This window comes from Panthera pardus, unplaced genomic scaffold (genome assembly GCF_024362965.1).
Source record: "Panthera pardus isolate Hobbes unplaced genomic scaffold, ASM2436296v1 HiC_scaffold_14, whole genome shotgun sequence".
Lineage (NCBI taxonomy): Eukaryota > Metazoa > Chordata > Mammalia > Carnivora > Felidae > Panthera > Panthera pardus.
Genome location: NW_026526699.1, coordinates 1,318,841 through 1,388,624, shown reverse-complemented (window position 1 = coordinate 1,388,624; position 69,784 = coordinate 1,318,841). Strand labels below are relative to the sequence as shown.

At 59.8% G+C, this 69,784-nt stretch overlaps 2 long non-coding RNA genes across 5 annotated transcripts; both read left to right on the top strand.

Moving 5' to 3' along the window:
* Positions 1-42,546: 42,546 nt before the first annotated feature.
* Positions 42,547-46,263, top strand: LOC109260093 (uncharacterized). Of its 2 annotated transcripts, XR_008422027.1 has the most exons (4): positions 42,547-43,101; positions 44,076-44,278; positions 45,344-45,383; positions 46,091-46,263. It is a non-coding gene; the product is annotated as an uncharacterized LOC109260093 (long non-coding RNA). The 2 variants fall into 2 exon arrangements; XR_008422026.1 differs by lacking the exon at positions 46,091-46,263 and having other exon boundaries at positions 45,344-45,511.
* A 1,945-nt stretch (positions 46,264-48,208) lies between these two features.
* LOC109260087 (uncharacterized) lies at positions 48,209-60,594 on the top strand. Of its 3 annotated transcripts, none has more exons than XR_002076854.2 (6): positions 48,209-48,682; positions 48,965-49,149; positions 50,450-50,641; positions 51,181-51,340; positions 51,784-52,095; positions 59,903-60,594. It is a non-coding gene; the product is annotated as an uncharacterized LOC109260087 (long non-coding RNA). The 3 variants fall into 3 exon arrangements; XR_002076853.2 differs by having other exon boundaries at positions 48,211-48,682; positions 51,248-51,340; XR_002076855.2 differs by lacking the exon at positions 51,181-51,340 and having other exon boundaries at positions 48,214-48,682.
* The last annotated feature ends 9,190 nt before the right edge of the window (positions 60,595-69,784 follow it).

Below are 69,784 nucleotides of genomic sequence, written 5' to 3'. Positions count from 1 at the left end.
GTTCATGAGTTCAAGCCCTACGTCGGGCTCCGTGCTGACAGCTTGGAGACCGCTTGGGATTCTCTGTCTCCCTCTCTCTCTGTCCCTCCCCTACTCTCTCTCTCTCCCTCAAAATAAATAAATAAACTTAAAAAAAGTAAATGGTCTTTTCACAGATACTTGACCATAAATAAGCACATACAAGAACATAATGAACGCGGTACACATACATATGCACAGTATACATGCACGTGAACACACATGTGCTTACATCCCCAGATGGTAGCACACATAAGTGTTTTCTATCATATGACTTTCCTTTCTTAGGTGAACAAATATCTCAGGGATTCTTCCGCGTCGTTACGGCCGCCGCACCCTCGCCGGGGAGAGACTGCAGGGTCCCCATCGCGCAGATGGCCCACAATGCAGGTGGTTCCTTATCAACAAACGTTTATTTCAGCCTTTTGTTACAACAAATAAGCCTACAATGAATAGCCTTGCACAGACGTCCTTGTGCACATTACAGCAGTATTTTTAATGCATGCTTGGGATGCTCTGAGAATATTGCCCAATAATTTACTTAATGGATCCCTATTTTTAAACATTTAGATTGTCTCCAATTTTTCCACCATTATAAACAACACTGCTATGATCATAAATCTTGGCACATACCTCTGATTACTTCCCTGGGATGAATTTCTAGAAGAAAGTGCTGGGTAAATACATTTCAGCTTTAAAGCTGCTTCAAGCCCGTTTTGCAAGGGCTGAGTCAGGGCCACCCTGCCTGGTAGTGCAGGTTGCACACTGCTCAAGATGCCCAGGAGGGGGCTGGAGGGGGCTGAGGAGGAGCCCATGGTCCACTGGCCAGGTGTCTAGGTGTCCCCTGGCGCAGGTGGCTTTTTCTAGTCCTCACGAAAGTGCTGTAGGTGCCAGCAGGGCCCGGGCTGGTTGTCAGAGGCAGAGTCTGAGGTCACAAGAGCCCCGGTGAGCCTTCAGGTACATGTCTGACCTACTCTCCCCTCTACAATGCCAACGGTCAATTAACCCGGAGTCTTCTCTTTTCTGAACCCCTGACCAAGCAGCCTTCTCCAGACACCAATTCTTGAAGGACCTAGACTTTTCTTTCCTCTGAACCTTAGTGCTTCTCACACCATGATGCGTGAGGGGACCAAGGGGGTGGGGGCCACGGGAGCTTAAGAGATCCTGCCCACAGAAAGGAAGTTGTTGGCCATGGCCCAGAGGGATGCCTGCCCCGTGAGGCCACCTTCTGAGTTTAAACTGAAGCTAAAAAGCTGAAAGCCTGCATTTGAACTTTAAATGCCCCAGTTTTGCAGACAAATTAAAGCACACCTATGTCCCCAGGCCACCAGTCTGCTGTGGGTACCTTCAGTGTTCTAAATGTAGCTGAACCAGCAGAATCATTTTGAAGCGATGAGGCCTGGCAGGGAAACACCTTGGAGTCCAGGGGAAGCCCGAGCGTGTGCCCCTTCCCTGGGCGGCCCCTGCAGGGAGAAGGGCGTCTTTACAGGAATGCACCTCCGGGCGGAACGCCGGGCTCTTAGAGGAAGCCCCTCCTCCCTCCCCAACTTCCAGCATTGGCAGAGCTGAGCCTCTACACCGTTAGGCTGACCTGTGAGGACACTCTCCTGTCCCTCTCTCCGCTGGAAGGACCTGCCAGGAGGAGCCATGGTCACAGCCCCCCAGACACTCACAGTGTGGAGACCTAGCCCCCTTGGGAAGCCGGACTCCGAACCCCAGTTCTGACTCTCCGGAACCTCGGGGTTTCTGGAGGTCCCTTGGGATGGAGAGGTCTCTTGGGGAACCATCATCCTGTAGGGCTGGCAGGGGTCACCTGTACGGGGGCAGAGCTGGACGTCTGAGACCCTTGGGAGGGCACCGGGTCAGTGGACACTGGCTGCAGGGAAGGCTTGGAGGAAATGCAGTTCTGTCCCCTTCGAGGTGCTGGACTTGGGGCCACGGGTCGGCAGCTGCAGCCCTGGGGGCCCTCTTTGGGCCGCTGGTCAGGGAGTTAATCAGCACACACGTGATGGCCTGCAAAGATGTGCCCTGAGCCCAGTGGGGCCAGAGAATCAGGCATGTGCTCTGCAGTACGCGGACAATGTGAAGTGCTCCCCCAGCCTTCCGGGCTCGGAGCCGACCTCCAGATTCACACCCGCCAGGACCCCCCGAGTGCAAATAAACAGGTTTCAAGGGGCCCAGAAGCCCTGAAAAGGTTTGCAGACTGGACAGGGAGGGGGCCGGGATTAAGAATTTCCATGAGAGACCTTCCCCATTCATCTTTGACAATATCCACCCGGGGAGACATCACATTTGGACTCTTTATATAAAGAGATTTATTATGAGCATTTGGCTCGTGTGGTTATGGAGGCTGACACGTCCCAAGACCTGCAGCTGGCAAGTGGGAGACCCAGGAGAGCTGAGTCCAAGCCTGGAGGAGGCAGACCGATGTCCCAGCTTGGAGACAGGCTGACAGAACGGATTCTCCCTACTCAACCCTTTTGTGCTATTCGGGCCTTCAACTGATTAGATAAGGCCCACCCACTTTGGGAAAAACAATCTGCTTTACTCAGTTCACCGACTCAGATGCTGATCTCATCCAGAAACACCCTCACAGAAACACCCAGAATCACGTTTAACCAAATATCAGAGCGATCCCTGGCCCAAACTGACACAAAATAACCATAACAGGTAGTACTTTTTTACCAACTGCTAGGGGCTCTTTGGGCTTTTCACACTGTTACCACCGTGACAGCTCAAAGCCACAGGAGTCGGGGGGGGGGGGTCAGTGGACCGTGGCCTTGGGTCCCCCCACAGTACTTGCTCCAGCCTCTCGTTGGGTCCAACGTTGTCACATGGATGCATCCACTGAACTCAGGGCTCCGTGTCGTAGAGCAGACACCCGCCCCTTCCCCTCCCTCCCTCCCCCCTTCTCTCCGCCTTGGTTCCCTGTCTGTGCGGAGGAAGGAAATACTAACGTGCAAGACCCCACCTCCCGGGACCAGAGGGCAGGGGTCCTGCCAGGTGCCCTGAGCCTCCCGAAGACAGTCCTCGTGCTGCCCCCTCTTTCTTGTCTGTCTCTGTCTCTCCACCTCTGTCTCTTTTCCACCCCATCTCTCTCTTCTGCGTCTGTCTCTGTCTCCGTGTCTCTGCCCCTTTCTCTGTCTCTCCCTGTCTCTCTCTGTTTCTGTGTCTGTCTGTCTCTCCGTCTCCCAGTCTCTCTCTCTCTCTGTCTCATACATTTAGTCACCGAGCTGACAGGGTCAAAGGTGATCATTAAAAGCCCATCATCTCACAAGAGGCGCTTCTACCCAAACGGGGCTTTGAAACTGCCCCAGGTCACTGCATTCACTCCCCAGACAAAGGGGCTGAACGCTCTCTGCTGCCCCTGCTGCTGTCTCCACGGTGAGGCGGCTGGGACGCCCCATCTGCCCGGCTCGCGGCTCCCCCGGGGCCTCTCCATCTGGGCCTTTCCACCGGGTTGGGCTGACCCTCCGTCCGGAGCCCCGTCCTGGAACTGCCCAAAGCCCGTCTCCATCCAGCAGGGTCTGCTCTGTTGATCAGCGGCCACCTCGACCTTCTCACGACTGGGAGCCACTGCTGTGGCCCTGTCGTGGCCTCATGGTAAAGCGTAAACGTGAGGACTTGGGAGGATGTGGCAGCCGCCGGGCCAGGCGGGAGGGGGGCCTCTCCACGCAAGCCCGGACCTGGCCCCTGGGGGACAGGACTGCTCCCCGGCCCGGGGGACCAGAGGGTTGGAGGGACAGCGTCCACTGAGACTGCATCCCACCCCATGCTGGGTGTCACCAGGGTGGCGGCCCCAGGACCCGGCTCGCGGGAGCACCCTCCCGGTCCCCTCAGCCCGCTTCATAGGGCGCAGGGACTTTCTCCTCTGTCCCCACCACCCCGCTGGCTGTCCAGGGTCCCACCCTCCTGCCCGGGGTCCATAGGCTCCCGGGCCATGGAACAGGGATGGGCCACGGAACAGGGATGGGCCACAGCGGCTAATTTAGGGGCAAACCCTCAGGACTGGATGGACATGGGTCAGCTGGTGACCAGTGGGGGCCCCGTTCCTGCTGGTGGCAGACAGTCCCAGGGGTGGTGACAGAGGAGAGATCATGCTGCCTGTCACCCTGGGTGACGCAGAGTCACCTGAAGGAGACTGGACATCCTTGGAGCTGACCCCGTCCCCTGGCTCTTTGCAGAGGGAGGTGGGTGACTCCCTCAGGCGAAAGCAGAGCCCCCTGCTGCTGGCCGGCCCGTGTGCCCACGTCCTCCTGGAGGTGGAAATGGGATCATTTATTTTTCCCATCTTTCTATTGTATAACCACAGCCTCTGAGACCTCAGCGGAGGATAAATGCCTTTGTCCTGTTTCTATGGCAACGCCCCCCTCCCCCCGGCCCCCGGGGCCGGGGGGAGGGGGACAGATGGGTGATGGCACAGGTCGGGCAGACTGCCTGGGTGGACCTCTGCGCCCGCTCAGCCTCCTCATGTGTAAATGGGGAGCGGACCCTGCGCCCCGGGTCGGAGTTGGGGCGCGGTGACTGAGCTGGTGGAGCCCCTGTGCAGGGTGAAGCGGTGAGTCCACGAGCGTTCACTGCTTGCACGGGGCTGGGGTGAGGCACGGGGAGCCGGGGGCCTGGTGGAGGGTGCCATCGGTGACATGGCCGTTTAGCAAACAGGTGTGATGAACAGCAAGAAACAGGGGGATGCAGCTTGGCCAGGACGGGCTCCGTCCGGGCTGGAGTGTGGACCCGCGGCCTGGGAGCTGACCGGCCGCTGATGGTGCTGGTGGGGCCTCGGGGTGGCCCAAGCGCCCCGGGTCCATCAGATCTGCTCCCTGCAAGGATCGCTGGGTGATTCTGGGAGACAGCCGGTTCCCGGGGGGGGGTGGGAGGCGCTTCCGGCTCCTGCGGGGACGTGCTCTCTGCATTTGCTGGTGCGTGAGGCCGGCACACTGAGCTCACGGCCCCGCCAGCATTGGGAACGTCCTGCAGACACATCGGGCCTGGCGGACAGGGAGAGGGGCTGCCGGGCAGGGGTGCCCACCTCCGGGTCCCGGGGTAGCAGCTCCCTGGAGCTGGCTGCAAATGCACATTCCAGGCCCACGGGGACTGACATCCTCTGGAGGGTCTCCAGGAGACCCCATTCCTCCTGTGCCCTCGCGCTCTCCCCAGCCCCGTCCCGCATGGTTTCCCGAACCTCGGGTCTGCAGTGCAGCAGAGGAAGCTGTCCCCCCCATGGCCCGGGCATCTTCCGGCACCCAGCTCCCGGCGCCCAGCTCCCGGCTGGGCTCAACCCCGTAGAAAGCCTCTAGAGCTCACCTCCTCCCTGTCCTCAGGCCGAGCGCACTCCTCCCCGTCCTCAGGAGGGACAGAGTCGGCCTCTGTTTCCTCTGTCGTCCTGCCTGTGCAGAAACGGCACGTGCTTGCGGTCTGACTTCGCTCTCAGGTGCGGTGCGTGTGTGTTTCAAGCAAAATCACAGCCATCCGTTCCCGTGCTGCAAATAAACGGGCCGGCTTGGGGAGAGTGGCGAAGGCCGCATTCTCTCTGAGAACGGCCAGCTCTCCCGGCAGCAGCCGCGTCCCCCAAACAGCAGCCCTGAGCTGTCCTGGCCGCGAGAGGACAATGTGCCTTCGCTTCCCGGACAGACCCCGGGGCACGGGCTTGGAGGCCGCCAGGGCCTGAATGTTTGTGTCCCCAAGATTTGTGCTGAAACTCCAGCTCCGGTGAGATGATTTGAGGAGGCAGGGCTTCGGGGGTGGTTAGGGTTAGACGAGGTGCTAAGGGCGGGGCCCTGCGGGGGTCAGAACAGGCCCCCCGAGACCCGGGGGTCTCTGACCCCTGAGAAGGGTCAGAACAGGCCGTGTTCCTCCCTCTGCTCTGCTCCACGTGACGTCACAAGGACAGGTCACCGTCTGCCTCTCAACACAACCCACCCCTGCCGGCCCCCCCATCGCAGAACCGGCCTCCAGAACCCGGAGACACGAATTTCTGTTGTTTGTAGCTCCCAGGCTGCAGGATTCTGTTCGCAGCCCAACGCCGACAGACGGCTGGTCTGTTTGGGCGCTGGGATGAGAAACAGACGGAAAACACACAGAGGCGGGAATTAGGGCAGACACTGTGTGGAGGTTTGTAGCACAGAAAATCTCGGACAGCCGAAATATCCATGTTTTTGATTTTATTAATTTATTTTGAGAGACAGACGGTGGGGGTGGGGGGTGGGGGGGATCCCAAACAGGCTCCACTGTGTCAGCACAGAGCCCAACACGGGGCTCAAACTCATGACTGTGAGATCATGACCTGAGCCAAAATCACGATTTGGACGCTTAACTGACTGAGCCCCCCAGGTGCAGCCGTAGTATTGATTCGTTAGGAAACAGGCAAAATCAATCTCTCATTATTAATCCCAAACATCTGACCGAGCTCAAGTTTCTGAGTCTGTCTTGGGCCCCCCAGCCAAGGGCAGTGACACCCAGCACCTGAGCACTGGAACGTGGGGCAGCCACAGGCAGGGAGGAGCACAGGGCACAGGGAGCACGTACTGGGAAGCAGCTTTGACCTGGTTTCAGCTCCTGTTGAGAAGGACTTAACACACTCTGACATAAACGGTGTTTGTCCTCCTCCCGTCCTCAACTTTGGCACTGACTTTCCTCAGTCTGCGAGCCCCGGCAGGCTGGGTTCTGGAAGCAGAGGTGCAGAGAGGGAGGCGGCCGACAGCCCGATTCAGCCGCGCAGGGGAGAAGCACCCACCGAGGCCGGGGACCACACAGCCCACCCTTCCCGCCCCACTCGTCTCCCCGCCTTCCGGAATCCAGACGGGACAGGACCTCCCCCCAGGCTGGCGAGTCACAGACGCCCTTGTCCTTCCGGGTCTGATGAGCCACTGGCAGCACGGCGTTCGTTTGGGGACCGCCGCTGTGCCGCCCCCTCCCCTCCCTGCCCCCCAGCAGACCCCACAGCCCTGCGCCCGCGTCTGCACAGAGGGCCTGGCCGCACGGGCCTGGGATCCGTGGCCCCGCGGGGCCTGTCACAGGTCAGAGCCACCGGCACAGGCGGGGCCTCACTCTCGTGCCCTCCGTCCCTGTGTGGATGGAGGCCGGCCGTGTGCGGGGCGCACGTGGGAGTGAGCGTGAGCGTGTGCTTACGTGCGGGGTCGGGCGCTTCCGTCGATCCTGCAGGGAGCAGTAATGAAGCCGCACACTCACGTGGCTCTTGCTCACCGGGCGCCGTGCCAGCAGAGGGACAGAAGATGGACACGCGGATGGACAGACGGACAAGCGTGTGCAGTGGAGAAGTGAGTGTGACGCGCGTGATTCGTGCGCTCGGGCGCAGGTGACGCCCAGGACACGGAGGGCACGTCCCAGGAGGGCCCGGGCGGTGGGGACCTCACGCAGCCGCAAACACCGACCACGACAGACCGTGTGTCCAGGACGCAGGCCGGGTGCTCGGGCACGAATAAGCGGGGGTGGGGGACAGGGGCACAGACTGGGGAGCCTGTTCCGTGGGGGGAGGGGCCCCTGCCGACCCGCCAGGCTGAGGTCCGGGCCGTGTGAGTGTCCCGTGCACCTGCCCACGGCCACGGAGGCCGCAGTGACCGCACGGGGGGGGAGGTGGGGGCCGGAGCTCGGGGCCGGGCTCCTTCCCGGTCCCACCGTGACCCGTCCGGGAGCCTCAGGTCCCAGCGTTGGAGGTGGCCTTAGACCCTGACTCTCCAGGCGGTTCTGCTACTGAATCAGCCTGAACTCACTAATGCCTCCTGCTCCCTCCACGGGGACACGTGTGGGGGTTGCTATGGCACCGTCACCACGGCCCCGGCGCCCAGCGGCCGAGCCCGAGGTGGCTCTGGAGGGGAGTCACCGGCCCCACGCCAGCCACCAGCCACGCGGGATGCGGGAGCTGCTGCGTCCCCGATCCCTGTCCAGGGACAGCCAGGCTCCTACCTCCCCCCGGCCGGCCCCCAGGGCAGGGCCCACTCGCTCCCTCCCCCAGGACCGGCCCCGACACTGCTCAAGGTCCTTCCTGGACAGGAGGCCCCGTGTGACTCTCCCCAGGCGGACGATGGGGAAGGGCAGGAGAGGCTGGGTCTGGAAGGTGCTGGAAGCTCGGCTCCCGCCCCAGCTCCCATCTGGTTGGGGAGAATGAGCCGTGCCCCGCAGTCACCCCCTCAGAGCCTTGCTCCCAGAGGACAGGGTGGGGCCGGCTCTCCCTGCACCAGCCCAGGCTGAGTCCCCAGGGCCCCGTGGGAATCCGGGGGTCGGGACCTGCTCCCACCGCTGGGACCCGCGCTCCTGTGGCTGATGAGAAACGGTCTCTGGCCTCAGACCGGCCACGCCTGCTCGGAAAGTCACTGCTCGGGGCAAACACTGAATTTTGCAGAGGCCTGTTTCCTGAGCTCGAATCTTCACTCCTCGGAGCCCGTGCGGTTGTTCAATGAGACCATCGGGCTCGTTTTCCCGGGGCTGCGCTCGAGTGGGACCGAGCCCCCGGCAGCTCAGCCCGCACGCGGCTTCCCACGCACGGAGCCGCCGAAACGAAGCCGCCAAGCGTCTCCCCCGGACCAAGCATGAGCACCCCGGGTCTGGTCGGGGCAGCCCACAAACCAGGGACACCGCCCCGGGCTCTGCTGGCGACCAGGACCGGGCAGAGGGGAAGGTGGAAGCAGAAATCATCCCTTCAATCATTCATTCCTTTGTTCAACTCATATTTGGTGAATCCCTAGCTTGAGCCACACCCCGTTTCACACACTGAAGCACAACCTTGAGTAAAACACACCAAACTCCCATCTCTCCTGGAGGTTATATTCAAGGGATGGGAACTTTACTTAAGAAAACACAGTGTCAGCTGGTGACTGGAGCTCCGGGTCGGAGGAGGAGGGGGAGGCAGGGCTGCCAGGTGCGGTTGGCGAGGTTGTGCACTGCCCAAGTCTGGCAGAACAGTCCCCATCAGTCATCCTAGAGTCCCACCCTCAAAGGGATGGTTTCCCAGCAGATGGCAGTAACATGTCTGAGGAAGGGCCTACCTGTAATTTGCCCAAGGCCACCTCCTGGGCTCACAGCAGTGGGAAGAGGGGGGGTCCCGCCAGGATGACCCAGAGTTGCGACTGTCACTTCCAGGCAGCTCTGCCCCCCTCAGACAGCTCCTAACCAGGGCACCGCACGTCTCGGCCCCCACGCAGACTCAGGATGGGCCATGAACTCGGCTGTTCTTAGCGCAGACAGGAACGTGGGGACAGCAGGTGCTGGGGGTGAGTCACGGGGAAGGTCGGGGACAGTGGAGACCTGGACAGGGCCCGTCCCCCTCAGGGCAGTGACCTTCAGGTTACACCAACACACCTGTGCCAGCCAGGCACACCTGTCAGGGGCTCCTGCAGCCCTGTACCCCGAGTGCTGCCCCTGGTGATGGTCGCATCTCTTCCGTTTCTCCTGAGGCCTCTCCCCGCAGGGACGAGCTCCTCTGTGAATGCGGGGTCCCGGGGAGGCTCCCGGATGCCACGCGTCCCAGTGCCGGCCCCAGGGGCCCCACTCAGACGCACAGGGTGAAGGTCCCTGTGTCTCTGGGTCTGAGGACGGCTGTGACTCCGTGTCCGGCTGTGCGGGCACAGAGCGTCTCTGAGGCTTGCAGTGTTTTCACAAAAACTCCTCCCCAAAATTTATGAGCCTGAGAGCAACACATTCATTTCTGTGACACAGGATGAAATAAGGGGACATTTTTCACGTTTCTGTTTTAATTCGTCGGGCACCACGTGCGTGACTCCAGCCTGTCTGAAGGTTTTAATTCATGAATTTGTTTTCAAATAGCGTGTGATTGGTAGGAGAGTGGGGGAGGGTGCCCTCCCGAGAAAACCGTGGGGACTATTCCCACTTGTGCCTGAGCGGCCCCCAAGACAGAGGGGGGGCAGGGGGGTGCCGTCCTGGGCAGAGAGGCTCCCAGCTTCTCTGCTCACCTGTCACCACAGACCTGGGCTCAGCGCTGCCTTGACTCGAAGGGCTGTCGGGAAGGAGGATGCCCTCGGCCAGGGGAGGGGCAGCCTGGTCAGGGGACTCCTAGGGCCTCCCCCCTCCGACGTCCTGCGGGAACCGTGTCCACAGCCGGCAGGCCTGGGGCCCCTTGGAGGCCTCAGCACAGGAGTAGGTGCTGGAAGTTTCCCGGGATGTCCCCGCCCCATGTTCCAAGAGCCTCCAGTCACCCCCATCCTCAGGCCCCTTCGCCTCCCCGGGGCTCCAATCAGCCCCAAACCGCAGAGCTTTCCCCCAACGACCTACAGGGGCCCCGGCAGAGCCCGCAGAGCAGGCCCTCCGGGAGTGGGCTGACCAGGGATAGGAGCCCAGCTCCCTGGGGCTCTGTCAGGGCTGATGGACGAGTGGGGCGCAAATGCCCCTCACTGCCCGGGACACATGCTCTGCCTTCAGTCACACCGGCTCTGGAGGAATGTGCCGTCCTGGGACCAGGACACGGGTCCAGGCTGTGGAGAGGGAAGATCCCCCAGTGCAGGGCTGCCCTGCCCAGACCTGGATGGGGGCCCCCTGTAGGGGCTCGGTGGGGGGGGGGGGGGCAGGTGAGCAGAGGCCCCGCCCACCTTCCTCTGTGCTGCCCCCACTAAGTGCCACATCTCAGACCTGCAGAGTGCCCGCTGTGCCCTGTGGGTTCTTCGGAGCCCCACCCCCGCCCCTTGTGCACACTGGAAGGTGCTCCAATGCCCCTGCCCCCCCAGCAGTGATGCCCCCCCCCACCTCCGGGCAAAAATCAATAGGCTGGTTACAGATCTCTCCAGCTTGACTCCATCCTGGGCAATGTGTTAAAATGGAGATTCTGCCAGGAACATTAATTTATTTAGGCTTTCTTTCTCCTGCTGAGTCTCTGGTTTTACAAAGCTTTGTCCCGAGCTCAATTTAGTAGAGAAATCTCCACTGGTTGCTGGAGGGAGCAGAGCAGACACGCGGGAGAGAAAGCGAGTTTCAGAGCCTGTGGATTAACCTGTAGGCCTTGGTGGGGGGATAGGCTTCAAGCCCTACGTGAGAGACAGGCACCCCATGAGGCCCCCGGCTGGATGCTACCTACATGTTCTGAGTCTCGGGAACAGGACGCCCTGATTTAGGGACCAGAGTCCCTGGTGGGGCTGGAGGGGCCCTGGGCTCTGCACATTCCCAGCAGGTCCCCTCCCCACCACCACACCAAGGTCAGCTTTGGGTCCTTCAGGAGGCTGATGCCAGTCTGGATAGAAAGGTCCCACCCACACCTGCTTTAAATGTCAACACCCCCCCTCCTGATCCCACCTCTGACCCCACAGCTGTCGGTTTAGTGTCTAACTCCCTCACCAGGCTGTGAACCCCAAGAGTGCAAGGGCTCGTCTATGGAGGTCAATCCTGGGGCCTGCGTCGGGCCGGTCATGTAGCAGGAGCTCAGAAAACCAACGACGACTTTCATAAAAGATGCTGCTCAGAGGCTGGGGAAGCTGGACCCCTCTACCCCACCGGCTCTCGTGCACAGGCATTCGATGTGTTATAATCCCTGCAATTATCTTGTGGCTAATGAGGTGACATTGTGTCAACCTTACCACGAAAAGCGTTAGCTTGTAAAATGGAAATATTTGGAATGTGCCACAATTAACTCGCCTGATTTGTCTTTCTTTGTACTTATTATCACACAGGGAGTCAGCAAACACGCACTTGGGGGGCCCTGGGGACAGTCCCCTGCTCCCTTCTCTGTGGAAAGGGAAGCCCCGGTTCTGAGGCCTGTTTGCATCTGGTGCCCCACTAATTAGGGGACACACAGGATTAATTAAGTAGGTAATCCAGCAACCCCCAGGAAGCCTGTTTTCCCCTGGTCCTTGCTAGGGAGGCAAACCTGGATTCCCCTGGGACTTGGGGACCCGGCCTGACCCTCTACTCACCTGGCTCCTTGGGGCCCCTCTCAGAGCCCTCTCTCGGGCTGAGCTGGTGTAGACAGACCCTCAGGGAGGAGCCAGGAGCCCTGCTGGTCCAGCTGTCCATGCGGTTCACTGACCCCTCACCTCCCCGTCCTGCCTGGGACACCCCCTGCCCCGTGGGCCTGCGGACTCTTTGCACAGCCACCTCTGCCCCCTGCCCGTCACCTGCGAGAAGCTCCAGGACCACAGAGGTTCGGTTCACTCCAGCTGGCCAGGCCCTCAGAGCGGGCTAATGTTGATTCATTAATTTGTCATTCGTTCATGAAACAAGTGAGTATTAAGGGCCAGCTCTGTGTCAAGCATGAGGGATATGGTGGCGACCAAGGCCGACGGCAAGGCGCCTGGGGAGTCAACATCCTGGCGGGGGGCGTGTAGAGACGCAGGCCCTTCAACAGCCGGCAAGCTGACTTGTCCCGCGCCCCCTCCCCTGCCCCCGCACCAGCCACAGCGGCCCTGGGGTCTGGCTTCCCCCCGAGCACTTCCTCCCTGCAGGTGTTAACACTTTCACTGTGCAGATCCCGTGCGGTTTGTCTCCTGGGTGGGCTTCTGGCCCACGCTGACCCCTGAGTGAAGGGGAAAGGTCACAGGGAGCTGGGGGTAAGGCTTCCCAGGGAGGGTACGCAGGGCCAAGGTGGGGGGATCTGCAGGGTCTCAGGTGGCCAGGGCAGAGGAGGGACAGGGAGAGGCGGACAGCAAGGTGGGCTCCTGGGGTCGGCAGGCAGCCAGGAGAAGGAGAGGGAGAGTGCCCAAGACACTCAGGGAAGGGGGCGGGGACCAGGCAGAAGGAAGGGACAGAGGTGGATGGATTCGGGGGTCCTCCTGGGAATGGAGATGACGCGGGGCTGGAAGAGGGTGGGGGGAGGGACAGAGAAGAACCAAGGATGACCCTGATATGTGGGGTCACTGAGGAGGGGACCAGGGAGGTGAGTGCCCAGGAGGCTGGGCCCAGAGGAGGGGCTCATACTAAAGAGTGAGGTGGTGAACGAGTGAATGAACGAGTGAGTGAATGAACAAATGAATGAGTGAATGAATGAATGAACAAATGAATGAGTGAGTGAATGAATGAACCAGTGAGCCGGTGAATGAATGAATGAGTGCGAGGCAGGTGAGCGCTCCAGCTAGGGCCCAGCCCGGCCCCTCCCAGAGCCCTCCCCCAAGGGCAGCAGGCTCCTGTGTCCCCTGTCTGGAGCCCCCACCCTCAATCCCCGCCCCCGCATGCCGGCGCCGGGTAACCCTGGGGACCTGTGTGAGGGTCACTCTGCTCCCCGAGGCCCCTGGGTGGGTGAGCTGGGTTCCAGCCAACAGCCCAGAAGTGAAGGAAGCTCAGAGCCGCCGGCCTCTCCCTGAACAAAGCTGCACAGACGCCGTGGATCCCCGTCCCCGTCGTGCAGAGGGACAGCGCGCCTGGACCACCTGCCGGGGCCTCTGAGCTGTTGCTGCAGAACAAGGGCCATCAGGCCTCGTGGAGCCGCCCTCCTGTCCATGCAGAACCACAGCGCAGCGTCCGGGTCAGGGTGCCGCGGCCTGGGGCTTCAGGAGAACTGTCGGGGTCCTGACCCCAGGACGGGGAACATCGGACGACTTCTCGCCTCAGACGGGGACCCCTCCCCTGCAGGGACCCCCTCCCCCTGTGCCTCAGGGTCTGCTGCCGTCCATCTACCTGCCCCTCACGAGGCCGCTGCACCTGTCGCAGACACGCCTGATGGGTGAGGAGTTCTGACCCTTAGGCCACGCGTCCTTGGAGAAGTCTCAGGTGTGCCAGATACTGCCTGGTGGGAGGGGTGCCCCTGCTCTGTGCCGTGCCGCATCAGGATAAGTCCTGCACCTCTCTGGGCCTCGTTCCCTTGGTCTGTAAAGTGGGCCTGAGGAGGGCTCCAACCCGAAAGTCCCGTTGGGGCGGGGCGTCTGACCAGATGCGGCCCCCAGGGCACGGGCTCCGGCGATGCCGTCTGTCCCCGGCTGTTGCTACCTTTGTCCAACAGTAGAACGCGTCGGCCACAAACTGGTGACCCAGCACGGTGGCTCTGTCCCGCCACAGCTGTGCTTACAGAATGACATCATACACATAGGTGCCGCTTCCCAGGGCTACTTTGGGACTTTTATCTGAGGGCGGTAAGAGTCGCACGAGACACGCAGCGTCCGAGTTCCTTCTGTTGCCTTCCTGCCCCTGTGCCCTCCCGCTCTGACCATTTGCACGGGTGAGCCCAAACCGTCGGGCTGGTGCCCCGGTCAGAGCCCACGCAGGGGTGACCGAGAGCCTCGCCTGGCCTGGAGACGGGAGGAAACGAGGCCGCGAGGTGGATAATTGGAAACCGAAAAGACTCCTCCAAGCACCTGCAGGACTCAGGCCCCGTGGACGCTGGCTGCAGGTGTCTCTCTGGTGGCCCCAAGCTGTGCCACGCTGCCCGCAGGTGCGCCCCTCACCTGCAGGGGGCAGTCACGAGCGGCCCGCGAGGCGCGCAGTCCTCGTCCTCCCCGCGGGGCCGCACCGCCCCCTGTCCTCCACCACAGCTCTGCCCGTCCCTGGACGTGATGCACACCAGGCACTCTCTCTTGATTTCAGTTTGCCTTGTGAATAAACTAAGTCCCCTAGGAAAGACAGCAGAAGTTCATTAGTGCTGTGAACTGTCATTCTCATCAATGCCTCGCATGCCAAGCCTAATTACAGCTTTCCGGGGAGCGACGCATCGACTCACACCCAGCAAGCGAGCATCTGGAGCTCGGGCGGGCGCCAACGCAAAAGTGAGCCGGACGCAGCCCCTCAGCTGAGCCGGCCAGGCCGGGGCGGGGGGGCCGGAAGCTTGACCACAGCCAGGTCAGCACAGGTGCGGCCGGAGGGATGCCCGCCGCATTCCAGAAACGCGTCCTAAGCCCAGACAGAACCCCACGGCGGCACAAGGGCTGCTAGAGGGTGGACCGGTCCCCGTTCACTCCCTCCCTCGTTCATCCGGCCCATGCGTCCAGACTGGAGGGAAGTCCAGAACTATCTCTTAAATGTTTAAATGCTTTACCGGCAGAGACAACTTAAAAAAAGGACAGTCTTTTCTAGAGCATTTCAGTACGCGGACATCCACATGCACAACAGTGACCTCAGCCTCTGCCTCAAACCTGTTACAAAAACTATCTCAGAATGTCCCACAGATCTACATACATAAAATGTAAAACTACAATTTTTAAGTTTATTTATTTATTTTGAGGGAGGAGAAGAGAGAGAGAATGTGCACAAGCAGGGGAGGGGCAGAGAGAGAGGGAGCGACAGAGGAACCCAAGCAGCCTCCGCACCGTTGGCACGGAGCCCGACGTGGGGCCCGAACTCGCGAATCGCGAGATCGTGACCTGAGCTGAAATCAAGACTTGGACGCTTAACTCAGCCGCCCCTAAAAATACAATGTTTTTAAAAAGAAAACATGGGAGAAACATTTGTGACCTTGGTTAGGCCAGGCCACAGGCACAGCCCATGAAAGAAATGTTGGTAAATTCACTTTGTCGACGTTAAAATCCTTCTCTCTGCGAAGAGCAGCCTCGGCCCAGCCGGGGTCTCTGCCGCTCAGATGTCTGGTGAGGGGCTCGTATCCAGAACACATAAATAACTCCTTAAGCCTCACAGCAGCCACACAAAGCACTCAGTCTTTAGAACCGGGGGAAGATTTACACAGACGCTGTACCAGAAAGCGTGGAAGCGACACATGAGCACACGGTGAGGCTCAACGTGATGCACCACTAGGAAAACGCCAACGAAAACCACGCCCGCTAGAATGGCTGAGTTCTCCAAATCTGGTCACACGGGAAGGGACAGGAAGGGACAGAGAGGGTACCGAGTGCAGCTGGGCCGCAGGAACTAGGGAGGCCAACCGGTGCGGCCAGCCCTGCAAACACGTGGCTTCAGACACAGCTGAACACACACAGCAAACGCCCTGGCAGGGCTGCTCCCGGATGCCTCGCAAGAGCAACGGAAGCCTATGTGCACACGCGCGCGCACACGCACACACGCGCGCGCACACACGCACACCCCATGTGTAAATGTCAGCCGCGGCCCTATTTGTCACGCACGAGCTGCAAACAACCCCGGGCGCCCCTCAGCCGGCGAGTGGTGCGCCAACCGCGGCGTCTCCATGGCGACCGTCGGCACACCGGCTGCGTGGGCTGGTGCTCGATGGAGACTCTCAGAGAAGCGCCCGCACCGTGTGCCCCCCCCCCCCCCGCCGCGACGCGAGGTTCCGGAATGCCAGAGAGCGGTCAGCCGGCCCAGGTACCGGGACGCAGAGAAGCACGAAGCTGAGGGGCCATCGGCACGCAGAAGTGTGCACCCAACGCCATGCATTTGTGCAAACCCACAACAATTCACTGTGGAGTGCGTAGATGAAAAGATAATTCCAAAGTGCAATTGCTCTCCAAGCAAGCGGTTGCGTAGGGAGGGGCCCCACAGTGGTGCCCCACGCGCACACACACACGTGCACGCACACTCATCGCTGGAGAACACTGGAAACCCGTGACGTGTCTACCGGTACGGATGGTTAGGTAAATTCTGCAACATCCAGGCCGCGGAATAGACTATTCAGCCGCTAAAGAAGGAGGCTGATCTCTATTCACGGAGAGGAAGTGCTGTCCAATGGTGTGACGACAGGATGCCAGCAAGTGTAACTCATACACTTCCATTTGTATGGAAATGAGAGACAGATCTATGTAGTTCCTTGCCCAGACACAGAACTCTCTGGAAGGATAAGAGGGTGACAGATAACACCGATTGCCTGGGGGGGGGGGGGGGGGGGACCGGGGCACGGAGGGACGGTGGGGAAAGGACATCGCAGTGAGTGCCCTGGAACCGTGGGGTCCGGATCATCTGTTCACGAAGGAACGGACCTTAGAACTGCCGAGGGGCACGTGAGGGTCGAGGTCCTCTGGATGTCCACGTGCGATGGCATAGAAGCAGGACCATCGGGAAAGCGGGCTGGGTCCAGGCTGGGGCAGAGATCGGGGCTGGTCAGCAGATGGCTCTGGAGACTCAGGAGAGGGGCTGACCCGGGAGCTGGACCCAGGGGTTAGAGCCACACGCAGGATACCCGTCGAACTTGAACTTCAGGTGACTGGCAGATGACGTTGAGATTAACTATATGCCCCGATGCTGCATGGGTGTACATATGCAAAAGCTGTTTGTGTTTCTCTCAGATTCAAATTTAACCGGCCATCCCACCTTTTATCTGAGAGGCACTAGGGAGAAGCAGTGAGGTGAGAGGAGTCCCCAGGACGGGGCGATGGAGGAATTCCAGGCAAGTGGCACCAGGGACGGCAATTGAGCCCTCCGGTTAGGGGCTGGAGGCTCCCCCCCACCAAATGCCTGAACCCCCGGACAGGATGGGGGGTGGGGTGCTTCATGGGGTATTTCCCAGCATGCAGGACCTCATCCGGGCACACAGGGCAGGAATACACAGCACAGGGGTCCCCAAGGTTATGTTGATATATTACTAAGCACACAATTATGTAAATACCTGTTATGTATCATGCGTCTATGGATGTATATATGCATGTATCTCATGCATTACATAAAATTAGATCTGCTATGTACTTATTACATAATTTACACTTAAATTTCCCTGCTGTCTTTTTACTCAGATGGCCCATCGCGAGACCTCGAATCTCACTAGGGGCACTGAGGACGGTGATGTCCCGGTTTCATTTTACAAGGTCGATGTGTGCGCTACCCGGGGCATCAGATCCCACAGCCGTGTTCGTATTTTAACTAAAATACTCCACGGATGGGGTGGAGACGAGGTGGATGGGCAGGTCAGTAGTTGGAGACACAGCACGAGGGCCCTGGGGGGAGGGGCTCCCCCAGGTTCAGGCCCCGCCCCTGACAGGCAGCACCCGCAGTGGGGGCTGGGGGCAGCCCATCTCCAGGTCCTTTCTGCTGACACACGAGGGGCGGGGGATGGGCCAGGCCCCCTGCCAGATGCTCCCCGGACACCTCCTCCAGGAACCCCACAGACACCCACAGGGCAGGCGCTGTCCTCGCTCCCCGCCCGCCAGCCTTCCCGGTGGGGAAACCGAGGCCTGGACCTGCCCTGGGCTACACCTGCTGAGCCCGGAGGCCCCTCCCCCACGCGCGGCAGGCAGCAGAGAATGAGCAAGGGCCGCCCAGACCCCCTCTGCTCCGCGCTGTCCAACAGCAGCCCCTGGCACTTCCCGAACCAGATAAATTAACTGAATCTTCCAGAGACTCCGCGAACCTGCATCATCTCCGCTTTCCTCCTAAACTTTAACAGCTTCCATGCAATTAATCACCAGGACGAAGCGCAGCATCAGAAGCCTCTCTGGTCGCCCGCTTCCTCCCCCACCTTGGAGAGCCTCAGCATTTGCCTGTCAGCCCCTAATCACCGCCAGTCTCGCTCATTAGCAAGCGTCCTTGGGCTGTGCCTGTCCTGCTGCTCCCGGTGAGCTCAGCAGTCACTCAGAGGCCAGCCCAGGGTGACCTGGACAGAAGGGACGGGCAGCCCAGGACGTGGCGGGACGGCGACCTTGCGGGTGCGTGAAGGTGAGCTCAGCCCTCCTCCCGGGGCAGGGGTCCTTGCGCCCTTCTCCTGGAATCAGGTCCGTTTGGAACCTGCGGGCTCCCGAGGAGGGAAAGCTTGCGGGCGTCCTGGGGCTGGGGGGTGGCAGCCCCCGTGTCCCCAAGAGGAATGTGGACACCCGGTGTGACGGCTCCACGAGGTCCTGGAGGGCGGCCAAGCCAGGCGGGTCCTTCCTCTTCAGGGAACAGCAGCTGGTTTACCTGGGGGCCCTCGCCCCTACTCTGGCCCTGTGGTCTGGCGGGGCCGACTCTGCCCCCAGCCCCAGGTGAGGGCATGTCACTCTGGCCCTTTCCCCCCAGAACATTCCATCCCATGGCCAGGGGGATGAATTCGGGGGTGGCAGGCGGCTGGATCTGCTGAGAGGACAGAGCGCGTTTCAGTGGAGGTCACACGGAGGAGATGCTGGCCTGGGGGAGGGGGTGGACGTGGGCACAGGAATCCTGAGGGGTCAGGCCCTGCTGCCAGGGCTTGAGCTACTGGATCAAGCTGTGCCTGAAGCTGCCCCATCCCGAGGTTGCCATGACTTTCCCCTTTGTGCCCGGGCCTGTCTGGTTTCGTTCTGCCGGGTCCCTAGCCCACCTGTGTGACATCAGGACCCGCTCCCCATCGGACACCTGGTCCCCCAAATCTCTAGGAGCCTTTAGAGCGTTCCTCGTGACTCACTAAGTCCTGCTGCTCTGAGCCGGCTCCGCCACAGACACCACGCCGGGGCCCGAGGCCACAAACATCCTGCCGCTCCCAGCCACGGCCCCCTCACCACTGGCCACGCCCCGGGGAGGGGCCCCCCAGCCGGTCCTCGGGGCGCCCCGGAGCTCAGGGCCTGCAGGGGTCAGGAGGAGAGGAGGCCCGTCCAGCCTGTGGTGAGGACGGGTCGACAACCGTGCGGAAGGAGGGCAGAGGGGTCGTGGGCCAGGCTCCGTCTCAGGGCTCCTCACACCTGGGGGGACAGGACACAGACAACACTGAGAACGGGCGCGGGTGGGGCTGGGGGAGAAGGCTGGTGCCCACCCCGTGGCCTCAGGGGGTCCGCGTCCAACTCCAGTCTTCAGAGGAGGCGGCCCAGGGCGTCAGGTCTGCAGGGGCCCCGCGTCGCGATGGGGGCTCCCCAGCGGTGTGAGCACCGAGTCCTGCCCTGAGCGCGGCGCACCTGAAACCCGGGCGGTTTGGAGACCACGCGGACCCCGAGGGAGGCGGCAGCCGGCTGGTCCTGTGAGCCCTGTGGGCTCAGAGCGGCGGGAGGGCTCAGTCTGCAGAGAGAACGTGTGCCCCCGTCATCACCGACCCCGGGGGAAGCCGCGGGCACTCTGGGGCGCCCCGTGCCAGGCGCGGTCTCACTGGGCCCCGCGTGCTCGCTCCCTCGTCCCCAGAGCAGCACCGGAGGCTCCTGCTGGGATTCTCGTCCCCATCTCACAGGCGAGGAGACTGAGGCCCAGCGAAGCCGAGTGGCCCCGCTGCCCCCGCCACCTCCCAAGGGGCCGGGCGCCTGGACCAGCACTTTCCAGCTGGGAAGGAATGTGGCTGCCACCTCCTGCCTGGGGGCGCGTGTCACTGTCATCGGCACCCCGCGCACAGCTGGGCCTGTCTCTGACGCGCCTGGATTCTGCTGAGTCTTGTCGTAGGCGCCCTGGTTCGGGGAGCCGGGGGCCCGGCCCTGCCCTTGGGAGGCTCGTGGCCTCCCCCAGGGGACAGAGGAGGTGGGGGCACCGAGGGCGGTTATGATGGGGCGACCTCAGGGAAGGAGGGGCTTGGACTCCCCACACGGCAGCGGGGAGCCACGGAAGGTTGTAGAGGAAGGGCATTGTGCCCCAGGGTGCCAGGGAGACTCCTCGTTGGTGCTGAGGCCTCTGCCATGTCCACATCACAGCTGTGCCCTCCAACCCCCCATGTCCACATCTGTCACCTTTGCCCTGAGTGAGGGGACAGCTGCCACGAGGGCCACAGGGTGGATGGGCCGTGCTGCAAAGAGCGTCATTCAGGCCCGATGCTGGCGGCCAGAGGCTGGAGCTAGAAATAGACCGGCAGTGACCCCACACAGCGCGGGCCATCGACCGCGTTCCCGGGTCACCCTTCCTGCCCCCGTGGGAGGAGATCCCGGGCTGGGGGAGGCTGCTCCCCAACAAGGCCGCCTTGTGTGGCTGTCTGAGGGCCTTTCATAGGAGGCCCAGCTGCAGCCCCTCCCCTCGAGCGCCCCCTGGTCCCTGACCCGGCCCCGCCGGGAGGGGAGCAGACCGCGGTGGCCGGAGGGGGCCCTGGGAACGAGCCAGCCCCGCAGGGACCCCACAGCGGCCCGGCCCCTCCTCCCAGACGCAGACCTGTGGCGGTGACCCGGGGCTTTCCCACTGCACAGTCAGGGGCCTGCTGTGCTGGAGAAGCGTGAGTCGGGGACCGTGGCCGGGGGCTCCCGCTGCTGCTGGCCGTGGCCGTGCCCGTGGGATCAAGTGCTACACGTGCCCCTCCGCCCTGACCTCCCCAGGATGGAGACGGGGGGGGGGGGGGGTTCTGTTCAGGGAGCACCGTGCACAGCAGGTTGACCGCTTGGGGCCTGAGGCGAGCCGCCCCCTCCCAGGAGGGCCCCCTCTAGTGCCCCCCAAGGAGCCCCGTGAGGCAGCAGACCCAGGCCCGGCTGGGATGGGGTCTCAGGTCCCCCTGTGCCCCGAACCCACTGCCGGCTCACCCCGCGCATCAGAGGGCAGAGCTCCACGGACACAGGGTCACTCTGGGGCCACACTCCACACCATCCTGCCCGCCCTCGCCCGACACACCCCGATTCAAACGCATCCGGGCATTGCCCCCGTTCCGGTGGACAGACTGACTGACTGAGTGAGTGACCAGTGACAGGCTGGCCCACGTTTTGGTGGCTCTGAGTACAGCCTGGGGCTTCGCCAAGGATGAGCTAATGGGGGCCACACTGTACATGTGCCCGTGTGTCCCCAGAGCTGCCTGAGGTCGCTATGTTCCTCTCACGGCCTGTCCAGCCTTACTGCCAGCATCAGCAGCTCCCAGTTCCTCGTCCAAGAAGGTCCTGGAACATTCCGCCGAGCCCTCCGCTCTCTGAAATGAACGGGCCGTGTCCTATGGCTGCAAATCCTCCAGTTTGGGGAAAAGCAGGCTCCTGACTGTCGTCGAGATGAGACTTGATGAGCTCCGGGCATCCATGGGGAGCCCCTTCCCAGAGGCAGGGGATCGGAGGTGCCCAGGACGGCGAGCTCTGCAGCTGTCCAGATGTTCGATGGCGGGTTCCTGCAGAGGAACCAGAGACCGTCCCCACCCAGAGGGGCCTGGCTTCTCCGAGGCTTGTGGCAGGTGGCAGGTGTGGAACAACTCAGTGAGAGGAAACAGTCCTTTCAAACAGGATTATGCAGACGGCACAGGGGTGACGGTGTTTCCTGCAGCAGGGGTGTGTTCGTGTATGTGTGTGTGCGTGTGCTCACGTGTGTGCTCGTGTATGCACACGCATGTGTTCATATATCCGTGTGTCTCTGTGGGTGTGCACATGTGTGTCTGTCCACGTGCTCATTTGTATGTGTGTGCAAGTGAGTATCTCTGTGTGCACGTGTGTGCACACGCTTGTGAACGCACGTGCAGGTACATCCCCGGACGCCTGTGCTCGTGTGTGTATGTGTCCTGTGTGTGCACGTGTGCACGTGTGTGTTGTGCGTCTGCTCTGTGCACCCCCTGAGCCAGGAGACAGCAGGCAGAGAGCTGGCTGTGTTGTCTTTCCCGGGGACTCTGGCCCCCAAGCTGAGCTGGCCCCTGGCACTGACCTTGGGGCTTTCACACCCATCCCTCCCGGGCCCGGAACCCTCCCCGTCTCCTCCCCGGGCCTCATGCTGGAGCGGCACAGCAGGCCTGCTCTGAACGGACCCTGAGCAGGGTGGAGGTGGAGGGTCCGCAGCCCATCTGCACTTTCGGGGGCCCAGTCCTGATGCGCTGCCCCCCCCCCAACCTCCGCTATGATGAGGACACAGCCTGGTGAACGCAAGTCCAGCCCCTGCTTGCAGGCACTGAGAGCCTCTTCCTGGGAGGTGTTTGTATGTTCTCCTCAAAACCGTCAGTGTAGACACGGTTCCTCGGGTCGAGCGGGAAGGACACAGAGCCGGTCCTCACTGTCCTCACTGGATCCTGATCGGGGACGGGCTGCGCACAGGGAGGGAGGGGGGACCGCTGCTGCCTTTGGAGCCTGGTGAGCACTTGATGGGGAGCGAGGCCCTGCGGGCGGCAGAGAGGGATCCCGCCTCCCAGCGTCGCACACCCCCTTCTGTTGGGAGAGCGGTCTCCCTCCCGAGGCTGACTAGGCGGGGCCCTCACCTGACGTCAGGTTGGAAGCCTCCAGAAGGCCTGGTGAATAATGCGGATCCCCGGGTCCCAGCCCCGACTCCCAGCGCAGAGAACAGAGTGGGGGAGAGCCAGATGCTTGCATGGAACCGGCTCCCAGGTCGCTCATGGGCCCGGAGCGTGGGGACCCGTGCGCGGGCACGAGCTGGCCATGTGCGTGCCGTTGAAGTGCTCATTCATTCGTTCGTTCACTCACTCACTCGCTCATTCATCAGATCCTTCGTCCAGGACTCACTGGGGACAGAGCGGTGGGTGAGCAGACCCGGGCCCCGTGATCGTGGCGCTCACATTCTGACGGGGGCTGTGCAGGAAGCAGACGACACAGAAGGGTTGCCTGTGTGTGTGTGTGTGTGTGGCGGGGGGCGGGGGGTGACTGAAGGCCGAGGGCCGGGACCAGGGGCGATATGCCAAACGGCAAAGCTCAGGAGGTTTGTGCAGGACCACGTGCGGGAATCTAGTGGCCACCGGAAGTTCCCGAGGCCTCACCAGGAGCACAGCTAAATTGCTTTTCAGGCCGCTGGTCCGTGAAGGCAAGATGCAGAACGGACCCTTTGAAGGCCTTTCCGTCCTGAGAGGCTGCCGCATGGCCAGGAGGCCGTTCTGAACGCCAAATGCTGCTGCATCAGCCAACACGCCATCATTATTAATTATGGATGCTTCTAGAATTAGAATTTCTCCTGCACGGTTGGGCCCATCACATGTACACGGCGGCACAAAGGACCCAGCAAATCGGAGGCAATGGGGGGAAAGGACCCGCCCTGAGGGGCGCACGGGACAAGCACCTGCCGGACGAGCCCACCCTCACCCCGTCCCTGGGACTCCGACAATCTGAGCCCCAGGCCCTCCCCGAAGGATTCCAAAAGAGGAGACCCATGTATTTGTAACCCAGGGGACCCATTCCATCATCAGGACAGGCTCGCTGAGACCCACTGTGTGCCTGCAACTCAGCGGACCCATTCTGTCATCAGGCCACGCTCGCTGAGACCCACTGTGTGCTTGTAACTCAGGGGACCCATTCTGTCATCAGGACAGGCTCACTGAGACCCACTGTGTGCTTGTAACTCAGGGGACCCATTCCGTCATCAGGACATGCTCACTGAGACCTACTGTGTGCTTTAACCCAGGGACCCATTCTGTCATCAGGGCTCATTCGTGAGACCCACTGTGTGCTTGTAACCAGGGGACACATTCCGTTATCAGGATGTGCTCCCTAGACCTACTGTGTGGTTGTAACCAGGGGACCCATTCTGTCCTCAGGACTCACTCACTGAGACCCACTGTGTGCTTGTAACCAGGGGACCCGTTCCATCATCAGGACATGCTCACTGAGACTCACTGTGTGCTTGTAAACTGGGGAGACTTTCCATCATCAGCATGTGCTCCCTAGACCTACTGCGTGCTTGTAGCTAGGCACCCATTCCATCATCAGGACATGCTCACTGAGACTCACTGTGTGCCTGTAACCAGGGGACCCATTCTGTCATCAGGACTCACTTGCTGAGACCCACTGTATGCTTGTAACCAAGGGACACATTGCATTATCAGGATGTGCTCGCTAGACCTACTGTGTGCTTGTAACCCAGGGGACCCATCTGCCATCAGGGCTCACTCACTGAGACCCACTGTGTGCATGTAACCCAGGGGACCCATTTTGTCTTCAGGACACCCTCGCTGAGACCCACTGTGTGCTTGTAACCAGGAGACACATTCCATCATCAGGATATGCTCTCTGAGACCTACTGTGTGCTTTTAGTCCAGGGGACCCATTCTGTCATCAGGACGTGCTTGCTAGACCTACTGTGTGCTTGTTACCCAGGGGACCCATTCCATCATCAGGACACACTCGCTGAGACCCACTGTGTGCGTGTAACCCAGAGGACCCATTATGTCTTCAGGACTTGCTCACTGAGACCTACTGTGTGCATGTAGCCAAGGGGACCCATTATGTCGTCAGGACACACTCGCTGAGACCCACTGTGTGCTTGTAACCCAGGGGACCCGTTCCATCATCAGGACACGCTTGTCGAGACCCACTGTGTGCTTTAACCCAGCGGACCTATTATGTCATCAGGACACACTCAGTGAGACCCACTGTGTGCCTGTAACTCAGGGGACCCATTCCGTCATCAGGACATGCTCGCTGAGACCCACTGTGTGCTTGTAATTCAGGGGACCCATTCTGTCATCAGGACATGCTCACTGAGACCCACTGTGTGCCTGTAACCCAGGGGACCCATTCTGTCATCAGGACACGCTCGCTGAGACCCACTGTATGCTTGTAACCAAGGGACACATTCCATCATCAGGACGTGCTCGCTAGACCTACTGTGTGCTTATAACCCAGGGGACCCATTCCGTCATCAGGGCTCACTCTCTGAGAACCACTGTGTGCGTGTAACCCAGGGGACCCATTCCATCATCAGGACACACTTGTTGAGACCCACTGTGTGTGTGTAACCCAGAGGACCCATTATGTCTTCAGGACTCGCTCACTGAGACCTACTGTGTGCTTGTAGCCAAGGGGACCCATTATGTCGTCAGGACACACTCACTGAGACCCACTGTGTGTTTGTAACCCAGGGGACCCGTTCCATCATCAGGACACGCTTGTCGAGACCCACTGTGTGCTTTAACCCAGCGGACCTATTATGTCATCAGGACACACCCAGTGAGACCCACTGTGTACTTGTAACCCAGGGGACCCATTCTGTCATCAGGACTCGCTCGCTGAGACCCACCCTGTGCCTGTAACCCAGGGGACCCATTCCGTCATCAGGACGTGCTCGCTGAGACCCACTGTGTGCTTGTAACCCAGGGGACCCATTCCATCATCAGGACACACTTGTTGAGACCCACTGTGTGCCTGTAACCCAGGGGACCCATTCTGTCATCAGGACACGCTCACTGAGACCCACTGTGTGCCTATAACTCAGGGGTCCCATTCCGTCATCAGGATGTGCTCGCTGAGACCCACTGTGTGCCGGCACTGTGCCAGGCGGGGAGGACGGCAGTGTGCGGGGCAGGACCGTGTCCTGGAGCAGCCGTGTTCCCGGTGGTCGGGAGCACTGGGGTCTCAGGGACTCCTACACTCTGCCTGTCACAGCAGAACGCATGTGGGCACATCCTCCCGAGTGGGGAAGCCTTGGAGGACGGGGTCGGGGAGGGAGTCTCGAGTTTGCTTCGAGCCCGGTTTGCCGTCACCGGTCCCGAGGCGGGTTCAGCGGCCGCCAGGGCCTTGGATGGGGCCGTGTGTCCTCGGGATGAAATCGCTCAGGATTCCGGTCACGCGCCATGGAGTAACGCGGGGAGATAGCCCCTTCCGCGTCCCGCCACCGGGGGGCTGGCGGTCCCCGGGGGCAGAGCCCACATGGTGCAGATTTGGACCACATGTGTCGTGATCCGCGGGGGAGGAGAAGCGTGGGCGGAGCCTGTTTCGGGGAAGGGCGCCGCCCACCTGCCACTCGGGCCCCGGAGAGTCCGCCAGGGGCTGGACCACCACTTGCCGGCGAGCGGGCTTTCTCCGGAGGGCCGGCTCTGGGGCGGGGGCTGGTGCTGGTGCTGGCGCCAGTGCTGGTGCTGGTGGTGTGCCGTTCACCTCCAGGCCCCCAGCTCCCGGGAGAGGCAGCTGTTCTCTGGCTCCACTCACTTGCCTGCCAGGGACGTGCTTCCTGGGAAAGGCCAGCTTCCGCGAACACCCAGACTGTGAGTGGGTCTGCCCACCTGCTGACGGGGACACGCTGAACGTGCAAGAACACAGTCAGTGTGGCCTCAGGCGCGGAAGGAGGAAACAGAAACACGTCTCTCTCCCTCTTTCTGCAATTGCTTGATTTGAACGCCAGTGCATCTCTTCCCTGAGGACAGCTCGGAGAATAAGTGCTGGAGGAAATTTCGTTTAATTTTGCTTGAATCTTGGGGAATTCTGGTGGCTAGCTTGGAGCTCCACACTAAATTACACGAAGGGGCTTCTTCCGGACCTACTGTCTACACAGAAGTCACAAAGCACTTGCGTCCCCACCCCTGGTGTGAATTAGCTCAGCCTGCAGCTCAGACAGCAGCACCGGCCACGGGATTTCCCTGTGGCTTCTCCCTGGAGACCTGGCGGCCAGCAGCGGGGACACCGCAGTCCGCAGAGCACAGGCCCAGGCCCACGGTGTGCCGGGCAAGCGGAGCAGGCCAGCCGCCGTCCTATCTGAACAGACTCTTCCTGTAGGGGTCCTGGGCTGTTTGTCCCTTAGATGTGAGCCTCACCAGCCCTGCGCGGTCACCGTGGACAGTGACTCAGCGTGGGAGGGAGGCCCAGCAGGGAGAGGGGGAAGGGAGTCCCGGAGGACCCTGGAGCCCCAGGGACGCTGGGCTAAGCCGAAGGGTCCGGTCAGGGGAGGGAGATCCACCAGGGGACAGAGAAGGACGAGGGCACCCGGCTGGGAGGGGACAGGGCAGAGGGCTCCAGGATGCGCAATGTCTAGAGAGGAGAGCTGGTGGACACTGTGAGGTCCCTGGGAAGTCCCTCCTGACGGCACCTGGTCAGTTTCTCAGAGAAGGAAGGCTCCCCCCTCTCGCCAGCGAGGGCTCCGGCTTCCCTGGGAGGATCTGCTGGTTTCTGGCCCCGAGAGCTCCAGACCCCGAATGTGCTGTCCCCTGTTCCCCTGTCTCCTCACCCCCTTTGCTTCATCAGCTTGGGTTAACGCCTATCACCGTCTCCTTGCGTCTTTCTAGCGGGTGTTCAGGACCCGGGCGGTGGGCTCAGCCGGCATCTGGGGCCGGGAGTTCTGACTCCCGGGAGACCTGGGGGTGTAGACCCTCACGGTCCACACCCGGGTATCAGGCGTGAGTGGGAGTGGCTGACGACCAGCTGCTGATGCTCCTCAGCCTCGGGTCTGCATGTGAGTCACCGGGATACTTCCGCAGTGAGTGCTGATCCAGCAGGGCTAGGGGCCGGCCCCAGGCTGTGCGTTCCCGCGAGCCCCCGGCAAGGCTGATGCCGCATCCGTGGACCACACCGGGTACCAAGGACCTGAGGGACGGCACCCAGGCCCACGGAGGACAGACGCGATCAGGCCTGAGGATCAGGCTGCAGGCGGCCGCATGTGCTGGGCAGGGCAGGTGTTTCTAACAGGCCTCACGCAGGTGTCTCCCAGGTGTCCGTGGCTCCCTCACCTGCAGGAGCCGCTGTCCTAGCTTCCTCTCTGCGTGCGTGAGGGCCACGTCGCTGGGCAGAGGACGTGCAGCCCGGTGCCCAGGACCTGTCCCCTCTCCCCGCCCTGTCCTTCCCGGGGGGCCTCAGCCACACCCGCAGCTATGGTCAGCATCCTGATGACCCCGCTGTCATCCGAGCCCCATCATGCATGGATGGGCTAAAGCCAGCAGGAAGCATGCCTGGCAGCCTCTGGCTGGAGGTCAGAGAGGAGTACAGGAGAGTGGGTGGGGAGCCACCCCCGCGGAGTCCAGCTTGTGAATCAGCAGGTCTCGCCACACTGTGACTTTGTGGAGTCCGTCAACATGTTGGGACATTGGCGACCCCGGACCCGCCTTCCCGTGTGGTAATCAGCAGCTGGAGGCCACAGCAGCCGCGCTTGGGAAGCCACATGGTCTCCCGCCCCACAGCCCACGGGAGGACTCCCTGGCACATGTGATACACCCGCCTATGGTACGTGGATACGTGAGCCCCACCCTGGTGTCTCTGTGGTTAGCATGGCGTGGACGAGCCACGGGCCCGAACCTAATGAGAACGTTCTCCCTGAAACAGGTGCGCCTGCTCTCGGCTCCAGCGATAGGAAGGAAAACCTAAAATGATTTGCCAGCAGGAAACTAATAAGAAATGGGGACTGGAGCCCCGGGCAGGAGGCACAGAGACGCGGGGTATGTGCGCTTGCCTGTGTGCAGACAGGACCTCGAGATATAGATATTTAATTTCTGCTTACACCCTAGTCAAAGGCTCCTGTCAGGGGAGTATCAGATCAGCTCCCAAAATGAGCAATTAGAGAAATTGCCTTTTAAGTGAAGAGCCTACGGCAAAGTAATTTAATTTGGGGAAATATAATTCAAGGCTCAGGCAGCAGGCGGGACAGAGTGGGTGGGCTCCCACAGTGGGGGAGGGGAGGGAAGAGGCAGGACCCAGCAGAGACTGGGGCAGGGACCCCGTCTCGGAGGATGGCCCGGGGGCCCCGCCGCACCTCAGGCTCCCCCATCCGGTTCCGGAACACGTGCTCTGGGTTTCCTCCCAGGCCGGCCGGCCACTTGGTGGCCACAGGGCAGGGAACGTGTGGGGCCGTGCGCAGAAATGCGACATGTGGGGCACATCGCGTGGCCGCAGGGTAGCCAGGCGGAGGGGACGGAGGCCTGCAACCCACGGGGGGCCATTCGGGGCAGGAGCGATAGCCACCCCCTGCTGGGCTGACCAGTGAGCACCAGGGGCCTTCACGGGCTCAGCCCGCATCACAGCCCGCGTCCTCGTGGCCAAACACAGGCTGGACTTCACCCCACATGCGCCTGGGCCTAGACTGTAGAGGCCCCCAACAGGGGGGAAGACCCCTCATCAACCCGGGGCCCCCAGGGTGGGCCCAGCCCGGACGATGCAGGGAGCAGTCAGGGTAAACTGAGGAAACAGCCTCTCGCCTATTCTGCCGAGCCCACTCACCTAGACTTGCAGAAAACAGGCTCGTTTCAACCCCAAACGCCGAGAAAACCAGGACACCAAGACCTCTGTTGGCCACAGAGGAAGTGAAGCCAGAATTACTTTCCGTGAGCACAGCTGAGGAGAGGGCGGTGCACTGGCTCCCACGTTTCATACCCTCCGTCCAGTCACAGCCCACCTGCTCCCTGTGCAGCTCCCCGGGGGTCTCCCCGGCCCCCCCAGGGCACGGCCGCCTGGCCAGCCCTCAGCCTGTGTCCTGAGGAAGCCGCCAAGGGACGGGGCCTGTGCTGATCAGGAGCCCGGGCCCTCATCTCCCTGTGCGCCTGCAGGGAGGTCAGCCCCGTTCAGAAGAGACTGGAGCCCTCCCCTCCTCTCCCCTCCCCTCCCCACCCCTGGGCAACACCCCAGGCCCACTCCAGACCTGGGCGCTGGGACGGTGGCCTCTCTCTGCATGGTTGAGGTTGAGGTGCCCTTTGAGATGGACGACGTGGTGGGGGGACACACGGCCCTTGTCCTTCAGGAGCCCAGAAGGCTCAGGGACCAGCTCCGTCACCCAGGCTCACCGGTCACCCCAGTGCGGGAACCTCCAGGCCACAGCTCTCTCCATGAGGACGGCCACCCTGGGGTCAAAGCGGCCGCCAGGAGGGTCACTCCAAGTCCCCACGGCAGGAGAGTGCTGGGGCCACAAGTCCTTCCTCAGACGGATGGTTCAACTCTGCCTCGGCATCTGGGACTCTGACAAGGGTCTTTGGCGAACGCTGTGCCGGGAGAGCAGTGAGTGGTGGGAGCTCGTGGGTAGTGACGCGGGCAGGGCAGAAGCGGCCGGTGAGCGGGTGACCCGGTGGGGGCAGGGGGCCCTGGGGAGGCAGCCCAACACAGAGCAGGGGCAGTGGGGTGGGGGGGCTGCGGCCGGCCCGTGGGAGGCTAGGTGACCCACTCACACTCGCGGGTTCCGTGTTGGATTAGGACAAAGGTTTGTGTCCTGAGAACACTGGTGGTCGACAGGGAAACACTGAGCTGGGGACACGTTTGGAAGAAGCAGGGGTGAGGCAGGTAGGCGTGCGGCTTCAGGTGGGAGGAAGGATGTTCCAGAGGCTGCATGAAGACGTTGATAAAGGCTCAGGCTTGGACAGCAGGGAACGAACCGGGAGACGGCCCTCGGGGAGGGCTGGCGCCCCGAGGTGCTCTGTGTGATGCGGCATGATGTGCCTGTGGCGTCCTGGCGGGGACACAGGAAGCTGCTAGACGGACGAACAGCGCAGGGCTCTGAGCAGGAGGCGCCCTACGTGTGGCAGCTTCGGCCATGGGGTCCGCTGCCCATGCAGAGGGAACGGGGGGGGCCCAGGGTGAGGCCTGAGGACCTTCTGCGTTTAGATGTTGCTTAAAGGAGGAGGAGGGAGAGCTGGCCAGGGGGACACAGAGGAGGGTCCAGAGACATGGGAGAAAACCCAGGCCGGTTTGATGACCAGAGAGTCAAGTGGTGGAGGGTCCGGGAAGGGAAGGGCCAACCCACCCCCACTTCTCTACGCGGTGGCCTCATCACTGTTCTCTGCTGACAGGATTTCTCCAAGATTCCATCTGCAGGCGGGAGACGGCTCTCCCGAACCGCACGCAGCGGCCCTACGGTTTGACGTCTCCTCCACCGAAGAGACAGGTCAGTCTGAGAAAAGAAGCTCTTAGTTCCAGGGCTGAATGCTCAGGGATGGGACTCCTCAGGGCCGGCGCCCTGGGGTGGGGTCATGTCACAGATCTGTGGCACCTGAGACCGTGCAGAGTGACCAGACTTTCTGCCTCCTTCACATCAACCCATTCAGCGACCTGATCCCAGCATGGCTCTTGGGGTGTGGGGTGGGCGGGGCCCTGCAGCCTCGGAAACAGTGGGACCACTCATCTGGTGGGCCCGCGAGGCGCATGGTGGTTTCCGAAGGGGGCCCAACAGGTTCCCGTTGGTGGATAAGACAGAGGTCCCCGTGTTTCCATGCCTCACCCCTGCCCACCAGGCAGGGCGAGTCTTTCCCGGGGCTCTTCGTCATTTGACCACAGCCACTGAGGCCAACAGTGACCGCCTGCTCAGCTCATCCAAAGATTTTAAACACAGAAGTTCCCAGAGTGACACCTTGGCGTGACCCACCGTGGAGCGTGCCCTCAGAGCGTGCCGCACCGGCCAGCACCTGCTCCATACCAAACACGAAGCGGCAGCGAGGAAGCATCTCGATCCATGAGGCAATTTCCAAAACGAGGCTTACAAACACCTCACACACGATATTGCATCGTATCATAAATTATGTATGTCTCCTTAGAAACAACACAGAAATTAGAACGAGACGGCAAACAATGAACATGAAGTATGTGTTTAATTCTATCATAAATAGACTTAAAAGTATTCCCAGGGTTGCTTAAAATGATCACATGGCAGAAGAAATGTCTCTAATCTGTTTTTATTTCCATCTCATTTGTCCACTGGATGGATTCCCTCTGAAATGCAAACAAAACGATTACAGTGGAACCTGTATCATACACAGCTGTAGGGAAATAGCCTCAAATCCCAGTGGTATTTTAATTAGAACGAACGTGTCTCAGAAACGCACTCAGGAAAAATCTACAGCAGGACTGTAATGCCGTTAATGGAGGACCTTCCTGGCGCACTTCTGTTTATCTAATTTAATAATCCAGGCCGGACGTGTCTCGTACATTCTTTCTCCCTTCACAGCTTCCACCCGCTGGATTTCATAATAAAACAGAAGTGTCAGACCATCTGGTCACACGAAGAGGCTATGACAAATTAACCCACAGGGACTCGGCGAAGTGGAAAAAGCAGCCACCCAACATCAACGATCCAACAGCCCTTAGAGAAATCCTGATAATCCCGATAACCCTGGGAGTCCCAGGTGGCACAAATGACCACCAGCCCCTCCTTCTCTAAAGAAAACAAAGCACAAAGGCCTGATGGCGGGCGCTCAGTGTGCCCTCGCGGAGCACGGCCGTCCACCGACGCGATGTGGCCACGTGGGTCGCTCGCCACGGCTAGAGTGTGTGGCCCACGCACCCCAGGAGGAGGAAACAGCTCGGAGAACCAAGTGGGTGAGGAAGAAGGGACACGAGTGGGCGGAAGAGGCTTCCACAACGCCTTGAGGACCATCTCCAACCCCCTGTGACCAACAGATGTCAGCATTTGACCAGCCAGTGTGTGCAAAAGAAGAGCCACTGGTTCCTGTGCTCAACACACGTGGAGAATGTGACCTGCTGCCACAAGTTCGGGTCCCTGAGGTACTCACAACGCCACCCAAAAGCAGGAGGCACAGTGATGGGTGAGTTAATGATCTCCTGCACTCACTCGTCTGTGTTCTTAGAGTTCGCAAACACCTCCCGGTCCGTCGTGGCTGCCCGCAAGCCCGTTTAGTAAGTATTGTCGCAGACTCTTACGCCTGGAAGGACTCTCCAAGGTCAGCTGACCCGACTCTGCTGACCTGCGGGCACGTCTACGGGTACTGGATGAAGTGAACGTTCACAAGGCGAGGACTCCAGGCCAGCGTGGCCAGCTGTCCGCGGACTCTGTGAACGGCCCTGCTCTGCCCTCGCTCCCATGGAGCGCCCAGGCTGGTGGGACAGCTTGTCCGATCATATCCTGAGGAGGCCCAGGAGACCCCAGGGCCCAGGCAGGGCGCAGGGCGCAACGGGAACGTGATGCGGAACCGGTGACATGATGACTGGGGACAGCCTGATGGGGGAAAGGTGGTTGCAAAGCTGGTGAGTTTGTGCAGTTGGTGAGCGAGGGCACAAGGGTGCAGCTTCACAGCGGTGAGCTCGGGTGGCACCCCCGCGCCCGGCCAGCTGTCCCCTGTGCTTCTGAGTCAGACCTGCCTGGAGGGGAGGACACAGGAGGGTAGTTTCCCTAGCAGAGAAGCCCCGTGTCGGCCCTCTACACGCTTCTGCCCCGAGACCTGGGAAAAGCCTCCGTGAAACAGTGGGGTATACTAGCTAGGTAGCTGGAGAAAATAATGGGAAAAAAAAATACAACCCCTGAGATTATGGGGGCGGGGGCAGAGAGAAGTGAGAGCTGTGTGTTTGGAGGTAAGGGTTTTTGCATTATTGTCAGTGGTGCTGGAAATGTGCTTTGTTTTAGAACTTTCACTCTTCCAGAAATCACAAAATGGGGCAGGGGGAGATCGTAGGAAGATAACTGAGCTTGTTGGGTCAGGGGTGGGGTGTGGGGGTGGACCGGTGGAGCCAGGGGCTGGGGCGTGGGGGGTGGGGTGTGGGGGATTGGCCAGTGGAGTCAGGGGTGGGGTATAGGTATGGGGGGGGGGGGGTTCTTGCGTGGGTGTGGGGGAGACTGGTTTGCTCCAGGGGCCTCTCCTGATATTTCAAGGCCACTGGAAAACCTGCAGTGACAAAACCCTGACTCTTAAGCCCAAAGGCTCCTGGCGTTCAACCATAACGATATTTTCTTCCGTGGCTTCTGGAATTTTTGATTTGCAGAGAAAATCCTCCCCTGCTTTAATTTTGGAAGGCCTGCAATCGAAACCTTAACACGGGTTTTAAAACATGAAAGGACATCCTGGAGATGGTGCTTATTTCTGCTTCCGTCAGATCTGTTTTCTTCCGTACCCTGAGGATCCCCAAAGCGAAGGGAGTAGAGCTCCTGTGAGATCGAATGGGAGTGCCAATTCTCAGGACTCTGTCCCGCCGGGCGCCCAGCCTCCCCTCCAACAGCAGCGATCACGCGGCCGGTGGCGCCGAGCACCGGGCCTCTGCCGTGGACTCGCCTGCCTCCCGTCGGCGCCTAACTCGACAGTTCATGTTTAAAATTTAATTTTTCTCCGTGGGCAGCAGCTCCTTGGCCCAGACAGCATGTCACTTTGAATGGCATGAAAGGAATTCTTAAATGCAGCTGATATATTTGGAAGATTTTTCTTCTCTGAATCTCACTGGGAATTCTTTTCCTCAAAACCGTGCACGGGGAGCTGGGCAGGCAGGTGATCTGTGAGCAGAGAGGCTGGGGGCGCCGGGCTTTGCCATGGACCCGGCCGGTAAAGCTTCAGGCGGCGGAAGGCCCCGGCCGGCCGGGCCCCCTCAGGCCTCTCCTGCAGCCGCGGGTCAGGGAAGGCAGGTTCCCGGAGGCAGGCTCTTCCCTGCAGTGAAGGGGCTCCCACTCCTCGGCCGGCGGGCTGCAATCTGGACTCAGCGGCATCCCTGGAATGCGATGACGGACTAAATCTGTGCCGGGCACGATGGCAGGTGCCCCAAGCTTTCCACCTCCTGGTGCACACACCCCCTCCACACCCCGATCTTCGAGTCGGGGAGAGACTTTGCATGTGATAGAATTTTACTCCTGGAATTAGGTGAGATTTTTCTTGACCCAAGGGAATGTTTCAGACTTGATTCAGGTTGCTGATCGGTTGGCTGTGAGCTCACCCCAGTGGAGATTATCCTGGGGACGCCTGGTCTGGTCAGATGAGCTGTTTCACAAGAGAATCTGACTCACTCTTGCACTGAGTCTCCACGCCATGTGGAAATCAAGGTCACAGGACAGGCCGCATGTGGCTGTCCCCGCCAACACCCCAGCACTGGCCATCGGACCTGGGGCCCTCCAAAGTGATCCTCACCCCAGACACCATCTGACTACAGCTGCAGCAGAGGCCTCAGGCAAGGAGCATCCAGCTGAGGGCAGGCAACCCACAAAAGCTTGGCAGGTGATAATAGAATAATAGTTAAAAAAACAAAAAAAGAGTCCAGCCTTCCCTAAATCAGAGCCTCGAAGTAATGGTCTCTCTCCACTGCCGGGTTTGAAAAGATGCTGTGAAATCTGTAGCTACGAGGAAATGAACTCTGCCAATGACCAGAAGGGGCTTGTGAGTGGCTCCTTCGCCAGTCCAGTCTCCAGGTGGGAGCAAGACCAGACAGCACCCTGGCTTCAGCCTCGTGAGACAGGGAGCAGGGGCCCGGCTACGCTGTGTCCAGACTCAGACGTGCAGAAAGCACGCGATAATAAATGTGCACCGATCCACGCTGCTGAGTCTGTGACAATCTGCACACAGTACGTGTCCCGGACGTAAAATCTGAGGCTTCGGGGGCGCCTGGGCGGGGGGGGGGGCTCGGTCGATTAAGTGTCCAACTTTGGCTCAGGTCATGATCTCACGGTTCGTGAGTTTTGCTTGGGATTCTCTCTCTCCCTTTATTTCTCTGCCCCCTTCTCCACTTGTGCACGTGCTCTCTCTCTCTCTCTCCCTCTCTCTCTCAGGATAAATAAATAAAAGAATCCGAGACTTGGGCACATAGAAATTCTGGAACACTTTTACGGCACAGGAACTACATTGCCCGCCCCCCCGCCCCCCAGCCACACACACACAAGCGCTGAGGGGCCCACGGTATACTCCCTTCACTGAGGCCCTTACAGATACTCAGCCACATCGGTGCCGCGTGTTTCCTGGAGGGCAGGAGCTGCCGATGCTGCCGGGGGCTCCTGAGTCACACAGGTGACAGGGTCTTGACAGCACTGGCCCCCCAGGCAGGATGGATGACACCCTGGGCATCAGGGAACGACAGGTCATCGGGTGGCCGTCTCCCCACAAGATCAGACCCCTCTGCTTCGTTCCCAGCACCCAGTAGGCGCTCAGATAATGATCGACAGACGAAGCCATAAACAGACTCTGTGGATCTCACATCCCTCTTTCAGAAGCGCTTAACGCCCCCCGTCTTCACGTGAGCTCAGGGGGCCTGAGTGTGACCGGCCTGAGACGACGTACTTCACGGCACTCAGCTCCGATGGCAGTCACGGGTATGGCTCTGAGCCTAGGAGCCTGAGCCCGCAGGCAGGGCAGCGTGAGAGGCTTCTGCATCTGTTGACAAATTTCATTTTCTGCTCAAACTGCCAAGGGCATGTCTCCCAGGGAAAGACGGATCTGGCCCCGGAGCTACACTCTGGTCCCAGGGGAAGGATGAAGACAAGGACGAGAGATGTCCTGGGAGGGTGTCCACTCTCCTCCCACCCCCTCGTCACCGAGCCACCGCAGGGGGGCACCTCTGAAGGAGCTCAGGGCCTAAGGACAGTGAGACGGTGCCACGTGATGGATGCCGCGCTGGACGGGAACGAGGGGTGCCTGACCGGGTGCGTGCGAGGCCCAGCGAGGGCTTCCCAGAGGAGGACAGCCCAGCCAGAGGTCAGCCGCACGGAGGGAGAGAGGGAGGGAGAGAGGGAGGGAGGGAGGGAGGGAAGTGCCAGGCGCAGGGAAGCACGTGCAGGAGGCCCTGGAGGGCAGGGCACGTGTGTGGAGCAGCCCCACACCACACACACACCAGCAGCTTTGCGGGGGGAGGCCCATGACGTAGGCCAGCAGAAGTGCTGCCTTTCGAGGCCTGTGGGGACCTCTGTGGGAGGCGTGGGGGGTTTGTACGCAGAGGTGGCCGGGACCCTGTGTGGACAGGCAGAGAAGTCCCTCTCTGGCTGCGATGGTGGTGGGCGTGGCTATGATTCCTCAACCTGCATCCCGGACGAACAGCACTGGTCTCACCATGGGGTGGGGTGACCGCAAGGACGGCCCCCAGACGGCCTCCCCAAAAGTACCGAGTCCGAACCTCCTCCGCACACACTCCCGGTGATTCATAAGCACCTGGATGTTGGGAAAGCACCGAGCCGAGGCTGTTGCAATGACTCGGGCCAGAGACGACGCTGGTTCTCCCCCAGGGTGGTGGCAGAAGGGCTGAAGCTGACCGACAGAAACACCAGCAGGTGGGCCCACGGGACCTGCCGTTAGATGGGACGGTGGTCAAGTTCTCAGCCAGGGAACATGCTAGAACCTGAAGACCTCGCTGGATTTAGGAACAAGGCCGACCGTGGTAGACTGATCCCAGGGGCAAGGGGGCGGGTGGGGGAGGCAGAGACCACATTTCAGGGGACTGAGAGGGGTACCATGGGAACATCCAGCTGCAAGGAGCTGGGCAGTAAAGTGCGGGGGGAGGAAAGTGGCGGGGGGGGGGGGGCTGCCGGGTAAGTGTCGTCAGCACGAGGGCTCCCGAGTCAGACCAGTTTATTTTTATTTTTATTAAAAAAATTTTTTTTTTACGTTTATTTATTTTTGAGACAGAGAGAGACAGAGCATGAACGGGGGAGGGTCAGAGAGAGAGGGAGACACAGAATCTGAAACAGGCTCCAGGCTCTGAGCTGTCAGCACAGAGCCCGACGCGGGGCTCGAACTCACGAACCGCGAGATCATGACCTGAGCCGAAGTCGGACGCTTAACCGACTGAGCCACCCAGGCGCCCCTGGGACCAGTTTACACCTGACAGCTGGTGCGCAGGAAGCTGCTCATAGGGAGGGCAGATTTCAACTGCTGGTCTGCTCTCTCCGTGAGGTGGGGCCAGGCCCCCTGCAGGGCCGGAGGTCAGAGAGGCAGGCAGGAGGCCTGGAGGCCGGGGAAGGTCCCAATGGAAACAGTGGAGGGGGGAGGCCGCCAGGGATTGAGAGGTGATGCAGGGGGGGCTTCCAGGGAGTCATGTTTGGAAGCAAGAGTGAGGAGCGCAGGCGGGAGTCCAAAGGTTTCTGCCAACAGGAGATGCCTTCTTTGACACGGAAGGAGAGTCGTCTTCCAGCTCAGGCGGGGGAGGCAGGTTGCTTAGTAGGAAAAAAAAACACACACTATGCAGCCCAATCGCCAGGGTCTGGACCACCCGCCCCACCCGGAAGCACGTCAGCCGCGACCCCTGGCCTAGCCTTACCTGGCGCCAGCGCGCCGATGACACATGTACTACACGGCATGCGGAGCAGGGGTCAGCATCCCTGGTGGGGCACTGACACCGTCCGGAGGCGGGCTCTCGTGTCCCCGTAGGCCTGTGCAGTGCTCTTTTTTAATAGCGCTAAGCGTAATAAGTTAGAAAACGCCACACTTGAGAACCATGAATTTTTAGCTTTTCCTGGGAATAAGATGTGATATGCAGGGTTTATCCTTCCCTGCTCGTGGGCCGAGTCCCTGCTGCCCCTTGTCAATCAAGTCCCCTTCCCAACATCCCGGTGGCCATGGAAACCGCATCCTGGTGTGTACCTTCCCCCGCTCCCGTGCCCCAGGCTCTGAACCCTGCAACATGGACCTGCTGACTGCGGTCTGGCTTGTCAGTGCTGGGCCTTGCCAGCTGTCAAACATTTTGAGCATCAGCTTTGTTTGCGGGCGTTTGAGTTTGCGCTTCTGTGTTAAAGGAGCCAGGATTCTCTTTGAACTGCCCTTTGAGACTGTGGGATGTGAGGAAAGGGCACTCTCTTTCCTGTGCCCAAAGAAGTGAGGTGAGACGTGTGTTAGGACCCACCAAGGTTAACAGCGACCACGTATCTGAAGAAAGAGGGATCTGCTCAAAAGAGAAAACAAGACTGCACGGGGAGCTGGTTCCCACACCCTCCGAATGGAGGTCTCTCTCTCCCAGCCCCTGCCGGAGTCACGTGGAAATCCCCCGACTCCTCCAGTTTGTCTGAGAGTCTAGTCAGTGGGTCCCTGGGCACCTCCGACCCAAGCGGCAAAGTGTCTCGTGCCTACGGGGAGCCCAGCGTCAACCTCATGATCGGGTCTGAGCGGGACCAGACCAAGCGTTATGAGGTCGGAGCTTTCGATGAGTTCATCATCTGGGAACGGGCCCTGACCCCGGACGAGATCGCGATGTACTTCACAGCTGCCGTTGGTCAGTGGGCACAGGGGTGGGGGGTGGGCTCGGGCCAGCTCTGCCCATCTCTGGAAGGACACGGTGGGCACGGGGGGTGGGCTCGGGCCAGCTCTGCCCGTCTCTGGGAGGACAGGGCTCCTTCCGTCCGCCTCCCTCACTAGCATTTCTCGCTCTGCGCTCTCCTGAGGGGACCGTCTGCGCCGCAGGCTGAGAGGCATCCTAATGAACCTCATAAATACAGCCGTTTCTCTAGAACACCTGTTCCCCAGGATGGAGAAACTGGCACCTTAACGGAGACACACTGAGACAGATATTGTCTTGCTGATTGTTATGGGGTTTTGAGGTGTACTTGATGGATGATTATAGAAAGTTTGGGGTGGTGATTACTCTGGGTTCATTAGTGCATCTGAATACTTTTGATCAAGAATTTCACCACATGCCTCCTGCGCGCCGGCTCTGACGGGCCTCGCGATGCCCGAGGACGCCCCCTTCCTGCCCACTCAGGGCGGTGCTTCAGAGCTGCTCCCTGTCCCCCACCCCCCCGCAGGTGGACCGACCTACAGAAGATCCTCCTCCCACCAGGATAGGCCGTGGGACGTGGGGAGACACTTCTCCCTTCTCCCCCCCATCAGTGAGGTAGGCTTGAGAGGTACCCAGCACACGGCACCTATGCAGACAAACCGGAACAATGCACGGCAGACCCCAGCAAAAGCTCCAGGGCTCCAGGGCGGCTCCTCGCTCGGTCAGTTCCCTCCATCCACCCCGCCCCCCCCCCCCCCCCCCCCCGGTTCCACCACAATTTTTTCAGGAGACAGTGCACTTTCTCTTCTTAAAGAAGGGCTGTGGCTTATGAGTTTCCATACGCAATCGTCTGCCAGAAAGTCTGCCGAACTGACAGCCAGAACAACGGGGCAAGTTCAGGGCTAGGGGGTGAATGGTCTGGGTCCCCGACCGCGGCCTGCCCTTGCTCAGGTTCTGAACTCGAGTGGCTCGCTTGACACGGAATCGCAGCTCTTTTAATTTCAAGTGACAGAAAATCCATCTCCAGAAGGACTGAAGTAAGATAGGAGGGTAAGGAGAAGTCACTTTAGGGACTGCTCGATCCAGGAGCTCCGAGGACGTTACCAAGGAGTCTTCACTCTATTTACATTCTCCTGCGTTCCGGCAGCTGTGTTATGGGCGGGGCAACCTCGGAAGCCTGACCGCTGCCCCCCCAGTCCCAGCTTCACCTCTCAAACAGCCTCAGCAGAACGGAGAATTTGTCTTCTCCGACAGCTGCTATAAAGGGGAAGGCCTGACTTTTCTCGGCAAAGGTGGTCCGTGTGTCTCCAGGAGCCAATCACCGTGACTGGGAGACAGAGGCGGGACAAGGTGTACAACCAGCTGACAGGCCCAGGCCGGGGTCACCAGTGACCTCCCTGAGACGGCGGCAGGGTCAGGCTCACCCAAAACACAGGGAAGGGAGGGCACCCCGAGGGCGAGGGCGCATCAGACAGGCTGGTCTGGAGGCGGAAACAGATCCCCTGCCGGCAAAACCAGCATGCGTTCCTTTCGCCCTTTGAGATTTCCGTCTTTTGGCTTCCACGGTGAAAAGTGGGATTTGTTCTCTTTCACAGAAGCGACAGAAGGACTAGAGAGAGTGTCGCGCAGGGGGAAAAATGTGAATCTCCTGCATTTTATTTAGAATTCAGAGAGTCGTTACTTTGAGACCAGATGCCATTTGTGTTTCTATGATCGAAAGCCTCACACAAATCCCACCTTTCCCACGGTTTGCAGCTCTAGTAACTTGGGAAGGAGCTGCCGTGGTTTCTAGGAGCTGTCATGGCAAACCTCCGTCTGCAGAACATCTCCGGGCTCAGCAGCCTGTTGCATCGGGGGCACCGTGCGGCCCTCCAGGGAGAGCCCTGCCGCAGCGGCACCTTGCCCTCCAGCCCGGCAGAGGTGACGGTGGTTCTCTGCCAGATTCAGGGAAACCCTATCAGCAGAGGTCCTGGGGGGCAGCCTGCACCTCTTCTGACCCCGTCCAGATGCATTAGAATCCCAAGGTCCCGCGCGGTTCCCAACGACTAAATGGGTCCCTGCTGAGTAAGGACACACAACGGCGCCCGCTACAGGAGGAGGAACTTTCCAAGCCTTTTCTCATCTCCTTTTCCCTGCTGAGCACAGATCCGGAGTCACAGGACAAACCACGTGTCCGCGCGTCCGGAAGCGGAGGGAGGAGCCCGCCTTCCCGGGTTTCGTCCGATCGTGCGCGGAGCACACGAGGTTCCGGGAAGCAGGACCACCGACAGGCACGGATTTCAGGAGGCTCAGCTGAGGGCGTGGACACGGGCCACAGTCTGACAAGTGCTACAAGGGACCGTCCTCAGCTACAGGAGCCCCGTGACTCCGGTTGTCGGAGAAGCCTGGGTTTGGGTCGCTTCTCTCTCTCTGCCAGCCTCAGTCTCCCCATGTGGGCCACGGAACAGCTCTACCGTCCGAGCCGGGCATCCTGGAGGCGGGTGGCCGTGGGGGCCTGGCTCTGCCGCCCCGCTCATGTCTGGCGGACACGCCTCAGTCCCCGGCAAGCCTCAGGCCTCCTGCTCTGCGTCCAAAAGGCCGGGGTGACCCCGGGACCACACCCCTCCCCCCACCGCGTCGGGGCGGAACCCAAGGCGCAGCACCTCCCCTCCCATCCAGCAGGGGAATCTTTCCCATGATTCCCCCTGCAGGCAGCCCCTCGCAGTTCGTTGGCCAAGCTTGGGTCACATGATGGCCTACACCAATCACCGGGCAAGTGGCCCAAGATTGGCACGACGGCTCAGCCAATCATAAAAAGCTATGGGCAGGGTCAAGGCTGCTCCTCTCTGAGGACTTCCAGGCTCCCCGCAGGATACGCTTCTGGAGCAGGTGTACGGTGGAAAGAATGTTCCAGAAGTCCCCATGCCGCCCCAGGGGCAGCTCTGGGACGCACTAGGAGACCTGCCCCGGAGCCACCGTGGTTCGCTCCTGCCTGCACACTGTCTCCCCTGGCCTGTGGAGAGCGGGTGGATGCCGTGGTAGCCTCAGCCGCACGATAGCGGGGTGTGGAAAATCGGGGTGTGGGGGCGGGAAATGGGGAGAGACAGACCGCAGGACAGAGTCGGGGGGAGAGGAAGGAGCTGGGGACAGGGCGGGACAGGCAGGAGTCAGGCCAAGGCCAGACGTGCACACGGACTCTCCACGAAGCCAGTTGAGCGTGGATGAAGGTGCCCACTGGGGCGGGGCTTCCCAGAAGGGTGACAGGGCGGCTGGCCCCCCCCGTGCTGGTGCGTGGATGGTGTCACCCTCCTGATGTCTGCGTCGGGAGCCCGGGATCCAAACGGGAAGCGTGTCATTGTCAGTCTCGCCACCTGCTCGCCCCCATCGCTGCCGCAGTAACACGTCACCTGTCGGAGGCCGAGCACCGAGGCGTCTACTTCTCACCGGTGCCGGGTCCAGCACGGTCAGTGGGGGTGCCCTTCACGCAGTGACACAGGGGCCCCCGGCTGCGTCCGTCTCACCCCGGGGCTCCCAAGGTCGGGCCGGGACCTGCTCCTGACCTCCAGCCTCGCAGTGGCCCGTCGTCTCGGTGCAGACGGTCTGGAGCCCCTTGGCCTGGGTGACCGGACGGGGCTCACTGTCCCGCTCCTCTGTGTGACCTCTCTGGTCACTTCCCTGTCCCAGAAATGGGTGGTGACGTCACCTCTGTCTCGGCTGGTGGTGAGGACAGACGCTGGCCCGCGATCAGCGCACAAGAAATGCTGCCTGTCGTCATGCTCGACAGCAGGGATGTGACTACAGAACAGAAGCCCGTTGGCGCGCGTTCGAAGCACCGGTGTGACTGTGAGGTTGTCGTTGCCTCCTCGCGGACCAGCCTCACGGTGCGAAGCGGCGGACGGTCGCAGGCTCCGCCCCGGCCTGGACCCGCAGCCTGCAGCCCAAGGTCACCAGCGGAGTCTCCTTTCCCACGCGGGGAGCAGCCGTCCTGTCCGGCGTGAGCACCGCGTGTAGGGGGGCAGAGGGGCTGGGGGGGGGGGCAGTCACTGAGGAAAAGGGGCTCCGGGTCGGATCTCATCCCGACACGTGTCTTTGGTGTGTATTACACGGCGCTGCGTGTCTCCGCCGCCCTTTCGCAGGCGGTCTCAGGCCGGGGGAGGGGCTTCGGATGCGCGGCGCCCCGGGTTCTGCCCTGCCCTGCCTCGGTCGCGTCTCCTGATGAGGGAGTGGCCCAGCCGGAGAAGGGGAGGCTCCGGCTGTTCTCCCCCTGGGACCCCCCTGCGCGCCTCCTGGAGGCCCGTTCTGCATCCGGGAAGCATGGGAGGAGTCAGGACGCAGTGCTGGGGCAGTGCTGGGGCAAGGGTGCGTGCTGCGAGCCGCCTCCACTCCCCCCCCCCCCCCCCCCCCCCCCCCGGACCAGCACGGCCTCACTGTGTGACTGGGGCATCCTGGCTGCATCCTGGCTGTTCCAGTCTGTCTTTCAGAGAAAACCCGTTGTTGAAGGAGGGAAACACGGGCCTTGTTCAGTGTCAGATGACGGCCAGGGCTCGGGACTCGCCCCCCACGGGGACGCGTGGAAATCTCAGTGGGCGCTTTGGACAACTGAGCTGGGAGGCACAAGGGGTGCAGATGAGGAAAGAAGAAGCAGGTGGCCGAGTGACCGGGGGAGGGGTTAAATGATTGCAGGTGGCAGGAACGTTGGCACAGTCGTCGTGTATTCAATACCTACTGTAGACCGTCAGTGCTGTCTCAGTTCTGCATCGGCTTTTCTGTACCAGGTGGGATATTTTAATTGCCTTATAAATGACAGAAGACCCAGCCTGAAGTGTCTGAAGCAAAGGCAGACTCATTCTTTGGCACGTGTGGTTGGCAAGGCCTGTGGGTACGTGAGCTTTGGCCGCAGCTCCGCTCCACACCCACTTGATGGGAAGCCTCTCCGTTCTGAGCGGCTCACGGTCTCTCCCTTCCCAGGCCTCCTCCCTCGGCACCGCGTCCCCGAGCCAGCATTCCGTCCGAGTGTTGTTGCACCTTCCTTCCTGGACTTGCCTGGGTCACGCACTCATCCGCGAACAGGCACGGCGGCCTGAGGGAGACGGCGCGCTGTTAACTGAGGCCACGTAACGGGTTGCTTCCCAGCCACGGATGGAGTCAACTTCGACTTACGTGGGCTGCAGGTAAGGGAAGGGGCGGTCACCTGGAGGGAAACTGAGGGCCTTTACCAGAAGAACGGGGCAGCTGGGCAGCGGGACAGCAGACGTCCCCTGAAGTGCGTTCAGATGTGCCACCCACCCCAAGAGGTGCCACTGACACGTGCGGATTATTTCGGGCTGAAGGCGTGATAGGAAGTTATGAAGAAGCAGATACAAAAGAAAACTCCCTGCTCTGCACCTGTTTGCCTAAAGTGAGGACATCGACTCGGAGAGGTGTCTTTTGTCTCCTTTCTGCTGGGAGGAACAGGAGCTAATCTCCAGATTAGCTCCAGGAGCTAATCTCGCCAGCCCAGGGGTCGCGCCTCGGGATCCACAGAACACGGCTCACGGACTTGGCTTCCTCTTCCCTAGCTCCCCATATGTTTCCCTTCCCACGACATGGTGCCCTGGAAACTCAGAAGTCCTTGTCCTCCTCCCAAAGCTTGTTCTTTTAGTTACGTGTTGCGTGAGCCCAGCGACCAGCCGCCCTTGGAGTTGCTCATCACTGGACGCTCTGGTGGACGTGCGAGGAAACTTCTGCTTCTGCTTCTCTCGTTTCTCTGTGGCCAGTCTGGTTCCCGAGGCCCAGCCGGTGGAGCTGGGAGGTGTAGGGGAGAAAAGATTTTTTATTCTTCCCACCCCCCCCACCACTACGATTTATCACACCATTTTATAATTAGGAAAATTAAAGTTCTGGCGGTACAAGTGGTCTCCCCAAGGTCACACAGATGGTGATGTGGGATTGCTGAGATTCTGTCCCCAGTTGTGTGGACTCTTTCTGTCGTCCGTCAGCTTCCTGGGCCATTCTGCTGGACCTTAACTAAATTGTCTGTTATCTGTGGCCAAGGGATTATATTTCATCTTTCTGGATATGCCTGTAGGTTCCAGAACAGAGTCTTAAATAGAGTAGCGTTCAGCGATAGAATTGAAAATTTCACCCAAAAGGATCACTGGCTCAATAATTTGAAGTTTAATATTAGGTTTTAAACCCATTTTCTAGCTGAATGCCCTCCTTTGCCATTTTGTAATAATGTCCCTTTTATTTTCAAGGGTTGCTGAGGCAGTGGATTTCAAAGACCCTGTGATGCCTGTACGTAGTCACCGTCTTTCCCTGGAGGCATCACCACCCACTCTCCCAGGACTTGTTAGGCTGTTTCCTCACCACCAGCCACGCCATGTGCAGATGGGTGACTTTCCCTTCTCTGACTTGGTCTTGCACTTAGGACAGTTGTTTTTCCTTGTGATCACAAGGAGAGCTTTTGGTGGCGGGGGGGGAGGGGAGGGTGCGGCGCGCAGTGGGCCGAACGGGGAAGCGCTCCTTCCTTTTCTCCGTCTGTAGCAGAAAAGCCCCTCCAGTGGCAGCCAGGGCTGATCTCTGGGTGTTAACGTTGAGTAAAGAGCATCTGAGGCCATGTTGAAGATTTCATAGAGTGGCCCTGCAACGAGGAACGTGTGAATGAATAGAAAAGATGTGGTTTGGGGACGGGAGAATATGCTTCCTCGGGGGAATGGGGATAAATTGGCCAATTCTCCGTGACCTTGCGTGACGGTCCGAGGCGAGAGAAGCAATGCCTTGTACCTGAGAAGCACTTTTGGGAACGTAGACTAGGCTGTTAAGGTTGGCCCTGTTGCATCAAAACTTCAGTTCCCTTCTACGGCAGCTTTCTCTTTCAACGGGTGAAAATGCCCAAGTCATTGATAACGTAGGTGTGAACTGTGTGCTCGCTTTTTAAAAAGTTTCTTTTTAGCTGACTTAGTAACCTTCTCCCAAAAGTTGTGTTTGTTTCATATCTGCAGTCACTGCAGCTATAGTTCAGGGTGTTCCTGAAACGCCCGCTGACTCTGAGGTTGTGATCTTACCGAGACAGTTACCGAGGAGAAGGCAAGCATGCGTGATAAAGGGAAGAGAAGTTAAAGAAGAATTTTTGCAAGGAGCTTCGATGCAGTTCTATCCACACGTTCATTCTGTTCCATCCCACCCCTTCCACTCACTTCACCCATTCCGTTCACTCTGTTCCAACCCTCTGATGATTGTTAGTGTCTTGCCACACGCCAGACACCAAATCTATGCGAGTGCCCCTTTTGTTTCGATAGCAGTCGCCCTTCCGTCCCCATCTCAGAAGACCACAGCCACTGATCGAGTCATAGATTGTTGACTGCACTCGGGACGATGAGGACTGTCACTCTCACTGCCATCTCCTGTTCCAGCCTCCCTGGGTCCATACTTGAGGACCTTTCCTCCCCACGACACTCATTTGAGCATAATTCCCTGGAGATTCATCCAAATTTTTGCCTACGTCAGCAATTCATTCCTTTCCATCGTTGCACAGTGTTCCACGGCCCGGGTGTAGTTTGTTCGGCCATTCACCCGTTGAAGGACAGCAGGGCTGTCTCAGGTTTTGGGGCCGTTATGAATAGAGCTGCTGGAAACATTCACGTGCAGTTTCCTGTAGGAACATTTCTTCTCTCTGGGAGAAACGCCCAAGAGCGCAGTCGTGGGATAGTGTGGTTGTAGGTTAGTTTTTTTTTGTTTTTTGTTTTTTTTTTTTTTAATTTTTTTTTTCAACGTTTTTTATTTATTTTTGGGACAGAGAGAGACAGAGCATGAACGGGGGAGGGGCAGAGAGAGAGGGAGACACAGAATCGGAAACAGGCTCCAGGCTCCGAGCCATCAGCCCAGAGCCCGACGCGGGGCTCGAACTCACAGACCGCGAGATCGTGACCTGGCTGAAGTCGGACGCTTAACTGACTGCGCCACCCAGGCGCCCCATGTTGTAGGTTAGTTTTATATGAAACTGCCAATCTGGTTTCCACGGCAGCTGTACCATGACACGTCCCCGCCAGCAACGTGTGACTGACCTGATTCCCCACCTTCTAAGCATTTGCTGTTCTCACTCGCAACTTTCTATTTCAGCCGTTCCGACAGATGTGTGGTTTTCGTTTGCGTTTTCCTGGTGGTTAGCGACGTGGAGCATCTTTTCATGGGTTTATTTGCCATTCATACGTCCTCTTTGGTGAGACGTCTGTTCCTGTGGTTTGTGCAGTCTCTAATAGGATTGTTTGTATTTTCACTGGTTAACTCTGAGAGTTGTTAACGTATTCCGGACATTATTTCGTTGTCAGATGTACGGTTTGCCAGTGTTTCCTTCCAGCCTGTAGCTTGTCTCTCCGTCCTCTTCACATGGGCTCATGCAGAGCTGAGGTTTTCAGTTTGGGTGAGGGTCCCTCCTAGACAGCCCACTTCTAACCTGTTGACTTGACCTCCAGACTTTCCCGGTCTCCACCCACCTTTCTCCATCTCCATGGGTCCCTTCTAAAGCTGTGTGCTGTGGGCTCCTCCTCCCATAGTCCCGGTGGCCCTCCCTTCTCCACCCTGGAGGTGTTGGTAGAACCTCCCAGAGAAGGCCTCCTACAGACCCTCCCTGCAGGCAGACGCAGCCCATCTCACGCCCTCCGCCAGGCATCAGACGAGGCGGCTGATGGCTTCCGAAACAGACGTGTCAGAATTTGCCATTTGTAGTCAGTTGCCAGTGGACTTTAGAACCTAGGTGTCATGTTTTTGCCTCGTGTAAAGTTTCTTTTTTATTATCCTGAGTTTTATTTTGAGAGATGGCAGGAAATTGTCATATTAACATTAGAGGAACGTGTTCTGTTCTCGTTTTGGCCAGTTATATGCCTTCTTCTATGTTAGTGTCGTTTTTCTTTTCTTTAGTGGCGGTGATCGGCATAGTGAATTTAGGCATTTACAGACCATTGCTTGCCGGAGTTTCTTTGTTAGCTTCTTAATTCTCATCGTCTGGGAGCAGGAAACTTCATAACAGGAATAGTGAGGCTTTCCCGTAGGCTAAGGTCTAGATCAGCCACTGGGACCGGCGTCCTCTGCAGACCGCGCAAGCGGCCTGCACGCACCCCGGCCAAGTAGCTGCCGGCTGTCACAGTTCAGACAGGATGTTAGCAGAGGAGAACGTGGATTAAGGTGGAGTCTCCCGTTTCTGGTGCAGGAGATCTGGAGGCGAGACAGCAGTTATTAGAGAGATTTTTTTTTTTAAACCAACGGAAAATTTCTTCTGTCTTTCCTCACAGCCGTGGGAGATTCCAGACTTCAGCATCAGAAATGTATTTGAACCCAGCAGTCTCAGTAGTGTATTTGTCACAAACGGGGCTAAACCGACCGGCACGGCCAAGTTACATCTGGGTAATGAGCCAAGAGTCTGCTCTTCCCGCTCAAAGTGGGATTTAACTTGGCATTTCATCAGAAAGAGGAGAAAATGCATGTGTTTTCACATTTTCTCATTTCCGACCGTCTGAGCACCAGTCAGCACCCCAAGTTATCAAGTCAGAATGCAGTGGAACTGTTCTGTGAGGTGCGGAGCCACATTCCTGATTCGGGTATGTCACCACCGGGCCGTGCTTCGGTCACTGTCTCTGGAGCACCACGGGAGGCGGGGTCCTTAGGGAGGACCACGACTGGCTCTGCAGATCCGAAATGACCCCGGGCGACACACCCACCGAGCAGGCTCGGGGAGGCCTCGGCTCGTGCAGGAGTCTGCTGTGCTGCCCTCCGGCATTTCAGGACGTCTTCGGTGTCGCCAAGAACACACGTCCTGCGGAGAGATGATTTTCCTGGTGGGCAAGTGTGACTTGAGGCCAAGTGCTGTCTCCTCCTGGCAGGTTCCTTGGAGCCCTGAGCAGACGGATCTCCCGTGGACTTGCCGGAACACGGAGCTGAGAGCCTGCTCCGTGTCAGTGAGGCCACTGTGGCTTTCAGGGCATTTGACATCGAGCACGTGTTTTCGGGGACCCAGAAGAAGAAGAGCCTTCAGGGCTCTTTGAGGAAGGACTTGCGAGAGAAGAATGTGAGTGTGAAGGGGGAGGATAAACACAGACCACCCAGTGCAGTCCCTGGTCTAGTGGCAGAAACGGGGGTGCAGTTCGCTGAGAAGTAGCTGTCGCACAAGCCGCACGGGGAGCCCTGAGTGCCACCTCCTGCAGACACACGGACACCTGGGTCCCCACCTCCCCTGAGCACCACCTCCTGCAGACACACGGGGACCTGGGTCCCCTCCTCCCCTGAGCACCACCTCCTGCAGACACACAGGGACACCTGGGTCCCCTCCTCCCCTGAGCACCACCTCCTGCAGACACACAGGGATACCTGGGTCCCCTCCTCCCTTTATCGGGCTGTCCGGCAGCTGCTTGCAGATGTGCGTTTCTCCTGAAAATCAGCTAAGCCTGCAGGATTCTCAGCTTTAAAACAGAAACAAAAACGCCTCCATGATCTGCCGGCACTGGGCCTGCATTTCCGTGGCCGGAGCTGCCGGCAGGCACCGCCCCGTTTGCACACCGCCCTGCCCGCTTCATTGTCTGTCACCTTCCCGGCCTGTTGGCCCCTGAATTGAACCCTGCTTCCCGGCAGGAATTACCCTCCATTTCCGGTCTGTCCCGCTCGCTAGCCCCGCCTGTGGCCGCACGCTTCCGCGGAGCTCTGCTCACGGCTGGCCTGGTCCGAAGTGTCTCGGCTGCACCGGCTCCTCACCAGGGCACCCACTCTCTTCCGGTTCTCTTCCACACTCAACGCAGACGCATCCTGCCAAGGCCACCGGTGCCCGGGAGTCACTGTATCCGTCTCCCCGTGCGCACCCGGGCCGCCCCGCAGACCCGACACCATCACTGACCACCCCTTCCTCTGTGCACCCCCTTCACACATGGCTTTGCCACGTGCGCCCGGGTTTCCTCCTGCCCGGTCTTCCCATCCAGCTCTCCCGCCTCGGCCCGGGTGTTACGTGTCCCACGCAGATTCTCCTCTGGTCCCCGGCCTTCGAGACGGCCCACACGTTGAGGGACCCGAAATCCACGTGTGTGCGGCATTCCTGTCTCCTAGCTGCACGTGCGTACGTCCCGGCATTCCCTTGACGTGCGCGGCAGGCCGCTCGTGTGCAGCAAAGTCAGCGAGCCAGGAGCAAGCTCTGTTCCCTCATTCCGGAACTCCCTAGGCGTTTCCAACTTAGTAAACGGAACCCCGGTCCATCGACTTACTCATCCCTTATATTCTGTCTCCTTCACTCCCCTCGTATCTGACCCATCACCAACCTGTTCATTTCTTGCCCAGAATCCCCTGGATTGCCTGGAATCCATCTGCTTTTCCCATCTCCACAGCCTCCACCCCAAGGGAACACAGCATCGTGTCTTGCCTGGTGCCTGCACAGCCCCCTGACCGGTCTAGTGGCTTCCACAGATGTTCCCTCACCCACTCTGCACTCCTGGGGCAGACTGAATGAGCTTTTAAAGAAACACGTCTCGTCCTTTGCCCCTTCTGCTGGGGACCTGCCCTGCTCCCCTCACACCTGAGTAAGTAAGGCCCAAGGCCCAGCCTGCCCATCTCAGCCTCGCCTGTACCTCCTTCCTTGTCCGTCCCTGCTCCAGCCCCAGGGCCTTTGCACATGCTGTTCCCTCTGCCCGGAACACCCTCCCTGCTCCCCTTCCTGGCCACTCCCAGAGGTCCCCCATATCAGCTCTGCTGTCATTCCTCAAGGGACCTTCCCTGTCCTTTCTGGACCAGGTGGGCATGACTGTGTGGTCTCCTTTTCCTTGGTGACACTTACACACCTCATGGGGTCCTTCAGTTCCTATTTGTCTTTTCCACTAGATTGTCAGCTCATGTGTTTTTGTTTGTCACGAGATGCACAGCAGTGACCATAGGAATTCATTAAATACACATAGGATGAATGAATGAGATACAAATAATAACCTCGTAGCTGGAAATCAGAGGCTAGAAAGGGTGAATGCGAGAGCGAGGCTGTGGGGGCCGCAGGACAGGTCTCTGAGACCCCAGGGTCTGCTGCCCCCATCCTCACACACACCCATCCCTTCCCTGTTCTCTTCCGGAGGAGGATTCCGGCCTCCGTCTGCATCCGCCTGTGGGGTCTCTGTTCTCATTGCTGTTCGTGCCTCAAGAAGCAAACATGGCATGTTCCTGAGTCGTCATACGACACACACACATCCGTTAGTCACCCAGGAGGCTCAGTTCATCAAGAGATTTGGAGGCAGGTACACTGCAAAGTCAGCCACTTAAATTGCGGGACTATTATTCTCTTTTGAGAAAAAACCGTACACAAAATTAATGATTCACAGTAAAAGCCTGGGAGTGTATGCTCCTTTGTTGGGACACAAACTGCTCAGTTGTTAAGGGTGTAGGTGATTCTCTGAGACAGTAATGACAACGCGGGTAAAGGTTTTATTCTCACGGTTCACTGCTGTTAGCGTCACTGGAGAAGGCAGGGTCGCGGCATGGAGAGTCACCATGTCACGGTCACCGTGGATTGTGTCGTGTCACTGAAGCGCCCTCCGCCTCTGTCTCGTGCGGCCGGTGTGGCCCGGTTGCCGGCCCGCTCGGGTCAGGCACGTGGAGCCGCGTGTGCTCACGAGTACCCTGCGTCTCCCGGCGGCAACATCAGGTGCTTTGACTTGGTTCTTCTGTGATTTTTTTCCAGTTGTTGAAGCACGTGTGGACGACTCACCAGGCCCTTGTCGGCGCATCGACAGACTGGAAACGCTGTTCGCCCTTTCCACGTGGACCAGTGTCCTCACACCGGGGCCTGGCCAGGGGCTCGCTCCCCATGTCTGAGGGCGCCGAGTCCCCGCTGCGGCCGCTGGCTCAGGGCCCAGCTGGGGTCCGACGGAGGGGGCGGCAGAGCGGGGCTGCAGTGCAGGAGTGCTTCCTGGTGGCGATGGTGAGGCGGCCTCCTGAGGACGCTGGTGATGGGGCGGCGTCTCCCCTCCACTCTCCTCTCGTGTCTTCATCGGTAAGGATGTTTGAACACGAGTGACCCTGACTGACCCTGGCTGCTTGATGCAGAAGAGGAAACAGCTCGGGTGACCTGGAAGGGCAGTGGGGGCAGGGCTGACCGAATGCCATCAGAACGTCCCCTCCCAGCTCTGGTGGCAGCTTCACCGCAGCCAGATAGAGGGTGCACAGCCGGCTGGGTCCCTGGTGACAGGAGTCCCCTCCAGAGGGCTGGTGCCCTTGGTGAAAATCAGGGCGCAATGAGCCAGGAGGTGGGTCTGGAGATGCGGGTGCAAGTTCTCCTGAGCTCTGGGCCAGGTGGGTGGGCAGGGCGTGGGCACAGGGCGGGGGGGCCGGGGGGGGACAGGTGAGTGGGGCCCAGGTGACGTACTTGTGAACCCCTTCAGCGGGGCGCTAGTAGGTCAGCGTGAGGCAGAGGGATGGACAGAAATGTGAGTCAGCGGGTGAGGGGCATGGAGGTCACCGGTTAGGACCCTCCTGGGCAGCTCCGCGGGGCAGAAGCCAGGCCCCTTAAAGCCTACTTTCCACTCTGAGTGGAACCGATCGCCGTTAGCGGAAAATAAAATGGAAACGTTTGGCTTGTTATTCGTGACAGCCCTGGAGCCAGGCTCTAAATTAGATCAGCCTCTCGCAGTGTTTTAAACCTGTGCCGGCTCTCACAGAATAGAAAATATTATCTCCTTGGGAGGTGCCGCTGCGGGCCCCTCGGGGCCGTGTCTCTGGTTGAGGAGCTGGGTATCCGCAAATGTTCCATCCGAGGACGTGTTAGGGAAGTCCGCTTTGCAGTTTGTGTTATTAAAACAATATTTTTCCCAGCGGAAGACCGTTTGAGAGAGACACAGAGAGAGAGAGAGAGACAGAGATTACTTATATCGATCCTAAACTCTTTTGGTCAGACCTAGGCTATAAAGCAGTTTAATAAATTAGCAAGGAAGGTTTTTTTTCTGGCTGTGGAAAATGTGTGTCTCCTGAGAAATGCCGCTGGAAACAAGCGGTTAGGATGGTTAGTGCTCACCCTGTACTGTTACAGAGTGACAGCTGCCCCGGCCCTGCAGCCGATGACTCAGGAGTGGGAGCGGGGAGGACACAGCATGGAAAGGTCAGAGGTCCCTTCGGAAGCCTCATGTGATGCTCAGCAAATGACGTGTTAGAACGTCTGCATTGGAGAAAGTCGACCCAGGGTGTCTGGGATAGATGATTTGTAATCTGGGCAAGAGGCACCTGGACAGAACATTCCAGAAGGAGGGCCGGAAGCGACAGTTGGGATGCTTTTGATGCAGATGGAGGGTGGAATGTGACACAAGACCTCGGGGGGCCCCAGGATGGGCCCCAGGCGAACGGCTGTGGTCCTGCATCCATGCCAAGACCTCACCTGAGGTGTTTGTTCCACAGTAAAACAAGTCACAGATCTCAGGAAGCAAGCAGTGTAGGCAGCATCCGCCATGGCCAAGGAGGCGGGAGAGGAGGGCCAGGGCATGTCGGCCACCCCCCGACTCCAGGTGGGCAGTCCGCAGGGGGCGGGATCTGAGCCCAGGAGAGAGGACTCCGAACTGAGGCTGTGTCGCCCACAGCTGTCAGAAGAGCTGGATGAAATCAGGAGGGATGGTCCCGTGACACGCTAACGTAAGGAAATGGCTATGCTGTCCCCTGGTGTGGTGACAGTCCGCAGGCCCACCTGCGCCCACCTGGAGCCCCCGTGGCGCATGGGGAGAGCTTCAGCCTCGGCCCCAGAAAAGGATCACGTGGGTCTGAGCCGACTGGTGGCCCAAGGGATGCTTGGGACCAAAGGGTCGTGGAAGGTGTCTTGGTCCCTCGGGCGACTGCCACAAGACACGGCCGGTGGGGTGAGCATGAAGAGTAGACGTGTGCTCCATAAGTCCGGAGGCTGGGAGTGCGAGATCGGGGCCGGAGAGACAGCGCCCACATGTGGAAGGGGCCTGGGAGAGCCACGGACTGACGCGGGTGGAGAGCATGAGGTCTGACACCCCATCAGCCCCAGCCCGCTGGACCCGTGTAGCCTCGGCTTCCAAGTGAAGAGTGGGCTTCCATTCTGGGCACTGATTTGACATCTGACCCCAGTGGATCCCCCCTTTCCAGCCCCCCTCGCAGCCCCCTCTCCTCCCACCTCCCGGAGCGCAGGGCCTCCAGCCTCCAGCCGGGACCCCCAGGTGGAGTCCCCACAGCGGCGAGGGGACGGCTCCCGTGAGAACATCCCGTGGGGCAGGGGCGGCGGGGGCTCTGCTGGACTTCACTCGTGCCCCTGGGCCCTGCTGCTCAGCCTCGGCAGAGAGGGGCTGTGAGGCCCTGTCTGAGCACCAGGCCAGCGTGACTCTGCGGGCCGCGCTCAGGCCTGGGTGCTTGGCGCAGGGGGAATGGGGAGTGGGCGTCCCCATCGCTGTCCTTGCGGCCAGACCTGCCCACGTGCTCTCCCGGGGCAGCCGCCTTTCTCCCGGGCGGTGTCTGGACGGGGGTCCTGTGGGCCGACAGCCTGATACGTGGTGTTAAGTTCTGTGAAGGCCTGACGTTTTACTTCTGGTTCCCTTCCCTCTTAGTCCCCCCTGGCAGCAGTGGCATTTGAGGGTACGAGGGTGAGAAGTATGTGATTTTGTGCTTGTTCAGAACCAACAGCCAGCCCGATGGGATCTCACTTTGCTCGCCACCGGACCCAAGGAGGGCAGTCCAGGGCTGGTGTGGCCGCCGAGGTGCCCTGAGCATCTGCCACAGCGTGTGGTGTGGGCATCCCATGCTCCTCTGTGCTACAAGAGGGCTGCTCCACCTCTCCCATCACAGCTGCGTTCCTGGCAAGACAACGGCGAGGCCGAGTCCACCCCTTAAAGGAACCCACCACCTAGGATTCCCGCTCCTCTGCCCCCGTCGGGTTGGTGGGAACCATGCAGGTGCCTGAGAGATACGCCCCGCTGGGCACACGCACCTCCCAGTGGGTTCTGTCGTCTGTCGTCTGGGCACGCGCACCTCCCAGGGAGTTCTGTCGCCTGGAGGGAAGGGGCACGCGCATTGCTCAGGCACCATCAGGGCCTGCGGGAGTTGAGAGTGGCTCTGCGGGGCCTCCCTGTGTCGGCCGAGAGGTGGCTTCTGAGCCGAGGCTTGCAGGGTGCAGCAAGGGGCCCCGCCTGGTGGAGACGCAGTCAGCCTCCACGCCTTAGCCTAGTTCTGGTGTCTGCGTCAGTAACCCGTCGAGAGGGAGATTTCGGGGAAGCGTCGCCAGACCCTCCAACCCCTGACACCACGGGTAAGGGCCACCAGGGGACTGGTTCCTGAACCCCAAGGAAACTCTGAGACACGGACAGACGGAGGGAGGTGCGGGTGCTGAGGGGCCGAGCGATCTGCACACGTTAGTGTCTGTCCTAGAAGACTGTGTCTGCCGTGGTTGATCGCGGCCTGCACGGCCGGACACGGCCTGGAGAGCGACTGTCTTAGCCACCGGTGTTTTAACTGCCAGTACGGGTTCTGCGCCTTTGAGTTCTTTCCCTGCCTCTGGACTTGGTGATCAGGTATTTGAGCAGAACCCCAGATCTTTCCAGAGGAACGAGCAGACTGTAGGCTCGCCAGCACGGAGAGGGCAGGACGGCCACTGCAGATATGCTCCTCGTGGTTTGGGGCTTGGGGTGGCTTCATCGCTGTGGACACTCGTGCTGTGGTTACTTTTCTGATCTGGCAGAAGGACGCTCTGGCCGGGACAAGTGGCATGGGCAGTATTAGGCAACAGTTTCCGTTGACAGACACGCTTACGGGTACCTGCGTGTCTGTGTCTTGTTGACGTGTTGTTTGGGGAAGACAGCCTTCGCCCGGCTCATGCCTTAACGCCTCACGTCGCCCTCACGTGGACGCGCTCCGCCGTTAGCAGACGCTTCTCGCCTGTTTCATAATTTCCGCGTGTTTCCCGCAGGTGCCCACTGGCTGGAGCAGAGTGGAGAGCGACTGAAGACCAGCTCACGTGGACTGGCTCCTGTGAAGCTCGGACAGGCCGGCTAGTTTCGCAAGAGAAGTGAGGGAGGTGAGGGACAAGAGGAGGAGGGCCCGGCCCCACCGGCCCCACCTGCCCACCTGATCCCTCCCCGGGCCCGGGCCTGTTTCAGACATTCACACTCTCGCTTTCTCAGTGGAGACCCCGGAAACCCGCATATGTCTGCCCCTCTAAACCAGGTCGCGGAAAGCCGGAGGACTTGTAGCCAAGTGCTCACTGTCCGTGTGCTTCCTGCGGCTCCCTGCCCGCCCCGATCGCCACCCTCCCCGGGCCCGTCATCACAGCTCGGCTCAGGCGTCTCTGGCGGATGAGAAATCGGGTGGTGGTTTGTTGGCGCCCAGCTCGGGAGGGAACCGGGCGGTCGACGGAACACACTGAGGCTCTGCAGGGCAAGTAGCTGAACTCTGTGAAGCTGAGAGCTTCGATTTGGGTTAGAATTCCCAGAAAAGAACACCTCAGACGTACAGAGGTGTCGGGCCCTGAGGCGATTTCCTCCCTGAGTACCTCCCCTGGGGGGTCACTGACCAGCTCTGCAGGTCCTTCGATGGGACTCCCAGGTGCGTGTGCACGTGTGCACGCACACACACGCTCACGGGCACGGCAAGCACCACAGGTATCCGTGGATTCATCGACCTGAAATGGAGGCCTTCGCGGGTCTCGCCCCCCCCCCCCCCCGCCGGCCTCCATGGTCAGGGGCACCCATCTCAGAGCCTGTCGCGGGACGGGGCCACGAGACAGCGACCTGTCAGCTCAGTCCAGCCTGCAGTGCTCCATGTGGGCTGCACAGGGTTGGAGAGGACACCAGACGAGACGTCAGCGCTCCACGTTGAGTCTTTCTTGAACAAGCCGGCAACCCAGACTCTGTCCTTACTGGCAGCACTTGGCTGGAGCCAAGCAGCTCGAGTGCCCAGCACGGCGCAGGAGGGAACCCCGCACTGGCCCCGAGGGGGGCTCTCTGCACGTGCGGCGGGGCTGGCTTCTCGCAGGCCCAACACCTCCGTCTCTCTTCGCGTCAGCTTCCCCGGAATGAGTTTCCTCAGGGCTGGAGAATCGCATCTTTCATTCTGCTCGGGTGGGAACCAGCTGGGGGCCTAAACACAGAGCCTGTGGGTGGTGGGGCCCTCTTGACCTTCAGTTACTAATTAAGCCAGTGCCAGAGGCTGACCCAGGGCACGGGGACACGGCGCTGCAGGAGCGCCCCTCTCGCAGAGGCTTCTTCCCGCGGCGTCCGCCCTGGTCTTGCTCTGACCTGCTGACAACCTGAGGAGGGGGGATGAGTGCCAAGGGAGCACCTGATCCTGGGCTGGCAGGTGTGCGGGGGGTGCAAACACCCCTGTCCCCTGGGAATCTGCGACAGTATCGGGGACAGTTCCGAAGAGTAAGGTCATCATATACATTAGCCTCACACATCAAGCATCCTATCTTACGTCGCATGACCATGTCCCTTTCATCCTAACAGCTCATGAGGAAGACACTCACGGCCTGTTTCCATAGGGAGACCCTGGAGGCTCCGCGAGGGTCAGGCACTTCCTTGAGGCCACACAGCGGGTCTGGGGCGGCCCTGGGAACAGAGCCAGGCATCCCGTGGCCCCAGAGCCCAAGATATGCCTGCTGGCTGTCTCCTCACCCTCGTTCTCCCGCCTCTGAACACACACGCTCAGCCAGGTGCTGGGCTCCTGCCGTGTGCCTCAGAGACCGCAGAGAGTGGGGGACCCTCTTCTCGGACAGACCCTCTGTCACTGCCCCAGGGGGGCGGCCCCTGCCGGACGGAGGGGGACGTGGGAAGAAACGGCGGGGGAGCCTCCAGCGTGGAGTTCGGGGAAAGGTCCTCCGTGCCCCCCCGTGTTCCTGCCGATGGGTGCTGGGGCCAGTTCTGCTATTCTGTCAAGGCCGCAGAGAATAGCCTCACACCTGACCTACTGTGCACACGTGAGAGCCTCCCTGTAGGAGAAAGTCCTAGAACATCCTTCGGCACTTGGTGAGTCCTGGAGAAATACTCATTACGTGGATGAGTTTATCTAAGTCCGGCTGTGATCAGCAGGGTCACACGTGCGGTCACTCATAGATGCGCCTGGTGGATTCTCCTTGCCCTTCCCCATCCGCCTACTCGTTCGTCACACCGTCACATCACCGTGACATCACCATTACCGCGACCTCTACCGCTGCATCACCACCATGACCATCATCACCACTGTCGCCACCGCCATAAACGCCATCATCACGATAACCACCGTGGCCCTCGCCACCATCCCCATCGTCACCGCCATCATCATCACCACCATCACCATCCCCATCGTCACCACCATCACCATCATCGTCATCATCATTCTCACAGTGAACACCTATTGGACACTTCCGTTCGCACGGAGCTGGGCTACATCCTTTGCACACGTTCACGTACCTCAACTTCCCCCCCACTCACTTGTTGAGTGAGCTCGGTTACTCAGCAACTCTCAGGAGGGATCTCACTCACCTTGGATGCTCTACGTCCGATAGTCATTCTCCTCCTGCATTATCCTCCCAGTAGCACGCATTGAATGCTTACTGTTTACCAGGAAGGATAAGCTACTCACGTAGTTCTCACAGGAGGGCCGTTGTCATTCCCGTTTTATACGAGAGGCAGCTGAGCCCCCAGGGAGGTAAACTCACCTTCCCAACACCAACCAGCCACGGAGAGCAGAGCCTGCATTTGGACCAGGGAGTCTGGCCCCACGGTAGGGGTCATTAGGACCACCCCGCTGCCGGACACACGGGCCAGTACCCTGTGACCTGGCCCCTCCTCCGTACAGAGACCGTCTCCCAAGTATCCGGAGACCCAGCAAGCGGGAGAGCCGTGGGGCAAACGCGTGGGCGTCGGATCCCAGATGGAAGAATGTCGCACCGAGATGTGCTTGAGCTGGGAAAACGTGTCCAGGAAGCAGACACTCTGATCGGGCACAAGGCTGGCGGTTCCTCGGACGACTGTGTGAGGCTCCCGCTGCAGACGTCTTAGCATCTTGCCGGGAGCCTCTGCGGCTCGCTTCCCTTCACTGCAGGGGAGCAGACAGAGAGGCTCAGGTGCTCAGGTGCCCAACGGACAGAGCCCCGAGGACGCGCCATGTCCCCTGTAGCCAGAGTAGGTGGTTTCCAGAAATAGACTTGGATGCCTACGGTTTCACTTCCAAATTCTCGTGTGTGTGCACATGTGCGTGTGCGTGGAGGATGCTGTGTTTCCGTGTGTGCCCTCCAAAACAAACTCCCAGGACAACTGGGCTGGGAAGTGCTGGGTCTCTCCCTCCCTGTTTGAGATTCATAAACACATTAGCTCATAAAATCTCTAAGCAACCCAGTGTCCTCTAGAAGAGGAGAAGAGAGAGGTTCCCCGTGGTCAGGCCAGAGCTCCCCGGGGTGCTATTGAACTTGGGGCTCTTTATACAGAATGACTAAGAGCTCTGGGAAACGCTGATCCAGAGCAAGTTTTTAAATCTTCGTTATTAGGACGAGAGTTTCTTCCAATTCCCAGTCCCCAAGCAGACCCTGACATGGCATTGAAAAATATCAGGCAGGTTTGTTTTTGTCGTAATACAGTCTCAAGTGGCAGAAACACAACTCAAAGCAGCTCTCGCAAATACTAGAATTCACTGCCTCGTATAACAAAAACATCCAGGGTGACGGCTTCAGACGTGGCTCGATCCAGGGGCTCCTGTGACAGTTCCGCGGTTTTGTCTTCCCTTTCTGTCTCACAAATCTGATTCCCTTTTCGTGCCATGGGTCTCCATGTGGGATCCGAGTCTCACGAATACCTGCATCTTCTAGAAAGCTCAGCGCTCGTCTTTCTCAGTCATTTAGGTGAAAAGTCAAGAGTGTCATGCTCCGCCCAGGGCTCCGTGTCCGCCGCCGGGTGAGTCTCCGGCAGGGGAATCTGATGATGCGGTTAGCTGGGCTTGGGTCACAGAGCCATCCCAGCTCAGGGGAGGAGCCAGCCCCCACCGCACAGAACGACGGAGGCGATGGCGCTCCAGGGAAAATGCAGGCTCCGTTACTACAAGGGCGTGGGTTGCGTGCGGATCCAGCAACGCCAGCGAATGCCCGTCATCCTTCTCGTCCCGGATCACCCGTGTGCCCCTGCCTGCCTCCCCGGGCCTCCTCGGGCTGGACCCCGTCTTCCGTGTCTGCAGGCCACACCCGGCCCGTTCCCCCCGCTGTCCTCCCAGTGTGTGTGTGACACCTGCTCTGTGACGCCAGCTCCTGGCACACACGCCCGCGGCTCCCAGGAGTCCCGTTGGCACTTACTGGGCAGGAGCATGAATGACTGAACGGAACTGGACAGGAGTCAAGGCAGTTTTCTGCTCAGTGAGCGGTGGTGGAGGGAGTGAACGAGGCCGCCCGCGGGGACATCCACTGCGGAGGAGGTGGCCTGACCCCGGCCAGTGGTCAGGGCCCCCAGGGCCGTCCCCAGATGCGGGGGTGCCCTCTCCCGGGGAGCCCCAGGCTCTTGGCCGTCCTGATGCTCCGGAAAGAAGTGAAATAGCAGAGGAGCTGGTTTCTGTCCGGATTCCTGGAGTCACATCTCATAACTCTGGTGGCTGAGGGCCTTTTCTCAGGCAGCATCTGCCAGACGCTGGCCAGAAACTGTGTGAGGAGTCCACAAGGCAGACTCCCGCGGTGGAGTTCTAGAAACTTCTAGAACTCCTCCTCCTCCCAAGGCTTCCTCCTGGCTTTCTGTGGGCCATGGCAGGGAGTTGGGCAGTTGTGAGTGACCCAGCTGGACTGTCCGTGGAAAACCCTCGGGTTATTTTCGGCACCTGATAGTAACTTCCAGACACCGAGGTGGTGGGGATTTCCGTGTTGTCCTACAGCCTCCGACCTCTGACCGGGTTGTGCGAAGCCAGGTCGAGCAGCTAGGGGGCCTGCCTGGTCATCGTCATGCCCTGTACTGGGAGGGCCTCAGAGTGGCCCGAGTCGAGGGCGTGTGTACCTTGGGACCGCCTCGGATCACCTTGCTTAGACCTGACCGGGTTCCATCTGTGGGGGCGGTTGACGTGCCAGACCCAGGGCAGAGCTTTACTCCCTGCTCAGCTTGGCCCCGGCACCCTCGCATCCGCAAACTGGCCCCAGGACTCTGTCTGACCGAGCGAGCGTGCAGCCCACCGGCCTTCTGGTTCCTGCACCAGGACGTGCGTGGGTGGGGTGGCAGTGTCCCCACATGCTCTCGAGCCCCCATGCAGTGTGCCCTTCCAGGGCCGCCTCCCCCTTGAGTGCATCATAGATAAATAGGTGTCCCAGCTGGAATGAGGCTTCCGGAACAAGAGGGGACGTGTGAGCAAGCTCACCCTGCGGCCGGCGGGCTGGGTGCACAGGGGACCCTCACCAGGGGGCCAGGCTGGGGGCAGGGAAGGGGCCTGAGGTGTGAGAACGCAGAGGGCCTTCTCAGGGTGCCCGTCCCGCTGGCCTGAAATTTTGTCATGGACGGTCATTTCCATGCTCCAGAATTTAAAATAAATTATTTGAAATGCCCGCAACTCTTAGGATTCCCAAGCACCCACATAATTAAAGTTGCTTTAGCTACACTGCATCTTTTCTGATCTGAAAGCAAAAGCAGTAAATATGTCAGCCGCAAATCGATAAGACAATTATTCTGTAATGAATCCCAAACACCGTGAATTAAACTGACAAGTGGCTACGGGCCTCCTGGGCCTTCTCAGCCTCCGGACGCCGGCGAGGGCAGCACCGGGGGGCAGGAAGGGCCTCCCGGGTCAGGGAGCACGTCTGTCTGTCTTCCCTGGCGGGAGGAGGCAGTGCCATACTGCAAGGCTGGCCTGTCCCCGCCCCCCGGTGTCCTGGCCTGTCCCGCCCTCCCTGCAGCCTGGCTCCGGGTCAGTCAGTGTCCCCAGCCCCGGTTTCCAGCAGAAGCACCGGTTCCGCTGTCTGAGCCCGGCTCCACCAGGCTCCCAGCTCTCACCGCCCAGAGCAGCTGTGTGCTCGCCCCGCACCGTGTGTCCTGTTGTCCCCTGTTGTCCCCATCACGGCCCCAGGAAGCAGCTCCTGTCTCCACTGCTGCATCCCTGCTCCCCGAGGGGACGGTATCGGGAGCGCATTTCCATGTGTCTGGAACCTCTGCTGCCGACCTGACCACTGTGGCCCCTGTGTCCTGCGCCCAATGGCCCAGGGGTGAGAGGCCACCTGCAGGGGTGAAGGAGGAAGATCGCTGGTTCTGTCCTGCCTCGGCCCTGCCAGCAGCCCCCGGCTCTCCCGTCTGTAAAGGGCTGTCGCACGGAGGAAACTCCTCTGGGTGCAGCTGCCCGAGGCGCTCCCGGGCTGGTCCGTCTGCAGGAGGAGCAGGTGTCTCTGGGGAGGGACTCCACCCCCCTGCTCCTGCTCCTGCTCCTTCCGCACGTGACGAGGGGACCCCAACAACCCTGGCCCAGTTAACAAGAGGCCTCAGTGAGCTTCAACTGGAAATACTCTTCCCAAAATCTTCTGTTTTGATGTTTCAATTTTTAAGAAAAAGCCAGCATATTTTATGACCCATTTCTCACCACTGGTTCTCTCCCATACAGGTTTTCCAGGATCTAAAGTTGAAGGTAAATGGTCCATGACAGTGTTTCTGAGATGTGAGTGTTTTAATTGTATTAAATTTGGGAAATTTAGAACCATGCAAAAATGAATTTTTATTTTTACTTTTTTAGTATTCTGCCTAATCCAAATTTCTGCATCCAAATTAACTGCATCCAATTCAATATCCAGGCCTGGTCGGTTCTGAGTAAATGTGTCATATCACAATCAGATTCAGTCAGACTGTACCTCCACCTTCGTCACAGGAGATGTGGGTCTGGGTGCATCTGGTTTCATGACCATCAGTTCCCTCTGCACAGACATCTGTGGAGAAGTCCATCCGGAGCTGGTCCTTGTGGGCGGCTGGATGGAGGGATGCAGGGATGATGGGCTGATGGAGGATGGATGGGTGGAGGGATGCAGGGATGATGCACTAATGGAGGATAGATGGGTGGGGGGATGGAGGGATGATGGGCTGATGGAGGATGGACGGGTGGAGGGATGCAGGGATGATGGAATGAGGGAGGATGGATGGGTGGAGGGATGCAGGGATGGACAGACGGAGGATGGACAAACGGAGGGATGCAGGGATGGACAGACTGACGGAGGATGGATAGATGGAGGAATACAGGGATGGATGGAAAAATGGAGGATGGACAGTGGAGGGATGCAGGGATGATGGACTGATGGAGGATGGATGGGTGGAGGGATTCGGGGATGATGGTCTGATGGAGGATGGACAGGTGGAGGGATGCAGGGATCATGGACTGATGGAGGATGGTCGGGTGGAGGGATGCAGGGATCATGGACTGATGGAGGATGGTCGGGTGGAGGGATGCAGGGATCATGGACTGATGGAGGATGGTCGGGTGGAGGGATGCAGGGATCATGGACTGATGGAGGATGGTCGGGTGGAGGGATGCAGGGATCATGGACTGATGGAGGATGGTCGGGTGGAGGGATGCAGGGATGAGGGACTGATGGAGGATGGTCGGGTGGAGGGATGCAGGGATGATGGACTGATGGAGGATGGTCGGGTGGAGGGATGCAGGGATCATGGACTGATGGAGGATGGACGGGTGGAAGGATGCAGGGATGAGGGACTGATGGAGGATGGGTGGAGGGATGCAGGGATGACGGACTGATGGAGGATGGATGGGTGTGGAGGGTTTCGGGGATGATGGACTGATGGAGGATGGACGGGTGGAGGGATGCAGGGATGACGGACTGATGGAGGATCGATGGGTGGAGGGATGTGCACAGTGGTGTATGATGTGTCTGTGACCCTCTCCTCCACACCCCACTTCAGGCCTCAGTGACCAGCTCTCTCTCACTTCCTAGCAGTGGCCAGCCTTTCAAAGGCAAGGACCTATGTGGCTTCATCCACAGTCTCACTACCACCAAAAACATCTTGAGGAAATCATCACAAAAGGAAACAGGGGAAGTCCGGGTCGGACATTCATTTGTCCCAAGGAGGATGTGAAAACTCAGTAGAAATTTAAGGTGAGTCATCGAATGAACAGGTTTCTTGTAAGATGGATTAAAGTGAGACAATTAAAATAGAGTAGGATCCCCTGGTGGTGTTTGGGGAATTGAGACATGGTTGGTTCGCATAATCCCACCTTCCCAGTTGTGCCTCAAACCAATTACATCAGGATCTCTGGCCATTCCAAAGCCTCTCAGGTGATGCCAATGGGCAGCTACTTTGAGAACCATTAGAGCCCCTCTGTCCTCCTTGGGCTCTGGAGGTTTCTTTCCCACCCAAGCATAAGCACAGGGTGGAGTGGGGAGTGAGCAGAGATCTGGGGCAGTCTCCAGCTCTCCTCTCAGGACCTACTTTCCTTCCTCCTTCCTCCCCAGAGCCATGGACCCCAAGGGCCAGTGAGCTCAGAATACATGCCCTCTTTGGGTCGAGCCCTCATCCCTGGTCAAAGTCCTAGATGGGCCCAAAGAGTTACACTTGTCTCTTGGACATCCAGCCTCTATTTCCCTTTTCATAACCAGGTGTCCATTTCTCTCTGGGGCCATTCCCATGGCCCAGGACTTCAGATGTGGCCTCACTCCTGGTGTCCAGGGGTGGGTCATGCATCCAGGCCTGGGCCAATCAGACATTCCACCTGGACCACACCGATAGGAAAAGTGACAGGCATGTTACCCAAACCAGGACTTTCAGCCCAAGCAGACATTATGCTTGAATGGCTGGGAAGTGGTGGGCAATCTTTCTTGAAGCTTTAGAATTATGAATTGAGAGGACGGTAAGGTTTGAGTTGTTGGACAGAAATGCTCCAAGAATGAAGCCAGTATAGACAAGACGAGATGGGCCCCGTTTACATCACTTAAGCCCCTGAATCAAGCCAGATCTGAAACCCACCCCAGATATCTCAGGTACATACACCAATAGTATCTCCTTTCACTTGAGCTGGTTTGGTGTGGGTTTCCTTTTGTTGTTGCCGGCAGAAAGGATCCTGACGTACTCGGCACCTGCAGGGCCTCGTGACCTGGCCCTGCCCTCCCCCAGTCTCTGGCACACCGTGCTCCCTGTCCTCTCGAAACTCGAGAAACAAACATCTTCTAGAAGCTCAGCACGGGGAGCCAGATGGTCTGGTTCCGATCCCGGTCCTCCCACTCATTGTCGATGGAAATGTAGGCAGCCATTACTCCCCACGTGCCTCAGCATCCTCGTTTATAGCGTGGGGGTGTCGGTGTTACTGTGCTCATTGCCTCTTTGCTCGGGCTGCGGTGGGAATTAAAATGCGAGGCGTACTTAAAGCAGTGAGCCCTGTGTTAGTGCCAGCTGTCGTTATGACAATGACTTTTGTGTCTAAGGGGTCTGGTCCTCCCACCTCGGGGCCTTTGCACCTGCTGTTTCCTCTGCCTGGAATGTCATCTATGCTGATTCCAGCTCTTTCAGATGTCAGCTCCCCAAGCATCCATTTAATGCTCCCAAAGATCCCTGTGTTTGCTAGCTCAATATCCACTACGTTTTGCAATTCTATGTCTTCAGAGTAGTTATTGTGATTCTGTATCCCTCTCTAAACTGTACACTTGAAGGCGGGGAACCCATCTGTTTTGCTACTAGGATTTATAGCTTCAATATCAAGGACAGAATCTGGTCCCTGAGAAAATACATTCTGAATGAATGAGCTATATGCTCTGGTAATGGAGGCACAGCTTCTTTACTAGAAAAATGTGCCTGATGCCTGACTGTGGCTGACACCCCAGCGATTCCAGGGCCGAGGTCACCCCGGTGCACGGGCTGTGAGCCGCGGTCCAAGCACTCAGGGCTGCAGCAGGGGGCCTCGAGCCACACTGTGAACCCGCAGCAGTCTGGGGACTGCAGACCGTCCATAGTCTCGATCACCTGACCCGGAAAGCTCTCGTCCTTGGACCCGCTCAGCACCTGCAGGCAGTGACAAAGTCCAGCAAGGTCCACAGGGGACACGTGGGCTGTCATACACTCCCCGGATGCACTAAATGGCTCCAACAAGCACGTAACTAATCTCAGAGGAGAGAACGGTGTCCTTTTCCCTCTAAACACTCTCAGATGCTATGAGCTTTTAATGAAAACTGAGGCGGGTATCGGTCTGCACTAAGATCACACGTGAGACCTGAGAGAATGGAGACGTGCCGGGAGGGCCTGGCGACGAAAACACAAGGTCACTGCAGTGACGTTCCCGGACGTGTGTTTGGTTCTTGGCAATCAGAACAGACTTTGATGTCTTCTCAAAGCCTCGCTGCATTGTGAATTCGCACAGAGCCTTCTTTCTCGGCTCCCTCTGCTCTGCCAGCAGCACCGGGACCAGTGACATTCTGGGAGCAGAGCCGAGGGTGAGCCCGGGCAGAACTGTCCCAAGGGGATGGCCCAGCCCCCAAGCCCGTCCCAGGGTGGGCAGGCCTGGGGGATGCGGGGTCTGTGAGTAGGAGGTGAGGAGCCCCGCCCTACCGCGGCCAAGCTGGAGAAGTCGTGGACGTATGCAGAAGGGGCCTACACTTCCCCAGGACCCCGACTCCGAGGCCACACACCCACGGGTGACCATGTCCGCCAGGAACGGGTCACGGTTCTCTGGGTCCAAGCTGCAGACCCGGGCTCCTCCGGCGCCGAGTATCAGAAAACCTGGGAGAAGACTTGAGAGATTTAATGGCTTTTCACCCAGAACTCAGAGCCCTTCCCCGCTTCTGCTCCCCTGTGCGCAGTGTGAAGGAAGGGGGAGCTCGGGAACCGGGTTCAGAGCGGCCCGAGGGGCAAACATCCAGGAAGCAGCCTCCTTGCCCCGACCTGGGTGAATGAGTGTTCCTCGGGGACCTGGCCCACGGCACCACCTCCCAGGGACAGAGTCCTCCGTGGCCCAGCCAGCGAGTTATCCCCAGCGTCCCTGGGATGACCCGTGGCAGGGGGAGCACTCCCAGGGCACTGGCAGGTAGAACAGAGCCGGTCCCAGGATGGAGAGTCCAGCACAGCCCGGCTCCCCACGGTTCCACCAGCGCCCGCCTCACGTGAGGGCCCGCGCTCGGCCTCTCTCTGAGCCGTCAGGGTTGGGCACCGCGACCTGGTGTGCCCCCACCTGATGCCCCCATCCCGACCCTCGGGGATGCCCGGGCCCCCCAGGATCCGGGGGTTCTCCACCCGGCAGCTGGGCGGTTCCCACCTCCCGGTGAAGCCCCATTTTGGTAACGGGAGGGACGCTGGGCCGGCCTGCGCGGCAGGAGGAGGCCGGGAGGATTCATGCAGAAGTCAACCAGGAACTTCCGCATAAGCTCTTTTTTATCTAACAGATAAAGGCTTCACTGCAAATCTTCACTGCACCACCGGAGCTCAGAGAGAAGCGTACACACGACGAATGTCTGACACAAACGCGTCGACGTTCTTCTCTGCGGACGATCGAAGGGTAACGCGTTACAACCGTGACGTGCGGTGCAAACGAGGCTCAGTGCGGCACCCCATCTCCCCCTCCGGACCAAGCGTGAAGACGCGCTGAGGGTCCTTGTCACCCCACAGCCTGGTGTCCCAACTCGGCTGGCCCGAGCGTCCCGCTCTCAGGCTGGAAGGGATCACTGGGCCCCTATGTGACCCTTTCCCACTTAACCTCCGAGTCCCTCCGAGTCCAGGGGCCGGTGTCGGTCGGCCTGCGTGTGGGTCACAGCCGCGCTGTCGGTGCGGCCAATCGAGGGCCATGCCTGGGCCCGCCCGCTCGCCCGCGAACTTCCCCTGGGTGTGAAGGGCCGTGTGTCACCTGCGCACGTCCTACCGTGTGACGGTGCTGTCGCCCGTGGCCCCCGATCCCACGCTCCCTCCGTGCTACCTGGCGCGTACCTCGTGCGCGTGCTGCTAGCTCTGCCCGGGCTCCACCTGAGCGTTTACACCGTGACCGCCCGCCTGTCAGGTGCCCCCACTGGGGTGGGGGTGGGCTCCTCGCCCTGCAGTCTGTGACGGCCGTGTCCCCGCTCTCTCTGGGTCACCTGCAGTACCTGCACACGGCCCGCTGTGGTGTCGCTCGCCTGCGTAGCACCCCCACCTTCTCTGCACCGCCCACACCCGTGTCCGCGGCTCTGAGCGCCCTCAGGTCCACCTGCTCCCACGGTCCGGCTGCTCGTGCCGCCTGGACGTCACTCCAGCTGCTGACACGCTCAGTCCCGCGTGTCCCGTCTCCTCGGGAGTTCCAGGGCCCCAGGGGGACTGAGGAGGCCGCAGAGGCAGGGGAGGCCACGGACACCAGGGAGGCCGGAGACTGGGGAGGACACAGACACAAGGGAGACCACGGAGACTGGGGAGGCCGCGGAGGTTGGGGAGACCAGAGACCAGAGAGGCCGGGGAGTCCGCAGAGACCAGGGAGACCACGGGCATTGCCCCTCGGTCCCCACAGCCCGGGCGCTGCTCACGTCCCCGAAGGTTGAGAACAAGCCCGACGGTGGAGGCTCAGGGCTGCGCTGGGAGGAGCACGACCCAGATGCGGCTCCCGATCGTCCCGCCTCAGGCAGCAGGGAGGGTCCCCGCGCTGGAAGTGACAGTAGCCACCGCAGACCGGCCCTGCCCTGCACACTCAGGCACGGCTGGATCCAGCGCTCCAGCGATGGCATCAGAACGTCCCTCTCAAATCTTGGTCTTCGTCGGGTCAGGGTTCTGGAACCCAGGGGTCCAGGAGTTCCGTCACCTCGCACCTCCGGGCCCTGCACGGTGACAAGACAGCGACGGTGGGCGTGAGTCCTCAGCTCCTCCCGGAAGCCAGGCCTTCCCCTCAGCGAGCCGCAAAGCCCGACAACTCACTGCGATTGGTTGGGGTGGAGGCACGTGACTGGGCCTGAACCAATCCCTGCAGCCAGTGGGACGGGCCAGAGCCTTTCCTGTTGGACCGGGGACCAACGCTGATGCTCACTCTGATTGGTCTGGGCAGGGACATGTGACTGTCCCGGACCCAATCACCGTAGGCAGTGTGGGCCTTCCTTGACCAGACCTGGGTCCCCAAATCCCCTGCGGCCAAGGTGTCCCTGGATCGCAGTTCTGACCTCGGGACTGTGTTTCCAGACGACACATGGGTGGACCTAGAAGGAAAGGTGGATGCTGGGACGCCGCCTGCAGGTGACCTCCGCAGAGCCTGGATCAATGGCTCAGGCCCCAGCCCTTCCCACCCAGGGACCCTGACCTAAGGAGACGAGGGGACACCGCTGGGGCATTTCCTCCTCACTTCTGGGCGTGGACTCACATCTTTGAGACCTGCTTCCCTAGCCCAGCCCAGACGTGCAGGGCTAAGCCTCCCGGACAGTCCTGGCTGGAGCCTGGGAGCTGCCCCTGTGCCGTGCCCGGTCCTATTCGGTCCCTGGTCCCTCCTGCAGATCCCTTGCCCTGCTCCCCAAGCACAGCCTCTGCCCTGCAGGTCCCCTGCCCCCCTCCCCAAGCCCAGCCTCCGCCCTGCAGATCCCCTGTCCCCCTCCCCAAGCCCAGCCTCTGCCCTGCAGATCCCCTGCCCCCTCCCCAAGCCCAGCCTCCACCCTGCAGATCCACTGCCCCCCTCCCCAAGCCCAGCCTCTGTCCTGCAGATCCCTTGCCCTGCTCCTCAAGGCCAGCCTAAGCCCTGTAGATCCCCAGCCCCGTCCCCAGGCCCAGCCTCTGCCTTTCAGGTCCCCTGCCTCCTCCCCAAGCCCAGCCTCCACCCTGCAGATCCCCTGCCCCCTC